The sequence below is a fragment of the Streptopelia decaocto genome (genome assembly GCF_964273445.1).
Source record: "Streptopelia decaocto genome assembly, chromosome: 3".
In the NCBI taxonomy this organism is placed as follows: Eukaryota; Metazoa; Chordata; class Aves; order Columbiformes; family Columbidae; genus Streptopelia; species Streptopelia decaocto.
Window position 1 is genome coordinate 13,804,192 of NC_138656.1, and position 70,446 is coordinate 13,874,637.

General features: G+C 43.8%; 3 protein-coding genes across 3 annotated transcripts; all 3 read left to right on the forward strand.

Annotated features, from left to right (window-relative positions):
* The first annotated feature begins 1,112 nt into the window (after positions 1 to 1,112).
* Positions 1,113 to 24,444, forward strand: SEC23B (SEC23 homolog B, COPII coat complex component). Its single transcript, XM_082047261.1, has 20 exons — positions 1,113 to 1,225; positions 3,513 to 3,748; positions 4,770 to 4,827; positions 5,462 to 5,548; positions 5,773 to 6,009; positions 6,396 to 6,481; positions 7,283 to 7,427; positions 7,946 to 8,104; positions 12,818 to 12,933; positions 14,720 to 14,843; positions 15,344 to 15,424; positions 15,753 to 15,842; positions 16,601 to 16,707; positions 16,892 to 17,045; positions 18,451 to 18,528; positions 18,824 to 18,985; positions 19,784 to 19,870; positions 21,773 to 21,928; positions 22,776 to 22,841; positions 23,990 to 24,444. Exons 2-20 carry the CDS (start codon positions 3,528 to 3,530, stop codon positions 24,077 to 24,079), a joined length of 2,304 nt encoding a protein of 767 aa, XP_081903387.1. The 5' UTR covers positions 1,113 to 1,225; positions 3,513 to 3,527; the 3' UTR covers positions 24,080 to 24,444.
* A 1,028-nt stretch (positions 24,445 to 25,472) lies between these two features.
* SMIM26 (small integral membrane protein 26) lies at positions 25,473 to 27,149 on the forward strand. The gene is made up of 2 exons (XM_082048182.1): positions 25,473 to 25,630; positions 26,748 to 27,149. The coding sequence occupies exons 1-2, from the start codon at positions 25,507 to 25,509 to the stop codon at positions 26,930 to 26,932; spliced, it is 309 nt and encodes a 102-aa protein (XP_081904308.1). The 5' UTR covers positions 25,473 to 25,506; the 3' UTR covers positions 26,933 to 27,149.
* A 1,325-nt stretch (positions 27,150 to 28,474) lies between these two features.
* DTD1 (D-aminoacyl-tRNA deacylase 1) lies at positions 28,475 to 59,064 on the forward strand. Its single transcript, XM_082048075.1, has 6 exons — positions 28,475 to 28,601; positions 31,092 to 31,182; positions 34,974 to 35,209; positions 44,029 to 44,126; positions 56,489 to 56,665; positions 58,443 to 59,064. Exons 1-5 carry the CDS (start codon positions 28,559 to 28,561, stop codon positions 56,642 to 56,644), a joined length of 624 nt encoding a protein of 207 aa, XP_081904201.1. The 5' UTR covers positions 28,475 to 28,558; the 3' UTR covers positions 56,645 to 56,665; positions 58,443 to 59,064.
* The last annotated feature ends 11,382 nt before the right edge of the window (positions 59,065 to 70,446 follow it).

Sequence of the window (70,446 nt, forward strand, 5' to 3'; positions counted from 1 at the left end):
ACATGATTAAATCACAGCAATCAGTCAAAACAAGGCAGTCTTGACAGGTTACACTGGATTGTGTGCTTGTGAAGAAGTGATATCTTGGGCTGGAACACTGCCCCAAGCATGTATGGCGTGTGAATGTTTGGTCTGTGTGTGTGTGTGTTTGGAATAACAGTTTTTGAGAAAAACATCATGTTTAACCTCTTGGTCTAGGCCTGTATCTGTAAAGCTATAAATGAAGAAAGGCTAATTAAAGAAGGCTCGGCTGAGCTCAGCCTGGGTCTGCTCTCACTGCTGACACGAGCTCTGTGTGTGTGTCTCTGTAGGTGTCATTCTCGTTGCTGCAGGTCTGAGCGCTGAGGTTTTCCCAGCAGGCTGGGGTACAGGCTTCCTCACAGGGTGATGAACCACTGTGGCCTCGAGCCAGCTGTGAGGGTAATGCAAGCTCCTGCTTCTTTTCTGGGAACAGCAAAGGGGGAAAATCCAATTTACTGGGACTGGGCATGTTTGAAAACAAATGCCAGCAACCAGGTATGTGAACAGCAAGAGCTGTGCTGTCAAAGGGTGTGTGTCCTCAAGCCAAACCAGGAAAATGGTGCCAGTTGGTCCTTTTCAGTTTCGAGCCAGGTCTCCTCCTGGCTCCTCACCCCAGCCAGCCCTGCCTGGGTGGCCTCACAGCTTCGGGGTGGGGCTGAGAACTGTGGCAAAGATGAGACCACTTGGGCCTTGCAGGTTTGTTTTGTTTTGGTGCCTGTATTATTAGTAAGTTGTTATTGATGATCTTTTCCCACGAGTTTCTGCACCTACAAAGGCGACCCTCCCTGCTGAATGTGGCAGCGCTCCCCAAAGCCGCCGAGCACCCTGAGGGAAGAGTGGGTTCCCTCATCCTGTAGATCAGCACCCTGTTCCGGTGGGGGAATGTGACTCCTCCCCCCCCATATTTAGTAGGGGCATCCTGTTTGTTTCCATTCCAACGCGGCATCTGGCGCCCTTAGTCAAGATGGCTTCTCTGACGCCGCCGCCTCGCCATGTTTGGTAGGGTCACGCCGCGTCCCCGCCTTCAGAGCGGCGCAGAGGGTGCCCTTAGCCAAGATGTCGGCGGAGCCTCGCTGGGGGAGGGTGGGGCGTGCTGGGGCAGCCATCTTGCCTGCGGGCACCCCGCACCGCTGAGCTGGCCTTGCCGGGCGCGCGGGGCCTGCCGGGAGAGAGCGGCGGAAGCGGGGAGAAGCCCGGCGGGCAGGTGGGCGCTGCGGGGCGGCCCCGGGGATCCCTGTCCTGTGGCCGGCGTGGGGACTGCGAGTGGTGGTGTCCCCTGTAGCGGGGCTGGGGGTTTAGTGGTGTCTCCTGTATTAGGGGCTGTAGGAGTCAGTGGCGTCGCCTGTGAGGGGGAGCCTGGGGGCGGGGGTTCAGTGGCGTCGCCTGTGAGGGAGGTGGCGGGCCAGTGGTGTTCCTTATGGGTGGGGATTGTGGGTGGTCAGTGGTGCCCCTGTGAGGGGGGTCTGTGGTGGCCCTTACAGAGGGGCTGGGGAAGCTCAGTGCTTCCCCTGTGGGAGGCACTGGGGCGGGTCAGTGATGTCCCCGCACAGCAGCACTTGCGTGGGGATCAGCAGTGTCCCCCAGAGCAGCCCAGCGGCTCAGCCGTGTCCCTGTGGCTCTGCCTGGGCCGGGGTCGGCACTGTCCGCTCTGAGGGTGCTGGGCCTGGCAGTGTCTCCCGGAGCAGCACTGCGCCCAGCCGGTGCCGGGTCAGCCGTGCCGCCTGCAGCCGTGGAGGGGTCAGTGCTTTACCCCGTGGCAGTGCTGGAGACCTGCGATGTAGGTGTCAGGGGTGGCCTCTACGGCTTCTCTAGGCATCTATGGTGTCTCCTGTAGCTGTGCCGAGGGCAGCAGCCAGGGGGTCTGTGGTGTTACTGACAGCACTGTTAGGGAGCAGCAGCATTGTCCGTGGCTTTGCTGGGAGGAGTGGGTCAGCAGTGTGTCGTATTGGCAAATCCTGTACAGAAACTGCAGTGCTACCACCATTCATTTGCTGAGGTTTCAGTAGGGTCTGTCCTCTCCTGGACAGGGGCTTTGGGACCTCCCCATTGCCAGGATAGGCCCTGGAGATGACTGCATGACTGGGGCCAGAGGGCCCTGCTCTGGTGGGGAAGTTGGCACGCTGGGCAGGCACTGGGTCCTAAACTGGCCTTACGTAGTTCTGTTTGGGTTGGGGGTGCCTCCCTTCCTGCTGTCCTGACCCCAAAACAGGGCTACAGCCTGTGCCAAACCTGGCTGGGGCTTGGGCTGGGTCAGGAGAGTGGTGTTGGAGGAACATGGAGTAAATTTGCACTGCAGTTGCTCTGCACACCAGAGATGTCAGATGTTTCTCTCTCTGTTCTGCTATGTAGGATCTTTTACAGACAAGCTGGGCTGTGACTTTTACCCTGACAGACCCATTTGTGGTAGGGTTGTGTTGCTGAACCTTTCTGTTTTTCTGTCTGGAGGTGGGAGTGGAAATACAGGGCAATGCCCATGAGTTTGATTTACAGCCTTCGTAGCAAGAAAAAGAAAACGTTGATGAGTTTGGAGATCTGTAGGAAAAAGTTACATCAAAACTTCCTCTGGGGGAGGTGATTCTTCTGATTTCTCATTCCTATGGCCCTTCCAAAGCTCCTGCTTGCAGTGAGGACCAGGAGTAAGGTAATCCTGGAGCACTATGCAGGCGGAGGTGAACCTCTGAGTTTCCTTGTCTGGAGTGGGTCATGCTGGTGCTGCTTTTGGCTCTGTCAGTTGCTGCCTGTGCTGTGTGGTGTTTGTGGGCTGGATTCAACAAGTGGGTTTTTTTGTTAGGCTTGTCCTTCCCTTTCTTAGAGACATGAAAGGTAATGATGGCCTGGCTCTTACCCTGAAGAGTAAGGCAAGTGACTTCTCTGATGTATTGGGGATACCCCTACTTGAATGACATGTCTTTTCTGAAGTTTGCTGGACTCTCAATTCCTCCCTTACTGGGAGAGGGACATGGTGCCATGTACAGAGGGTGTCTAAAATCACGAAAGACCTTTTTTGGCCTTTTTGTCTTGTGCTCCTTTCCATCTGTAAGCAAGGCAGACTGCAAACAGATGATGTTTGTGATGAGTGTTTTGGTCTCAGACTTGGCCTCCTTTTCTGCCCATAAGGTTTTAGCCGAAGGCTTCAGAGTGTCCTGCAAATCTGACGCGAGTCAGTCAGGATTGCTTTGAGGCCAGCCTGAGTACTGGGATGTTAAATACAAGGAAAAAAAAACTTGCATTCTGTCTTTGATGCCAGATTTCCTTCTTTCTTCCTTGGATTTGGTGGGGTGTTAATTGTTGGGGATGTTGATGAGAGCACCAGCCAGAAGAGATTAATGCATTCACATGATTCATTTGATAACGGGATTAACTCATTATAACATATTGGCTTTGTCCTGCAATATGTTGTGCCTACATGTAGTTGATCTGCTGACCTCCTTTGCAAGACTGTTGTCCAAACAGGCAACCGCTGCCTGAATGTGTTGTTTATGTCCTTTTAGAGCTTCTGCAGTCCCATGGCAACATACCTGGAGTTCATCCAGCAAAATGAGGAGCGTGACGGAGTGCGTTTCAGCTGGAATGTGTGGCCCTCCAGCAGGCTGGAGGCCACAAGGATGGTCGTCCCCCTGGCCTGTCTTCTGACACCACTGAAGGAGCGTCTTGATCTGCCGCCTGTGCAGTATGAACCAGTGCTTTGTAGCAGGTCAACTTGCAAAGCGGTGCTCAACCCACTCTGGTATGAATTTCTTGGCTGTGGATGTTCAGAGAGGCTGTTTTTTATCTGAACTTCATTACTTCCTTATTTCCCTTTTTCTGTGTCTGGTGCGTGGCAGCCCCTTTCATTTATATGTAGTGGGTTTGTTAAAATCCATGCGTGCCTAATGAGATATATTGAATGCCAGCCTGTTACTAGAGCTGCCGGAAAGAGATGAGACAGGATATGAAAATGGCCAGTCCTCTTACCATCCCAGAGAATTTTGTGGTGAATGATGAAACTTAAAATAAACAAAGATGCCAACTGTAGTGATATTGTTCTCTGGGCTTAGATGCTTGCTTGGTTTCTTGCTTTATACTACACATCTTGCTGCTTGTAGGTCAGTTGCATTAGGAGGGCCATGGTTTTCTTTGAAGTTTTGCTAAGAATTTAAGAGGAATAATCAGGGTACCAAAATCATGTGATGATCCTACATACTCAGAGTGTAGCATTGGACTGAGGAAAAGCAGGGAGGGCCAATAAGAGGAAGTAAGAAGAGATTAAATCCATGAAATAAGAATATGGCCAAGCTTTACTGTACCAGTGGTTACAGGATGCCCTAACGAGCTTAGGAGAGTAAACTTTTTGGGGCAGGGAACAGCCTATTTGTTCAGTGTTTGCGCAGGATCTGGGTGAGTGGCTCCTGCTGTTCTGCGACTGGAACACTTGTGTGCTACAGCTGTACAAACAATAAGATGACTAAGATAAGCTAAAGCATAGTGAAAGAATGATTAGACCCAAGTCTTTGTTTGACAAAGGCTAAGCTCTGGAGAGCTGTCAGTGGTCCATCGTGCTGACAGGCCTGGAAATGGCAGGACTGGATGAGCTAATGGACTTTGTGGGGATAGAACATGAGCCTGAATCCCTAAAACTCTTGTCATTCAAGTTGGACTGTCCAATATTCTCTTTCTTCCTCAGTGCTGTGAATGAGCATAGGTAATTGTGAAGCAGTGCTGTAAAATTGTTCCTGTAGTTATACTAATGCCTTTTCTTTCACTTGCAGCCAAGTTGATTATCGGGCCAAGCTTTGGGCTTGTAACTTCTGTTTTCAGAGAAATCAGGTAAGCTGGAAAAAGCATCAGGCCTTTTATCTTTTCAGTCAGGATTTTCTTGATGGCCTCCCCTGGCAAAGGATGTTAAGCATAAATTCCACTTTTCTAGATTTCTTCCCTTGGCCTTTTTGTTTTGTTGAACCTAGGCCAGAGTACTTGTTAATGGGTCTGTTCTACCTGATATCTTGTCTGTTTTCAGTTCAGTTTTGCCAGTGATTTTACCGGCATGCAGGGCTTAGGAAGGAGATAAAAAGGTTATTTTGTCCCATGTGTTTCCAGCATGGTTTTCACACTTGATGTTTACTGTTCTTGCCGAGTATGAAATTCATTAGATTTGAGTAGACTTTTGCCATCAGAAACTGTTGCATGGTGAAATGAATTTCAGCTAATGCACAGTCACTGCTTTAGTCTCACCTTTTATTTACACTGGATTGAGCAGCTGTCTGTACTGCTGGCCACTTGTCTGTGCTTAGGAAAACAGCAGTATGGATCTCTTGTCATGAGTTAACCAGGTTGATGCAGTGGCAGCAAAAAAAGAGTTGAATAACCGCGTCATGAGCAGGGAAGCCTCTGTACTGCAGAAGAGGGTCCTACATTTCTGTCTTGCAACTTCCTTGTCCTATTTTTCTGTTCTCTTTTTCAGTTCCCTCCAGCATATGCAGGCATATCTGACATCAATCAACCAGCAGAGCTTATGCCTCAGTTTTCAACAATTGAATATATAGTACAGGTAAAAGAATCATAGGCAATTTTCAAGCTCCCAGAATTGTCTTGTTTGTGACAGCTTGTGTGTGTATTAGATTTACTTAAGATGATGCAAATAAATAACATTTCTGCAAGGTGCCTAAGACACCTTGCCTAAGACAGGGCTCATTTTAATGCTTGTCTGGAGGTATTATAAAGTGTCACCTGGCATATGTACGTGCCTAGTAAATACATCTCTTTTCACATTAGCGAGGTCCGCAGACGCCATTGATCTTCCTTTATGTTGTCGACACGTGCTTGGAAGAGGAGGACTTGCAGGCGCTGAAGGAGTCCCTCCAGATGTCCCTAAGTCTACTGCCTGCTGATGCTCTAGTGGGGCTTATCACTTTTGGCAGAATGGTCCAGGTTCACGAGCTGAGCTGTGAAGGGATTTCCAAGAGCTATGTGTTTAGGGGCACGAAAGACCTGACAGCTAAGCAGATACAGGTATGTTCCGCCACCTCTTAGGCCAGTGGTTTGTTCCTGTTAGCTCTGTTGACACCACTGCTGGTCTTTCAATCTCTGGGCTCTCAGGGAGGAAGGAGGGTTCAGTGCTCTTAACTGTTAGTGTGTTTTCCTCCCAGTATCTGTCCTGTCATTTTCCTTTATAAATTCCTTGGAAGCTTGTTCAAGATAGAGTTTCTGTATTTTGCATAAAGGACCCATTGAGCCATTCCTATTGAGAGTTCAAAGATTAATGTTAACAATTTCACAGATTTTAGTGTATTTAATGCTATAGTGTTGCAGGCCTCAGTGTATATTGCTTGTCAGTAAATAATATATTTAGTGTTTGGATAGTACATCTCCTCTGTCTCCTCTTTACTGTTTTCTAGGATATGCTTGGGCTTTTAAGGCCAGCTGTCCCCATTCAACAGGGAAGACCTCTTCAAACTCCAGAGCAACCTGCAATTTCAAGCAGGTAAGCTGCACTTGCATGGCAGAAGAGCAGGGCAGATGTTTTATGCCTGTTTGGGGTCATGCTTCTAAACTTGGGTTTCCCAAGAGGAGTCCTTGTAAGAAGATTCAGATGGTATTGTCTTGTCACAGTTTTTTCCCTACATCAATTGATATATATGGATGGAATTTGCTAAAGCTGCAGACAGTGTACTAGAATTCGATTGTATCTTGGTTTCGCAGTTGCAAGAACATGATTTTCTTTCAGGCTAGACCTCTGCTTGAAAAACATAGAGTAACTGTCTTTGGAAAGCATACTGCTCATGAATTGTTTGGAGCAAGGGTCTGCCTTTTTGATTGACCAGCCAACGGGGGACCTCATCTATGCATAGCAATCCTACATACCACCTCCTACCCCCTGACTCAGCAAGTCTGAAAAATGATTGACAGGCAAGCAGTGACCCCCTGAACAGTAAAGCTGTGTTTGCCTCTGTTGAATACAGTTTTCTCTTTCTCAGCCTCTCTTTTTCAGTGGCAGCTCTTGTATGTTTTGGTAGACTAAATAACAATTGAAGTTCTTTCCCACATTTTCTGTGACTTTTAACTTCTTGTGAGATCCTGATATATTGCTTTGATGATTTTTTTTTTTATTTTGCACAGGCTTGTTATCTTGTAAAGTTTGGACGTAAGAAGGGAACATGTCATGTGACTTTTTGCTTCTGATAACTATCTCAGTACAATTTTTGCATGCCAGGGACAGAGGCACTTTCTTCTCTAAACTGGAGGGACTTACAAGCAGGAAAATATTTTATTTGAAATTTTGCAGGTTTCTGCAGCCAGTACATAAGATTGATATGAATTTAACAGATCTGCTTGGAGAACTGCAAAGGGACCCATGGCCAGTCACCCAGGGAAAGAGGCCTTTACGTTCCACTGGAGTAGCTCTGTCAATTGCCGTTGGCTTATTAGAGGTACTGTTAGTGCTGTTGTGTGAGATGGGCTGGTGTCAGTCCAGCTTGGTCTGTGGTCAAGTTATGTTGGGCTGCAGAGGTGCAATTTGTTTCTGCTGACATTTGACATGAATTAGCACCAGCTAGTGTGGAGTGGGAGCTTACATCTATGGTAAAACATGCAGGTGTTTAAAGGTCTCTGATTTTTGTGTGTATCACCATGTGGAGGTGATACTATGCACTGGGTTTATCTGAGGAACATCTAAGATGTCAGTAAAAAGAACAGAAAGTGCCTGCTTCCTTTTTTTGAAAACATGAGGCTTGTTGTAGCATATCTAAACTTGACAGTGCTGTGATTGTCAGGAAATGCATCGCTGTTTGTCATAGTGGCCTCTAGCAGAGACAGATCCCTAATGACATTGCAGAAACACATGTAAATGCTTCTCTAAAGAAAGCATTGTTGCCATTTAATAAGTCTCCCCTTTTTACTTTTTTTTTTTTCTCTTTCTCTCTGATATATGTATTTGTTTTTATTTTAGGGCACATTTCCAAACACAGGAGCCAGAATAATGCTGTTTACAGGTGGGCCACCAACACAGGGACCAGGCATGGTGGTAGGAGATGAACTGAAAACACCAATCCGTTCTTGGCACGATATAGAGAAGGACAACGCAAGGTTCATGAAGAAGGCCACCAAAGTAGGTGCTAGAGCTGAGCCTAGTTACTGCTGTAAAAGGCAATAAGAAATGTTTCTATAAATGTATTATCAAAAGAAGGAGAGCTAAGGAGAATCTCCATCCTCTGGTGGATGCAGGGGGAAACAGTGATGGAGGATGACGGAAAGGTTGAGGTACTAATTGCCTTCTTTACCTCAGTCTTACTATGAAAGACCAGTTGTGCTCCAGGTACCCAGCCCTCTGAGACAGAAGACAGGGGTGGGGAGCAGAATGAAGCCCCAATAATCCAAAGAGAAATGGTTAGCGACCTGCTACATCACTTTGACACTCACAAATCTATGGGGCCAGATGGGATACATCGGAGGGTGCTGAGGGAGCTGGCAGAGGTGATCACTAAGCCACTTTCCATTATCTGTCAGCAATCTTAAGTAACTGGGGAGGTCCTAGTTGACTGGAATTTGGCAAATGTGACACCCGTCTACAGGAAAGGTCAGAAAGAGGATCTGAGGAATTACAGGCCTGTCAGTCTGACCTCCGTGCTAGGGAGGTCACAGACCAGATCATCTTGAGTGCCATCGGACGGCACATAGAAGACAACCAAGAGATCAGGCCCAGTCAGCATGGGTTTATGAATGGCAGGTCCTGCTTGACCAACTTGATCTCCTTCTATGACAAGGTGACCTGCTTAGTGGATGAAGGAAAGGCCGTGGATGTTGTATACTTAGGCTTCAGTAAGGCCTTTGACACCGTATCCCACAGCATTCTCCTGGAGAAGCTGACAGCTTGGGTGGGTGTACTCTGAGATGGATAAAGAACTGGCTGGAGGGCTGGGCCCAAAGAGTTGTGGTGAACTGAGCCAAATCCACTTGGCAGCTGGTCACAGGTGGTGTTCCCCAGGGCTCAGTGTTGGGCCTGGTTCTGTTTAATCTCTTTATCAATGATCTGGATGAGGGGCTTGAGTGCACCCTTAGTAAATTTGCAAACACCACCAAACTGGGTGGGAGTGTTGATCTTCTAGAGGATGGGAAGGCCATATAGAGGGATCTGGACTGGATGGATCATTGGGCTGAGACTGATTGTATGAAGTTCAACAAGGCCAAGTGCCAGGTCTTGCACTTGGGTCACAACAACCCCAGGCAACGCTACAGGCTCAGGGAAGAGTGGCTGGAAGGCTGCCTGGTGTAAAGGGATCTGGGGGTGTGGATTGACAGTGGCAGAACATGAACCAGCAGTGTGCCCAGGTGGCCAAAAAGGCCAACAGCATCCTGGCCTGTATCAGGAATAGTGTGGCCAGCAGGACTAGGGAAGTGATCGTCCCCTTGTACACTGGTGAGGCCCCACCTTGAATGCTGTGTTCAGTTTTGGGCCCCTCATTACAAGAAAGACATTGAGGTGCTGGAGAGAGTTCAGAGGAGGGTGATGAAGCTGGTGAGCGGCCTGGAGCACAAGTCTGATGAGGAGCAGCTGAGGGAACTGGGGCTGTTTGGCCTGGAGAAAAGGAGGCTGAGGGAAGACCTTATCACTGTCTACAACTACCTGAAAGGAGGTTGTAGCATGGAGGGTGTTGGTCTCTTCTCCCAAGGAGCAAGTGATAGGACGAGAGGAAATGGCCTCAAGTTGCACCAGGGGAGGTTCAGATTGGATATTAGGAAGAAATTCTTTGTGGAAGGTTTCTGGTCAGGCATTGGACCCGGCTGCCCAGGGAAGAGGTGGAGTCACCACCGTGTTTAAAAGGTGCATAGATGAGGCTTTTAGGGACATGGTTTAGTGCCAGAGTTAGCTTAGGTTATGGCTGGACTCGATGATCTTGAGGGTCTCTTCCAGCTGAAATGATTCTACGATTCTAGTGCTGGCTGGGAGTTTTTCAAAACAACAACTGAATTTTGTGTCAGAACACTAAGTGGGGGCAAAGAACATAACACAAGCCTACATTCAGTGCTATGTTGATAGCTGCCCGTTGTCCTTCCCCAGGAACAAACATACTCCATTCTCTTGATGTGGGAACAGTATGTCCAGATATTCACATGGCTGTCCTTGAAGTGCCCGAGCCTTTTGTGTACATTGTGGGAATGTTCAAGAGAAGGGTAAAAAAAGACTTCCTTCTAGTTACTTCTCCAGTACAGTCTTGTGCCTTCTCAGATAGAGGGTACTTGAAGGTAAAGGGGCCAAAGATAGTTGGTTAGCATTCAGGGACTGCTTCTTCCAAGCTCATGATCAGAGCATCCTGACACATAGGAAGTCAAGGAAGGGAGCCAGGAGACCTGCGTGGTTAAACAGGGAACTGCTGGGCAAACTCAAGTGGAAGAGCAGAGTCTCCAGATCATGGAAGGAGCAGCTGGCCACTTGTGAAGAATATAAGGCTGTTGTCAGAGGGTGTACGGAGGCAACTAGGAAAGCTAAGGCTTCTTTAGAATTAAACCTTGTGAGGGGGTCAAGGACAACAGAAAGCTTTTTCAAATACATTGCAGATAAAACTAACACCAGAGGCAATGTAGGCCCACTGATGAATGAGGTGGGTGCCCTGGTGACAGAAGATACAGAGAAGGCAGAGTTACTGAATGCCTTCTTTGCCTGTTCTGCTGGAGGCTGTCCTGAGGAGCCCCGTACCCCTGAGGCGCCAGAGGAAGTCAGGACAATGGAGGAGTCTGCAGCGGTTGATGAGGACTGGGTTAGGGACCAGTTAAGCAGTTTGGACATCCATAAATCCATGGATCCGGATGGGATGCACCTGTGGGTGCTGAGGGAGCTGGCTGAAGTCATTGCTAGGCCACTCTCCGTCATCTTTGCCAAGTCTTGGGAAACGGGAAAGGTGCCTGAGGACGGGAGGAAAGCAAATGTCACTCCAGTCTTCAAAAAGGGCAAGAAGGAGGACCCGGGTAACTATAGACTGGTCAGCCTCACCTCCATCGCTGGGAAGGTGATGGAACATCTTATCCTTGGTGCCATCTCAAGGCATTTCAAGGATAAGAGGGTCATTAGGGGCAGTCAACATGGCTTCACCAAGGGGAAGTCATGGTTGACCAACCTCATAGCCTTTTATAAAGACATAACGAGATGGATGGATGATGGCAGAGCAGTGGATGTGGTCTACCTTGACTTCAGTAAAGCAATTGGCACAGTCTGCCACAGAATCCTTGCTGCTAAACTGAGGAAGTGTGGACTGGATGATCAGGTAGTGAGATGGACTGGGAGCTGGCTGAAGGAAAGAAGCCAGAGAGTTGTGGTCAATGGGGCGGAGTCTAGTCAGAGGCCTGTATCTAGTGAAGTGCCTCAAGGGTCAGTACTGGGGCCTGTATTATTCAATATATTCACCAATGATTTGGATGATGGAATAGAGTGTTCTATCAGCAAGTTTGCTGGTGACACGAAGCTGGGAGGAGTGGCTGACACGCCAGAAGGCTGTGCTGCCGTCCAGCGAGACCTGGACAGGCTGGAGAGTTGGGCGGGGAAAAAATTAATGAAATATAACAAGGGAAAGTCTAGAGTCGTACATCTGGGTAGGAACAACTCCAGGTTCCATTATAAGTTGGGGAATGACCTATTAGAGAGCAGTGTAGGAGAAAGGGACCTGGAGGTCCTGGTGGACAGCAGGATGACCATGAGCCAGCACTGTGCCCTTGTGGCCAGGAAGGCCAATGGCATCCTGGGGTGTATTAGAAGGGGGGTGGTTAGTAGGTCGAGAGGGGTTCTCCTCGCCCTCTACTCTGCCCTGGTGAGACCACATCTGGAATATTGTGTCCAGTTCTGGGCCCCTGAGTTCAAGAAGGACAGGGAACTGCTGGAGAGAGTCCAGCGCAGGGCAATGAAGATGATTAAGGGAGTGGAGCATCTCCAGTATGAGGAAAGGCTGAGGGAGCTGGGTTTCTTTAGCTTGGAGAAGAGGAGACTGAAAGGTGACCTCATTGATGTTTATAAATATGTAACAGGTGAGTGTCACGAGGATGGAGCCAGGCTCTTCTTGGTGACAACCAATGATAAGACAAGGGACAATGGGTACAAACTAGAACACAAAAGGTTCCACTTAAATATGAGAAGAAACTTCTTCACTGTGAGAGTGACAGAGCACTGGAACAGGCTGCTCAGGGGGGTTGTGGAGTCTTCGTCTGTGGAGACATTCAAGACCTGCCTGGACACATTCCTGTGTAACCTCATCTGGGTGTTCCTGTTCTGGCAGGGGGATTGGACTAGATGACCTTTCAAGGTCCCTTCCAATCCCTAACATACTGTGATGCTGTGATAAGTATTTCAGTGTTTTTTCTTAGCTGATGGAGAGAGGAGAGTTCCTTTATTGACATCATTTTATCTCCTTCTGGGGAGGAAAAAAAAATCTGTCTTCCAGAAAGCCTCCTTCGTCTTCCTGGCCTATGAAACAACACTTAAAACAGTAAAAATGTGAGGCATAAATGTGCTTGTCAGATTAGACAAAACAGTATGACACCTGTTCTCTTAACTGTCACTGTGAAACCTTTGGGTTTCCACTAAGTTGTCACAGACAAAATCCCATGCAGTTTATGCACTCTGTATTGGTGACACGCAAGTCAAGCTTATCCAAGTGCAAACATCCTCAGAGGGAGAAGTGTGCTCCAACAGAGCAGTAGGAGCAAACTGCTGTTTGGTTACCACAGCACTGGTAATTGCTTCATTTTGCCTCGTGTTTCATGTATTGCCTCAGCTGGAGGGCAGTAGAAAAATTGCCCATTGTGGCATCCTAAACACGGTGTGTGTTTTCCCCAGTACTACGAGACTCTGGCGAATCGTACTGCAGCCAGCGGGCATTGCATCGACATCTATGCCTGCGCCCTGGATCAGACTGGACTGCTAGAGATGAAGTGTTGTGCAAACCTCACTGGGTATGTTCACAGCAAGAGAGCACAAAGTTGTTGGCACCTGTTTGTTTGTTTGTTGTTTTTTGTTTGTTTGTTTGTTTTTGAGCGGGAGAATGGTTCAATGGTTCAGAAAGCAGTTAAGTTTGCTTTCAGGGCGAAAGGCTGAGGTTTGTTTAATTCTATTCTAAACTGTGGTTTGAATTTGCCAGGAATTATACGGCAAACCTCCCCTGATCCCAGACCACATTTCTGAAGTCCCCAAACAGCATGTGAATTAGCACTGCTGGTAGAAAACTCGATGTCCTGCTTTGAGAAAGGTATTCTAAAGCATGGTGCAACATGTCTTTTGCAAATGCTTTCTGCCTTCTTGGGACACAGCAAGTATCCTTTCCAGAGCTGATGAGATAGAGATGCTGTGCTTTGTGGTGTGTGCATGACTAAGTTTCATCAGAAGAACAGAGCTTTGGACATGGTGGGTAGAAGCTTTCCTTGTGTGGGCCAGATTTTCTCTGTTTAGTGGCTCACTTGACTTTCCAGGGATTCTTGGCTTCCGTTGATCTAGTTCAAAGTGACATCTCTAAGGGGTAAATATCTGTATCCCATATTGATGAAAACCTTATAGAATCATAGAATAGTTTGGGTTGGAAGGGACTTTCAAAGGTCATCTAGTCCAACCCCCTGCCATGAGCAGGGACATCTTCAACTAGATGCCTCGTCCAGCCTGGCTCTGAATGTTTCCAGGGATGGGGCATCTACCACCTCTCTGGGCAACCTGTGCCAGTGTTTTACCACCCTCATTGTAAAAAATTTATTCCTCATGTGTAGCCTGACTCTCCCTCCATTAGTTTAAAACCATCACCCCTTGTCCTGTTGTAACAGGCCCTGCTAAAAAGCCTGTCCCCATTTTTCTTATAGACCTCTTTTAAGTACTGAAAGGCCACAATAAGGTCTCCCTGGAGCCTTCTCTTCTCCAGGCTGAACAACCCCAACTCTCACAGTCTCTCCTCGCAGTAGAGCTATTCCAGTCCTCTGACCATATTTGTGGCCTCCTCTGGCCCCTCTCCAACAGGTCCATGTCTTTCCTGTACTGAGGGCTCCAGAGCTCAATGCAGGACTCCAGGTGGGGTCTCACTAGGGCAGAGGGGCAGAGTCACCTCCCTCAGCCTACTGGCCACACTCCTTTTGATGGTCTCTGTGAGGAAAGCTGTGTGCTCAATTGGGCCTTTTAGGCACTCATCATATCTTTTATTGGCCATTTTAAATCTGCTGCCTCTAGGGACCAAATTATAGTGTGAGCAAATGCAAGGTGTTTGTAAATAATCACATAATGCTCAGTAAGCAGAAGAGAGATTGTTTGACCATTTGGTTGTGTTATTAAGCCCCATCGGATCAGGCCTGGCTTTACTAAGGCACTTAGGGAAGGTGCAGCACAGGTCCATGCAGCCATCCACTCTGTAGCATGCGTGGTTTCAGATGTGCACCAAGCCTTGCTCAGGGGAACCAGGGTGAGCAAAGCCTTTTCTGGGTTGAGATGTTTCTAACATAGGCATTTTTAAGACAGCTAATGGGATGGCAAGAAATATAATTGAGAAAGCAAGCTGGCAAAAATGGAGCATTAACTTGTCTGGCTTTGGAGGAGGCATCCATGAATCTGCATTCCCTGATGTGAATTCTACCTATTCAAAGGCATGCTTTAAAACAGTTTCTGCATGTGTTTGCATGCATGAGAGTTAGGGGTATGTATCCTTTGTGCTTTACTTCTGGTTTCCAGTTGCTTCAGTTCCCTTGTGTATTGTTTTTTCTTTTGCAGAGGACACATGGTGATGGGAGACTCCTTCAACACTTCTCTCTTCAAGCAGACCTTCCAGCGGGTATTTAATAAAGGGTTCAATGGGGAATTTCGGATGGCTTTTGGTGCAACTTTGGATGTGAAGGTGAGAGATTAGTTTCATTGGATGACATTAACTGGGAAATACAAGTGCTGTTCATTCAGAAGTCAATTAAGTATCTGGGGTGTAGCAAATTCTACATGTTTGAGGTCAGCTGTAGTGCCTGTTTTCGGAGAAGCACTGTTTGGAGTAGAGGAATCTTTGTTTGAAGGCTTACTAAATTTGTGTTGTGATGGGTTTTTATTTATTTATTTATTTTTAAAAAAGCAGCAGCTGAGCTCAGCCTCTCCTCACTCAGCAAGGAACATTTCACACTTTCTCATGGTCGCTATAACTATGTCTTCATTATTAAAATGTGACTATGTAGATTCTCTTACCTTCACTAATTGTAGCAGTAGGTGATCTGGGAAAGTACTCTGAGATACTTTCCCTGACAGTCATGTGCACACATCATCTGATCAATGCTGATTTAGACTGTGTGTATTCTATTGGACTGACTTGATCTAAAAAAAAAAAAATCGACAACTTTTTTTACCTTGTTCTAGACCTCTAGGGAGCTGAAAATTGCAGGAGCTATTGGACCGTGCATATCCCTGAATGCTAAAGGGCCATGTGTCTCTGAAAACGTAAGTTTCTGATGTGGAAAAACCTTTAACAAAGAAGTAAATAAACATTGCAAAGTTTCTGTCTGGACCTCCAGCTCAGCTAGAATGTCAGAGTTTTCAAGGAGAAAAACAATTTGGAAACACCCTTAGGAAAAGCTAGTCTTTCCTAGACTAAATTCTTGCCCCATAAGGCTTTCTTTTAACTCTGTGTCCTTCAGTAACTTCATTCACACCCAAAAGATAACATAAGTTACAGCAGGCCTTCTAGATTTCTTAAATTCTGATCAGAGGTATAAGCTTGCCTTATGTGCTCTAGAGACAAAAATGCTTTCTTTTCAATTATGTGCAGGAGCTTGGAACTGGAGGAACATCTCAATGGAAAATTTGTAGTCTGGATCCCAGCACAACTCTGGCCATTTATTTTGAAGTGGTAAATCAGGTCAGTCCTGGCTTTTTTTGTTGTTGTTGTAGTCTCTTACACACCAAGAGCCAGAAAAAGCAATGACATCCCCTGTGTTGCAGATGGATGATTGCAAAGCAACCAAGTGTTTTTGTGCCAAAGAGGTTGTGTTAATATGCATAAATTGCCTAATAATTTTGTTCTGTGCAAAAAGTGCATTATTTCCTTGTCTTCTTCCTGTGATATTTATTTAACGAAATAAAAATTCTTTTTGCCAGTACATGCTGTGGATGTACCTTCAAAATTCTTGGAGGATCGATCCTCCAAGTTGTAATAACTTGATGGCTCAGAAACAACTTTTGGCTGGGAAAGTTTCTGAACATGTGTCAGCTAGAAGCCGGGAAGGCCACCCTAGGGGGATTCTATTGCACATGTTTCTCATTGTCTTCTCTGCTGTGTGGGCTGGTTCCTGTTGGGAACAGGATGGTGGGCTCACAGGACCTTAGCTCAGACCTTGTACTGCCATTCTTATGTTCATTGCTATAGAGATAAACTGCAGCTGTCCTTAAATGGACAAGCTGATAAAATTTCAGGCACAATATTAAATGGGCGCAGCACCACTTCACTCTGAGGGCTCCTGGAAAACACAACACTAACAGATGTGTGTTCCTTCTCTGGTCCATCTGTAGCTTGTACATATTCTATGACTGCTCAAATGATGCTTTGGAGTTCTCTGTAGTGTACAGAGTTACAGAAAAGCCAGCCCATTCTGAAGGTTTCCTTTGTTTCCTTTGCAGCACAATGCACCAATACCTCAGGGAGGCAGAGGGGCAGTGCAGTTTGTCACTCAGTATCAACACTCCAGTATGCAGAAACGCATTCGTGTCACCACCATAGCCAGAAAGTGAGTATCTCATGCTGGTTCTTTGGCAGAATGGCAGAAATTTAAGCTGCAGTCTTTTCTGGAATTTTTCTAGCTTTTTGTCACATGCATTGGCCACAGAGTATTTGGCACAGGGAGGATGAATCAGGTTTGGGTTTTGATGAAGGTGAATGTAGAGAGCACTAACCCTTTGCTAACCATGTAGTTGGGCAGATGCACAGACTCAACTCCAGCATATAGAAGCTGCGTTTGACCAGGAAGCAGCTGCTGTGCTGATGGCACGACTGGGAGTGTACAGAGCTGAGTCTGAGGAGGGACCTGATGTTCTGCGATGGCTGGACAGACAGCTGATCAGACTGGTAAGACCGATAGACTGCAGTTGGATGCATTCTTGATTCTAGTAAAAGTGGTGTCTGGAAAAGAAAGCACCATTCTTTTTCCAGACTGATTTGCTTCATTTGTGCTGTGATCACAGTTACATAGTTTAGTATGCAATAGGTCAGAAGCCACTTTGATCAGGGTGTGTAAACATCCCATAATGCTGAAAGGGTTAAACCTGCAATTAAGGAAGTGATAGCAAAATACAGAAGGGACCTCTGGAGGTCTCTGGTTCAACTCCCCTGTGCAAAGTAGGGCCAGCTTTGAAGTTAGAGCAGCTTGCTCCAGGTGTTCTTCAGTTGAGTTTTGAAGATCTTCAAAGATGGAGCTTCTCTTGCTTCTCTTCACAACCTATTCCAATATTTGATCACAGTCACTATAATTTTTGTTTTCTTTTCTCCTCCCCCCATCGGAACTTCCATTTCTCCAGCTACCTGCAGCTGTAGACAGCAATATGACTCCCTGATCCCACTCTTGATCAGGCTGAACAAACCCAGCTTCTTCAGCTTCTCTTTTTACATGAGGTACTTCAGCCCCTAAACAGGCTTGGTGGCCTCTGCTAAATTCATTCCAGTATATCCATGTCTGTCTTGCACTGGGGAGCTCCAAACTGAACACAGTATTCAGGTGTTGGCTCACTGATGCCAAGTTCAGGGCAGTAATCACTTCCACAACTTCATGCCATCTCTTTCTTGGAATTTTGCAAGCCTGAATTGCCTAAATTGGTTCTGGCCTTGTACAAACACCCCTGTGGAGTTGATACCAAGAGATGTGGCACATCAGACACTGGAAAACAGGGCCAATATCAAAGAAAAGTTTGAGTACCAAAATACACATGGGCATGCTGCATGCTGAAATGGTTGTGAAGTTATTTATAGTTAAATTGCTAAAACCATTGATGCTTCTTATATTCAGTTAAGCCATTAGTGAAATGCCAGTCTGCTGCTGCTCTAGAAAGAAGTTGCTGCAGAAGTGTTTCATAGTGTACAAAGCAGCTTAAGTATAACATAGTATCCCTGATTTAATGGGGAAAAAAGGGTAGTACTAGAAGCACTATTTCCTTCATTCTTAGATAATTGCAAATGTGAATTTAATGTATATAAAATAGATATAAATGTGTATAAAATGTATATGTATATAAATGTATATAAAATAAATAGATAAAATCATGATTCTCATTCTGGTAAGATACAGAAGCCACAGACTTAAAGAAAAATAGCCTGTAAATTTTCTATTACTAGTTATTTTCATGTTCATGCCTTGGTTGCTCTGTTCAAAAACAACCAGAAGAACACCCTTCAAAAAAAAAAGTGTTAATTTGTAAAAAAAGGAGAAAAAAAGAAAAAAAAAAAGAGATAACCAAAGTATCCATTTTGCTTCTAACAGTGTCAGAAATTTGGACAATACAACAAAGATGATCCCAACTCCTTCAGATTGTCAGAATCATTTTCTTTGTATCCCCAGGTAAGAACTTCACTTCCCACAGGCGTGGGAAAAGTGTGCAAGGGTGAGTGAGAGTGATGATAAAGCATCTTGTACCATTTATCAGATTCAAGAGGGAGGAACAGATGACTTTCTAATTAGGTGGACTAGTCTTCTAGTTGAGTGCTGCAAATGACTGCTAAGGGAATAACTCTGAAGAGTTAATAGAGTGTAGACTTTTTTTCCAAAGAATTTGCTGTTCAGAAAGATTGGACTTGGCTGCAGAATTTTTTGCACCTTACTGTTGTTTTTCTTCTCACTCTTCCTTCTGATGCAGTTCATGTTCCATCTGCGACGCTCCCCATTCCTGCAGGTCTTCAATAACAGTCCAGATGAATCTTCTTATTACCGTCACCACTTTGCTAGGCAAGATTTGACCCAGTCTCTCATTATGATCCAGCCCATCCTTTATGCTTATTCTTTCCATGGACCTCCTGAGGTGAGTCCTTGTTCAACAGGACGAGGTGGATCAATCCAAAACAAGTATTCACTCAGAGTAACATGATTTCAGCAAAAAAGCCCCTGTATATATGTTTTTAGTCAAGGCAGTTATTAAATGATGTGATGGGGCAATGTGAAATATGAATTGTGTTTTCATTAAACTTACAGCTTTGATTAAATACAAAGCAAAACAAAAACCCGCACCAGAAAAGCCACAACCCCTGCCTCCAATCATCTGGTGAATCTCGCAGCTTTTGCTTCTCTGTTAGAGGCTGTCATCTGCACCGTGCAATTCAGCAAACCTCAGCACTTCCAGGTCATAATATCTCTTACTAGCTGCTTGGTTTCAGTTGTTTATGCAGCAGTTTTTACCGATGTGCAACTATTCAATGGACAGACATAGATTCCCTTACACTGACAGCTTCCTTGAATTAGGAGCATCTGGCAGGAAAGAAACGCAGAAGCTGCCAGAGTAACATTTTGAAACCTTGGCAGCGTTTGCCAGAGTCCTCATGTTTTTCCTTATTATTCTTGAGATACTTTTGTTCAAGATTATTTCAGATTAAACTTGGATAGCCATAGAAATTGCTCTGTTGCATCCTGCATTTCATACAGTAGCTGTTAACCTGCTGCAGGAGGCTGACTGCACTCTGCGAGGTCTTCACGTGGACTGAGCAGCTGTTGGTGGAATCATGTCTACAGGGGCAGGGTGGAGTGAGCTGTTCAGCCAACCATGAAAGTTAATACAGTTCCAAGGACTTAAAAGTGATTGACTTTCTTCTTTTTTTTCCCCCAGCCAGTGCTTTTGGACAGCAGCAGTATTCTTCCTGACAGAATCCTACTGATGGATACTTTCTTCCAGATTGTTATCTACCTTGGTGAGGTACAGTGAAATACGTTCTCTTTCTCTGTTTGCACTCTCTCCCACCAGCTGGGTATGCAGATGGTGTCACTGTTGGTATGAAACAGCTGGTGGCAAATCCCACACTAACATAATGACATCATATACGTGCTTCCAGTTGTAATACAAGTACCACACAATTTGACTTAACAAAAAAAATCCTACTGGAGTCACTAAGGATGTATTTGGCACTGAGGAGTAGTTGTCCTGTTAGCTTGGCAATGAAGATAGTCCCTTACCATGCTTGGAAAAGGCCAGAGAAACTTGAAACTTCCTTAACAAGGGCAGAGAGCTGCAGTTGGATTTTCAGATAAGTGACATACTGGTTTCTGGGTTTTGACACTTAAATACTGCTGCTCTTAAAGAAATCAGTTACCATTTTTTCCAGTTTTTGCTTTTATATATTGGACATTTTTGACAGTTGCTCCTATATTCCTTCCATTGTGACTGAGGTAAGTGCTTACAGACTGGCTTCTTCTGAACATCCAGATTTATACCAGTATCCAAAGCCTTGGCTTTCGTAAAATCATAGAATCGTTTCATTTGGAAGAGGCCCTCGGGATCACCATAGCACTAAACCATGTCCCTGAGAGCCTCATCTAAATACCTTTTAAATGCCTTTTAAATGCCTCCAGGGATCATGACTCCAACACTTCCCAGGGCAGCCTGTTCCAATGCCTGACAACCCCTTCCATGAAGAATTTTTTCATAATATCCAGTCTGAACCTCCCCTGGTGCAACTTGAGACCATTTTGTCTTGTCCTATCACTGGCTGCTTGGGAGAAGAGACCAACACCCTCCATGCTACAACCTCCTTTGCAGTGCCTCCTCAGTACGCAGACCTGTAGATCTGTATTTCAGTCCTGTCAGGTTTTGTAAGTGACTCATGTGCTCCTGTAGCTGCAGAATGGAAATGTCTCACACCCTAAAGCAGTTATGGGATAAGGAATGTAGAGAAAGATGGCTTTCCACCTTTTTTTCTCTGGAAATCTCCCTGTTCCTTCATGCCCTTTTTTTTTTCCCCTTGTATCTTTTATAGTCCTGCTTGGGGAGTGGCCTGCATCCAGCTTCTTCTACCTGAACATGGCAACAGATTGAAGTATTTTAAATTAACCCATCTTAGTTTATGGGCAAACATTCCTATTTGTGAAAACTTTTCGTGAGGCGTTTTAACTCTTCCCTTTGTTTTTGAACTAAGCTACTTCATTTAACGACTGCTATTAGAATGCTGGAAGTTTGGCACGACAGTTAGTGGCAGTTCTGTTATTAGCTCTCGACTTGCCTCCATATAGGATTTGATCCCTTTGAGAAGTGAGCAGGGATATCCAACTGATGTGAACAGGATTTGAACGCTTGAGTCTCAACAATGACAATAAATCTTCCAGTTTCCTTAAACAGTTCCTACCTACTCTTGCAGAGCAACACACTCAGCAAGTGGGTGAAACTTAAAGGAAGATCTAACTGTGTGACCTGCATATGTATAGAGCAAATGTCTAGGTACATAGGGTTAGGTAGCTTGAAAATACTGTAAGGCAATGGCTGCTTAATTCAAGACCAAGTCAGATATAAAACATCAGTGATTTATAAATGCTTTGTGTTTCTTTGTTGGTGCAGGTTGAAATGTAAAGGGTTGAAGATCACTTTCAACTAATTGCTCTTGCACCGCACTAAGTGCTACCAGCTTTTGTGTTGAGTGCTGGTTCCTAAATTCAGGGACAGAAACTAAATAATGTGATTGCCAGAGTAGTGAAAGTGTGCGTTTGCCATGTGATCTGTAAGCAGAATTACATGAAATGTTCTGCGCTCTTCAGATGTGCACATTAAAAAGCGGAAGCTTGCAAACATCTCTAGTATCTTTTCATTTCCTCCCTGTCCCATCAATAGACTATTGCACAGTGGCAGAAAGCTGGTTACCAGGACATGCCTGAATATGAAAACTTCAAGCACCTGCTGCAAGCCCCACTGGATGATGCCCAGGAAATCTTGCAGACGAGATTCCCGATGCCGCGTTACATTCACACTGAACATGGGGGCAGTCAGGTAAGGAGGCTTATCGAGGAACTCTTTCTGTTGTTAAACAGAGCAAATACCTGTCTTTTTCTGCTTTACTAAAAGTATGGTTCTGTAAGTTAAATACCGTGGCTTGCATATTTTCTCATGAGCTCTTACTATAACATTGTCTTTTAATAAGTCAATTACGGGATATGCTTTTGAAATCTGAGGATGAAAAAAAACCAACCAACCAACAAAAAACAATGAAAAAGCCAGCCTAATTATCTTTTTATTCTCCAAAGAGGTGGGAAAATTATTTGGTTATGTATCTAAATTTACCCAATCCAGGGAGTGCAGTTAGCTTGCTAGGACAGTAAGTTAAGCTGAATGATTCACCATCTGTTCCTTTATTCTCAGGTGCAAAATGAAGATATAAAATAGTTCCTATTTTTCCTCTTCCTGGAATAGCAGTTGTACAATGCTTATCTGTGTCTGGCTTGTTTTCAGCCGCAGAGAGGCAGGAATTGGTGCTCCAAAACAAAAACTTGGTATTAATTTCTGATGAGACAGTCTTATGCTGGTTCTCCACTGACGTCTTTTCTGAAGAGGGGGTGGGGACATGCGAAGGACCATGCTGGTGAGATGCCTGTGTCACAAGGAACCAGAGCTATCCTGCCAGGCGAGTGCCGCTTGCTGTGGCAGAGTACTCCATGCTCTTTGGAGACAAGTCATCTGTGGAATAGGGCTGTTTCTGGGCTTGAAACTGAGTTAAATTAGTACCTTGCAAAACCAGAAGAACATCACTAGTCATGTATCTAAAGCAATAAGCAGTCTTGAGGGAGCTGACAGGTCTGTAATTTTACATAACTACTTCTCAAATGTTTTCTCTGAATAGGCCCGGTTCCTCTTGTCTAAAGTGAACCCTTCTCAGACTCACAATAACCTCTATGCGTGGGGACAGGTAAGCAAGGGAAGAGCTGCATGTGTTTGGGAATACTGTAAAATGTATATTTACATATTTGTCTATGCAGTAGCCATCCTGCTTCACCAAAAGGCCACAAAACATGAGCAGGTTACATTTGTCCTCTGTTTCTTACCCAAGAGCTTTTTGAAGACATGTGACTGGATTTGAAAATCTTACAGTCCTTTGCAGTGCAAAGCAACAAGGTTATTTCTGTGTACCAAAGGATCTGATAATGGAATTGCCAGCAGAGACTGCAGTACTCGTAGCATTTTAAAGGACACAACTGTGATTTATTAGATTTGTCTCTAAAGCTTAGGCAGGTTAGATTTTTATTTAACCTGTTTATTCAAGTCCATGGATGTTGATAAGATAAACAGTACTGGTGGGGAGCACTAGATGACAAGATGGTCAGAATACCTGGATGACTAAACTCAGGTTACGGTTCTTGTACTGAATGCCCCCAAATTTTTAGCAAAATCCAGTTGACTTTGGGCCTTTTTCTCAATGGATCCGAGGAATGGCTGTCCAAATGGAGGTGCTGCCAGAACAGCTCAGCACCTCAGCAGCTTGATTGCAGATGAGTGATCTCGTAAAGGAGTTCTTTGCCCCTTAGATCTCCTTCCTTGTATCCCAGCTACACATGGGGCACAGACAGACTAGGAGAATATTCTCTGGTGGCTTCTGTTGCAGGAAGCAGCTAATTTGATGTAGAATATGCTCTTACAGGTTTCATATGACCTGATGTAGAAATTTATCCCTACAAATATGATTTAAATCTCTTAGATCCGAGTGTATTTAGTATTCTGGAAAAAGTAATTAGCATTTAGATACATGTAGATCTAATTTATCTGAGAATACTAGACCTTTATATCCTTTTTACCTGTGTAGAGCTATAGGCAGCAAAATTCCTAATGCTTTAGAAAGAAGAGGCTTTATTTTTTCCAGTACTTTAGATTGCACTAGAGGATAGTGTCAGAGCTGTTGCCAAAAAGTAGCATCTTTCTACTAGATCTGTCCTTTGCAGGGAAAAAAGGTGGTTGATTTAGTGGGCAATTAGTTCAGAGTGCTGACATCTGATTTGCTTCCATTTAGTCCCTAGTGTTGCCACCACTACTTTAGGCCTTTTTTTTTTTGTTTGTTTTCAGGAATCGGGAGCTCCGATCTTGACAGACGATGTCAGTCTCCAGGTATTCATGGACCATCTGAAAAAGCTGGCAGTTTCCAGTGCATCATGACTTTGATCTAACCCAGAAGCAAGACCAGATGAGTTACATAGATCATGTTGATGACAGAAGTGGAGCAATTTATTTACATTTCTTTCTCTCTCTTTTAGACTAAGGTTTTTAAGTATGAAATGAAATAAATATTCAGGGACAATTTTGTACTTGGCCCTTCTAGCTATTAATTTATTTGTATTCCCTTTTGTCTATATTGTTTCCTCCACTTTTTCATACATTGTAATTGGACCTAAAGGGTGTTTTAGCCAATATGGATTTTTAACAGTCTTTAGCTTAATTTTTAATCTTACATTTTCTTAAAAGGTGTATTTTATCAATCAGGGACTGTATTAATCAAAAAATAAAACTGTGTAAGAGCATTACTGTTTAGTGCTATCCTTAACTCAGCTGTATGAGCAGTGGACTCGGTCTACCTCCTTTTCATTTATGAAAACATAACTCTGGGGTACATATATGCTATAGAAGATAATTTCACAGAATCACAGTATGTTAGGGATTGGAAGGGACCTCGAAAGTTCATCTAGTCCAATCCCCCTGCCGGAGCAGGAACGCCTAGGTGAGGTTACACAGGAATGTGACCAGGCGGGTTTTGAATGTCTCCAGAGAAGGAGACTCCACAACCCCCCTGGGCAGCCTGTTCCAGACTCTGTCACCCTCACTGAGAAGAAGTTTCTTCTCAATTTTAAATGGAACCTCCTCTGTTCCAGTTTGTACGCATTGCCCCGTGTTCCATCATTGGTTGTCACTGAGAAGAGCCTGGAGCCTGGGTCAATCCTCCTGACATCAGTTGCTGTTACCTGATGGTCATCAGTCTTTTTTCACTACGAGTCAAAGAGGTGTTTCTAAGGGTAAGACAGTACAGAACAAGTATTAGAGAGTGAGAATCCTTTGACAGATGGAAGGAGGGGCTGTTATAACCCGGCCTTTGAGAAAAACAGCAGCCCAGTGAAAGCGTTGCCTGTATCACCCTCACGCAGGGCCCGAAAGCCAGACCCGCCCTTCTCTCACATTACCACAGCATTAATAGGCTTGAAAACCGACAGGGAAACGGGCGATACAGCTGCCTCTGCCTCGGGCTGTGCGCCGGAACGAGACCATTTGCCGGGGGCTCCCAGGGCCGGGCCGAACCGCCCCAGCCCCCTCCGCCGCCTCCGTGGCGGAGCTCCCGCCCAAACTCAGTTCTCAGCTGCTGCCGTGCACCCGCTCTCCCCCTTCCCTGTCGGGACCTTCGCAGCGCGCCCAAGCACTGTGTCCTCCAGGAGCCCGGCTTCTCTGCCACCGCCACCGCCCACCCCCTGCCGCCATCTTCCCGCGGCTCCCGCCCCGCTCCCAGGACGCATGCGCGCAGCTGCTCTCTTCCCCGCCCCTCCCCGTCCCATTGGCGGCGGGGTTCGGCCAATGAACGCGGGCGTTGCTGGGGGACGATGCGGGCGGCGGTGTGGAACACACGGGCGGCGCTGCTGTACTCGCTGGGCGGCTGGACCATGCTGGGGGCCATGATCCACTACAGCCGCACCAGCGGCGACATCGTGGGCGGCGGTCAGCCCGGTAGGGGCTAACGCGGCTCCGAGTTCGGGGACACCGCTTGGGATCACCTCGGCGGGGCATGGTGGCGGCGGCGGGTCTGTGCTGGGGCTGTGGGCGGGCCTGGCCGAGAGGGCGGGGCTTGGCTGAGGGAAATTGGCTGATGGCGAGGCTTGTTCAGAGGCGGGGCTTGTCTGGGGGCGGGGCTTGGACACCTACCAGGGCCCGGGGGGCGGGCGCTGCTGGCGGTCGGTCACTGTCGGCGTCGGTCACTGTCGGCCTCGGTTCGACCGTCCTCTTGGCCGAGGAAGGCAGCGGTGCGACGGTTCCGCACAGGACGGGCGAGCAGTCAGGGCCCGAGGCGAGCTCCTGCTGGCTTGGCGTGACCCCGGTGCCTCCCGGCATCCCGAGGAGGTTCCCCGTGAAAGAAGACAAGTCCCGTGTTGATGGGAAAAGCATCTGCTTTATCTCTGGTGACAGGAACGAGGCCTAGACACTTTCCAACTTGTTGCTTTTATTTGCACTGTGGGAATGGTTCAAAGCTGCAGCAGGTGCATGGACATTAGGAAGTGTTTCTTTCCCGGCGGGGTGGTCAAGCAACAGGCTTCCTAGAGAGATGATCAGTGCCCCAAACTTTGCAGTATGTAGGAGGCATTTGGACAATGCTCTTAATAACATGCTTTAACTTTTGGACAGCCCTGAAGCGGCCAGGCAGTTCGACTAGATGGTTGTTGTAAGTCCCTTCCAACTGAAATATTCTCTTCCATTCCATTGGCTCTGCATTCCTCTTGCTCTTCTTCAGCAGCCTGCTGTTTACTAAGTGTAGTAATGTGGAGCTAGCTGTAAGGTGGATAGCTTGGAAGACAGCTGTTACTACTGCTACTGTGCTACTGATACTAATCCAGTACTAGTGCAGCAGGCTAATTTACTGTAATAAATAACTTTTTTTTTTTTTTTGTCTAAACAGTCACCGAACTGTTACCATTTGTCAGAATTTGAGAAAAAACAAAACAAAAGAAGACATATGTGGCTGCTGTTTTGCCATGATGAAGGGATGAAACCTTTTTATTGCTATGTTCTTTTTTTTCCTCCCCCTTTACCCCTTTTATTTATTTATCCCCTTCTCTCTTTTATTCCTTAGAGAATGAAAGTGATCCTCAGGCACAACAAGGACCCCATCGGGAAGTATTTGTTACAGACACAGCTTTTGGACTCCGAGTGACAACAACAGTAACATACAGGGAAGTTCAACCTCCTATTACTCGGCTGCTCAGGCGTGTGAAATCATTCTTTGATCCTAATGATGTCCCTCCTTCTGAAAATTGAGTAGACCGGAAGCTCAGGACTTTGTGCTGGAGCTGGCTTGTCTGAGAAAGTCATCCTGGTGCCTGGCACCAGACTGCTGGTGGAAAACTTCTGCATTGCTGAAGTGACAGCTCCATCTCTGACAGCTTCACAGAACTTGCAGACCTTATCATCTGCTCGGATCACTGCTATTCTTTGCACATGTATTCAAATTATTAAACGCGAGCTGGGTTGTGAGATGTTAGTGAGTCTGTGTGCTGCCCTGGTATCTTGTGTCTGGTAGTCTGACTAAAGTGGACTTTTTGTGAAGTTGATTTCCCAGCTGGTGTGCAGGATGTATCTGTGTGATCCAGGACATATCCAGGTGACCCAGGATGTATCTGGAATGGCTCCTCAGCTGATCAGCTCTGAAATGGATACTTTAAGGATGATTAGTGAACAGGAAGGAATGTAGTTTAATCTTTCGGGTGCGAGAGTTGTTAATTGTCCTTCAAATAAAAGCTTACAAGAGGTGAATTACAAGTGCAGAAATGCTACTGTAAGATGAAAACTTACTAAGTTTTCTGCTTCAGGCCCTCCAGCAGGCACTTGTTTCTACAGGGGTTCCCCTGATCCTTTTATGTGCAGGTACTACCCTCCAGCTGCTGTGGCTGTAACTAACTTCCATTCTGCAGGGCTTTCCCTAGTCCTTATGCACATCACCTCCTTTCACAGTAGGCAGCTTCTGGCCACTGTTGTCTATAGGTGTTTCTCCCAGCTTCTCTTACTGCTGACTCTCATTGATATAGGGTCTCCCTGCAGTCACCACTTCCAGAAGGCCACTTCTAGCCCCTGCCTTCTGCAGGGAGCTTCCCCCTATAGACATAGCCCTCTTTAGAGGAAGTTGTCCCAAGACCCTGTACAAGCAAACTTTCCTTTCTGTAGGGGCTTCCCCCTGCTGACAACTCCCTGATTCTATAGGTGCTGCCTGCTGTCTGCATAGCCTTCTCTAGGACACTCTCCCCTGCCACACCACCACTGATCTCTGTAGCATCTCCACACTGCCTGCAGACACAACCTTGCTGCATAGAAAGCTGTCTTCAGCTCCTCTGCCTGCATGTCATCTTCTGTAAGAGCTTTTCCACGAAGACCCTCAGCCCATACTCCTACAGACCCACCTTTCTATATGTGCTCCTCTGGTCCCTATAGCCACCACCTCCTTTTCCAGAAGGCTCCTCCCATCCACTAATTTTCCATGGGCACATCTCTGTGCCCCTGTAGTCATTCCTATAGAAGACGCTGCTTCGGTTACCTGCATTTGCTCTTTTCTGTAGGTGTACCCTATAGGGACCAACTCCCTTTAGAGGAAGGGACCCTCTCTGCACGCATAACATTTGTAGGCACCTCGCCTGCCTGTACTCACACCTCTCTTTTCTACAGCCGCTTCCTGTAGGGGAAGCCCCGGCGGGCACCGCTTCTGCCCGTTGTACCACACACACCCCGCGGGCCAACCCCGGCTCTGACCGGGAGGCTGCGGCCGAACCTCCGAGCCGCCAGGGGGCTCTGTGAGCAGCGCGCCCCGGCAGGAGCAGCCGCCGTTGCCAAGCGCCGCCGCCTTCCCCTCACACCGGCACCGGCGCCGGGCCTGCGCTGCGCGGCCGCGCCACCATGAAGGCCATCGTTCAGCGGGTGGCCCAGGCCAGTGTCACAGGTCAGTGTGTCGCCACCGGGGCCAGGGGAAGTGGGATGGCGGGGGCGGGCGGAGCGCGGCTTCTCCCGCCCCTGCCTTCCATCTTTTCCCGGCCGGGCCTTTCCTCCCCGCCTCGGCCTCCAGCGGCCCGTCAGTGCCGTCCCCCCGCGGTGTCTGCGTGTGTGGACAGCACTGTCCCACTTTCCCCCACGGCTGACGTGCGTGGGCAGTCGGGCTGCCCCCACGCTCGGGGAAGCGTCTGGTCTCGCAGCTGTGCGTGCTGGCCGGGCCGTCCGTCACGGCGTGCGGGGCTGTGCCGTGTCGGCAGTGCCATCCCAGCCGCGCTGTGTCGTGGTTTGCATGTGCTGCCGCTACCGTCACAGTCATTTGCATTGCTTGTTTGTGTCGGCAGTGCTATTGTGATCACCTTTGCCTATGGCTTGCATGTGTTGGGCACAATAAGAGTTGCCTCCTTGGATTGCTTCCATGTGTCAGCTGTCCCAGTTGCCAGGGACATAGTTTGCGTGTGTTGGCACTGTAACCAGAATTGTTTCCTTGCATTGCTGTCATGTGTTGGTAGTGCAGTTGCAGTCGCCTCCTTGCATTGCTTGCATGTGTTGGCACTACAGTCGCAGTCATCTCCTTGTATTTCTTGTGTGTGTCAGCAATGCTATCCCAGTACCTTTGCCCATGGTTTGCATGTGTTGTTTCTATAACAGGAGCTGCTTCCTTGCATGTCTTGCCTGCATTTGCACTATGGTCGCAGTGCATTGCTTGCTTTGGCAGAGGTGCCCAGTTACTGTTGTACATTGCTTGTGTGTGTCGGTGGAGCCATCCCAGCTGCCTCCTTGCGTGGCTCACACGTGCTGGCACAATGGTCACAGTTGCCTCTTTGCGTTGCTTGTGTGTGTCAGCAATGCTGTTGTGATCACTTTCTCCCATGACTTGAATATTCAGCACGGTAATCAGAGACACCTCCATGTGTTGCTTGTGTGTGTTGGCAGTGCCATTCCAGTCACCTTCTCCTATGGCTTGTGTGCATCGGCACTACAATTGCAGTCTCCACCTTGCACCACAAGCATATTGGCAGTGCAGCCTGACTCACCCTTTCATGTTGCTCATGCATGTGGGCAGTGCTGTGCCCGTTACCACCATGCAATGCTTGCACGTGATAGCCCTGGTGCTTGCCTAGCTGCTGCTAGAAATGATGTATCTGATGGTATGTCCCAGCTATTGCACTGGTTGGACCTTCTGTGTTCAAGATGCTTGAAATCTGCAAGAAGTTGGCATGTGAGGCAGTAAGTGTGCCTGCTCTGGGGCCCAGGGGTGAGGTGGTGTGCAGCAGGATAGCCTGTGCCTTAAATAAATAACCTCTGCTTGCACATGGATGGTCAGTAAGCATTGGAAAAGTGTGGCTGTGATAAGGAGCCCAGCTTTTGTGCACAGTTGGTACTGCGGATACAATAGTGGTCAGACCCCATTAGCACTGGGATTGTGGCTGATTTAATGCCACAGTTCTGGGCAGAATTGAAACTGTTATTTCTGGCTGTTGAAAGAGTTTGGCATGTTCCTCTGTGAGGGAGATAGTGCCGTGCTTAGTGGGAGGATAGATTTCTGAGCTGGAGGGCTCATACCCAGATTGGATGGAAAGGAGGATGTTTTGAGAGGAGTTTTCCTCCCCTGGTTTGCTTCTGCCCATTTGAAATAGTCCAGATCTGACCACTGGTGCACAGACACAAGCCTTCAGCTTTCGCTCACAGCCTGCTTTCCTTCCCTTTTACAGAACTTTTGAGGTTTTTTTTTCTCCCAGTTACATAAGCCTGGATATAGTTTTAACAGCTGCATAGCTGGCACTTATCTCAGTTTTAAGACCTCATTTAAATCTTACCACAGTCATCACAACCTCAACCATGTTAAGATAATTTAATTAAATTGGGATAATTTCGAACATTTCTTAGGAAAACACAGTGGATCTGTGATGGTTTGTGTTTTATTTAAATGTCATTAAAAAGATTGTGTTCCCAAGTAGGAAGGTAGAATTTGCAGGTTGTTCAATGTTGCGTTTGAAAAAATCCATGAGGACTATATCCAATAGAAATCAACCTTTTCACAACTAATGCAAAATATGTAGGGAGTGGTGGAGTAGAGAAATTTAATACACTTATTGATGTATCAACCAGGTGGATAATTTTTACAAGGACTGGAGAGAGTTCTGCCAAGTCTCTCTTTAGCACCGCCAATCCAATTGTAAGTAAAGAATCTTTATACATTGTTTTTAAATGCTGGAGTTAAGCATCTTGAGCTAGTCCCCCACAAATAAGTCGCGATGTTGGGAAGACTTTTGAAAGAGGGCTTCTACATGATCTTTTCTCTCTTAAGACAGAGAAGAAGAGTTTAGAATGATGTTTTCTCTGGTGGTTGTACAGTTGCCAGCTGAAGTCAGTACTTACTTATGTCATAAAACAAGACAGTGTGTTTAGCCTTACTTTTCTTTTTCCCTCCCTTCCCCAGTGGGCGGTGAACAAATAAGTTCAATAGGACGAGGCCTCTGTGTGCTGCTGGGCATTTCTTTGGAAGATACACAAAGAGAGCTGGAGCACATGTAAGTCAAAGATTTCCTTTTGCCCTGTAATCTTTTATTTGTGCATTTCTGGCACTGAATCAGTGATACCTGTGCAGTAGCCAAACAAATAGGTTGTTCCTGTTGGGAAACACAAGTTTGCGTGTTAGTTTCTCTTCAGATTTTACCTCGAATACAGGTTTCTTAGTTAGAGTTTTCTTTTTACATTCCATTGGGAAAAATCTGTTTCCATTCCCTGTCTATGTGGTTTTTTATCAGGAACAGACTCAAAACCAAAGAATCAACATGTTGGGTTTTTCTGATCTCCCTTTTTTAAATGTGTGTCCTTTTGAATCTATGAATTTACCCTGAAGAGCTCCATCCTTCAAGGATGGGATGTATGAGAACCTCAGACTCCCATTTAGCTTGCACATGAGAAGTTTTGTTCTTCCAAAAGGCTGGATGGTCTTGTGAGTTACTTTTCTGTGAAGGTGAATCAGTTTTGGCAGCTTGGAGGGTTAGTTTTGGCCATCTGTTCCACAATCATGAAATATTGTCATTCAACTGGCAAACACATGAAATAGAGAGTTCTCCAGGGTTGTTGTCTGTCTCATGTGGATTGTTTGTTGTTCTAGGATTGACCTCAGTTCTTATGAAGGCATTAAAGAAATGGGTAGTAGAGCTAACTGATGTTAAGAAGAGCAAAGGCTCAAGCAGCAAAGAGAGGAGAATGTGAGCGAGGGTGAAAACAACATTTAGCAGATACGGATGAGAAAGTAGAGAGTGGGACTGGATAAAGAACTGGCTGGAGGGCCGGGCCCAAAGAGTTGCGGTGAACAGAGCCAAATCCAGTTGGCAGTTGGTCAGGAGTGGTGTTCCCCAGGGCTCACTATTTGGGCCAGTTCTGTTTAATCAATGATCTGGATGAGGGGATTGAGTGCACCTTTAGTAAGTTTGCAGATGGCATCAAATTGAGTGGCAGTGTTGATCTGCTGGAGGGTAGGAAGGCTCTGGACTGGCTGGATTGTTGGGCTGAAGCCCATTGTATGAGGTTCAACAAGGCCAAGTGCCAAGTCCTGCACTTGGGTCACAACAACCCCAGGCAACGCTACAGGCTTGGGGAAGAGTGGCTGGAAAGCTGCCTGGAGGAAAAGGATCTAGGGGTGTGGATTGACAGCTGGCTGAACATGAGCCAGCAGTGTGCCCAGGTGGCCAAAAAGGCCAACAGCATCCTGGCTTGTATCAGGAATAGTGTGGCTAGCAGGACTAGGGAAGTGGTCGTCCCCTTGTACGCTGGTGAGGCCCCACCTTGAATGCTGTGTTCAGTTTTGGGCCCCTCATTACAGGAAAGACATTGAGGTGCTGGAGAGAGTTCAGAGAAGGGCAACGAAGCTCTTGAGGGGTCTGGAGCACAAGTCTGATGAGGAGCAGCTGAGGGAACTGGGGCTGTTTGGCCTGAAGAAAAGGAGGCTGAGGGGAGACCTTATAGCTGTCTACAGCTACCTGAAAGGAGGTTGTAGCATGGAGGGTGTTGGTCTCTTCTCCCAAGTAGCAAGTGGTAGGATGGGAGGAAATGGCCTCAGTTTGCACCAGGGGAGGTTCAGACTGGATACTAGGAAAAATTAATTCACAGAAAGGGTTGTCAGGCGTTGGAACAGGCTGCCCAGGGAAGTGATTGAGCCACCATCCCTAGAGGTGTTCAGAAGGCATTTAGATGAGGTTCTTAGGGACATGGTTTAGTGCCAGACTTCAGTTATGGTTGGACTCAATGATCTTGAAGTTCTCTTCCAACCAAAATGCTTCTATGATTCTATGAACATGTGAAACTTGTAGAGGACTGCAGCAAATCTGAAAGTGTTTTTATCATGACATGCTCCATTGGCTTGCTCTACTGTTAGCCTTCTCAGTGTGTAACGTTTGCTCTATTGTCATTTCTCATTCCTGCCTTGGTGAATGTGAAAGATATTTCAGAATATTACAAGTAGGTGATCTATAGCAACTGTGCTTGCAACACCAAGTTATTGGAATGACTGACAGTGGAAAGGCAGGAAGCCAGCATCTGAAAAAAAAGGAATGAAAGAAATCAGCTTAACCAGCTCTTCTGCTGTAAATGAAGCAACAAACATCCTTATTGTTAAATCATAGCAGTGGCAGTGATTTAAGCCTATGTGCTGGATTCTTCCAGGCTTTTAACTGTTCACATCATTCAGGAGACTATTCTGTTTGTCTTTGACATGCACAAATTGGCAGAGATGGTTTTTGTGAGTCTGCCTCAGGGGGGTTGGACTAGATGACCCTTTAAGGTCCCTTCCAACCCAAACTATTCTTTGATTCTCTTCTATGACCATTAAAAAAAAGTCTCAGCTTTATTTTATACTAAGTGCCTCACCTCTAGTGCAGTGTAAAATGTCTGACTGATGGCTGCAATTGAAATGCTTTTTACTTGATATGCTCCGTTGTTCATAGATGCTGCAGATTTGTAGAAGCTAAAAGAAGAAACCAAAGACAGGAGAGTGGCACGCATGCAGTCTTGTTATCAATCAAAGTCCAGCCATAGACTACGTTGCAGGTCTGCCTGCTGCTTTTCAGAATCTATTTGTGAAAGTCTCCTTGTCTTCTCTGAGTATTCAAACCAGTCAGTTCTGCCCCCCAGATCCAAACATCCACCTTAATACAAACACAAACATGTCCCAGTCACTGCTTCGCTGCCACCTGGAGTTCTGGACTGTTCCTTGTCTTCCTCCTGTCACCTGTGCCCAGCAGGTTTAGGAGTGATTCTGCCCCTCTACTCCGCTCTGGTGAGTCCCCAGCTGGAGTCCTGCATCTAGCTCTGGAGCCCTCAGTACAGGAAAGACATGGACCTGTTGGAGAGGGACCAGAGAAGGGGCACGAAAATGATCAGAGGGTTGTTTAGCGTGGAGAAGAGAAGGCTCCAGGGGCACCTTATTGTGGCCTTTCAGTACTTAAAAGGAGCTTATAAGAAAAATGGGGACAGGCTTTTTAGCAGGGCCTGTTGCGACAGGACAAGGGGTAATGGTTTCAAACAAAAAGAGGGGAGATTTACATTAGATATAAGGGAGAAATTTTTTACAATGAGGGTGGTAAAACACTGGCACACGTTGCCCAGAGAGGTGGTAGATGCCCCATTCCTGGAAACATTCAAGGCCAGGGTGGATGGGCCTCTGAGCAACCTGATCTAGTTGCAGATGTCCCTGCTTTTTGCAGGGGTTTGGAGTAGATGACCTTTGAAGGTCCCTTCCAACCCAAACCACTCTACGATTCTATGATCCATATGAAAAAGTGCTGTCCTCATCTGGCCTGTGGGACCTGGTTCAGGAGGAGTCCTAGGAGGTCACAAAGCTGAAGGAATATATGTGAATCATGTTTGGAAACAACCATGATCATCTCATCGCCTTTCATACTGAGTGTGATTTCCCAGTGTGGTGGGGAGATTACATTTCTCAAAGCTATTCACAAGTTAAATAATGTTGTGACATATAAAATCAGATAGTTAATAGTAAGTTTCTTACTTCCTATGCCATCTTTATGTCACCCTGTAACTTGCAGTTATTCTGTCCTGATCTTATGCTCTGTAAAATGATCACGTTAATGAATGGTCTGACTGTTATGTGTGCTTTCTTGGTTATGGCTCTGCCTAGTGTGCTGAGATTCCCATGGTTTAGGAAGGAAGGGACAAGGGCATCTCTTGTTATGTGGAGACAGAATGAATATGCACCTGCCTTCGCTTTTATCTTATCCTGTGTGGTAGGCATTAACTTGTACCTGTTGATCCTACATGGCACAATTCAGGAATTATCTTTTTCTCCTCCTAGGGTTCGAAAGATCTTGAACTTGCGAGTATTTGAAGACGAAAGTGGGAAGCACTGGTCCAAAAGCGTGATGGATAAACAGTATGAAGTATTGTGTGTGAGCCAATTTACTCTGCAGTGCATTCTGAAAGGAAACAAGCCCGACTACCACATGGCAATGCCCACAGAGCAGGCGGAATGTTTTTATAACAACTTCCTAGAGCAGCTAAGGAAAGCCTACAAACCAGAGCTTATTAAAGGTAAGGGCAAAAGGTTGGTAAGGTCCTTGATGTAACCAGTGGGCTTTGTTTATATGTGCTCTTGCCTGATGGTTACTTTTTTATTCTGTGATTTTCTGTCTGTGTTGCAAAGGAGTCTTTACATGGCAGTAGATGAGGGGATATTATGGTATATTCACTAGCAGTCTGGCAGGTGATGACTCCAGTCTTCCTCTAGCCAAGCTGTTTCCTGGCGTTCCTCTGGAATAGTTTGACATGTAGATGCTCTCGTATTGTTATTTGTTGTACAACATGAGCAATGACTCTGACAACGTAACCCAGCGAGCCTGCAGCCATGAGAACAAGCTCTGGGGTCAGGCTCCCTCAAAGGCTGGATGCTTTGTGCTGTGTAGCCACATTAATTAGATTAGGAACATTTTTTCTGAGGCATATGTGGTTAGTCAGGCTCGGAGGCGTTGCCAGTGTGTGGTGGACAGTGTAGCTCCATCTGTCACTTTAGTTTTACATTCTGTTAGATGGTAATGATGACAGTGGGAGGTGTAATGTACTACTTGAGAACAGTGTTTGATTTAGACTATCTTTTCTGAACTCTATGCCGTGTACACAACTGTTTTCTCTTTACCAAAAAATGCTTGGCTTCCCTTTGCGTTTGTGCTCTGTCCACCTTAATCTCTTCTGTTCGCTTCTCTCTTTTCTTTCTGGCCATTTTCGTATTTAAACCTGAATTTTTCTTACACTTGCCCAGCAGACAAATGTGTAGGAGACTATTTTTTTAATAGGGGCTATTAATAGGTAATAGTCAACCTTACCTTCCTTATGAGGAAAAAAAGGAGAAGAAGACAGAGAACTGATATCTATGGAAAGACTTAGAGGTTAATTTCCATACAGACTGTAGATGAAGCTAATTAATTATACCAGGGCTTTCCAAGGAGGTACAGTGAAATGCACACATAAAATGTCCATCTTGTGTCAGCTTTCCAGTAGCTTGATATGTTCTTCCAGTCGACATTTGTTGATGATAAGGAATGCGTTTCTGATATCCCTTCCCTGCATCCCTTTCAGTCTGTAACATAGCTAACTTCTAATGAATTCAGAGTATGTGCTTTTCGAATCTTTATCTTTGTTATGACTAAGTTAGGACCCATTCCTGTGCTTCTGAAATTGGTAACAGAACTCCTGGGAAATCAATGGGAATAAGATTTGCTCTGATAAGATTTGAGTTGAATCTTTATGTCCTGGTAAACTAAAAGCAAGTATGGACTGACTTCTTTCATTTAAATGAGGTGTGGAAACATTGATATATCTCTGTATATCTACATCTTTATGCTTAGGCTTTGGAAAATGCTCTGTTTCTGAAATACTTTCAAACAGTTTATATTTTGACAGCAACTTTTTGAACTTCTCTTTTCAGTGAATAATAGTTACACATGTGAAATGAATAGCCACTCTTGTTATCTGCCCATATTTGAGCACTTGTTTGCCAATGCTTCTGGCAAAACAGCTTTCACTTCTGCATTTTTTTTTCATGCTGAAAACATAGATTTAGAAACCCAAGAGTGACTGCCTGTGCTATTGTGTCAGATAACACATGCATTTGAAACTAACTGACAGCACTGGAGCCACCTGTTCATTTCTAATTTTGCTTTATTTTTAGACTGTGCCAGTCTATGTTGTGCTGCATCTAAATCTATTAGACTCTTATGATCAAAGTTTCTGTTGTGCTAGTTGCTTTGCCAGTGTTATTTTTGTTTGTTTGCTTGTCTTATCTATTTATTTTTGTGCATACAAAGTTTCTGAAGCTCGGCAGTAGATAGTAGACCAAGTCTACCTGGATAGTAGACCAAGTCCTGTGGTTTCATCAGTAAAGTTTACAGTTTCCCTGAGCTGAGGTGTATTAGAGCACAGAGCCTTTACATGCAGGGAGGCTATATGTGAGCAGGACTGCTTGAGTGTAAGAATAAGTTTGGGAAATTGTAATACCTGGGCTGTGATTTAGTGTGGCATGCAAGCATATTGCATTCTGCCCTTACTTTGATGGTGCCAGAGCACTGGAACAGGCTGCCCAGAGGGGTTGTGGAGTCTTCTTCTCTGGAGACATTCAAAACCCACCTGGACACATTCCTGTGCAATCTGCTCTGTGTGAACCTGCTTTAGCAGGTGGGTTGGACTAGATGATCTCCAGAGGTCCCTTCCAACCCCAGCCATTCTGTGATTCTGTGAAAAAGTCCTAAGGAAATGAGAACCTGACCTGCAGGAGGCTGTCCTACATGTTACTGTGTTACAAAGGGTGATGGGAGGGCACTGGGAAGGAGCACTGGTGAATCAGCTTCTGGACTGTTAAAATAGGCTTAGTGTATCAGCATGAGGCTCTACTTTCTACCTTCAAAGTCTGTACTCATATTGGGAGATGAAATTTTGATTCTCTGGATTGCTGTAGGTGCCCTTCCCTTTGATCGAACAAATTGCTTAATGTGTTTTAGAGGAATAATTTAATAATTTAAAGTGAAATTTGTGTGGCCAAGTCAAGGACAGATCGATAAATGTCTTGCCATATTGCCAAAGAGCCTTTTTTTTTCTAGTCCCTATGTTTTGTCAGTACATTAATTCAGCTGTTGGAAATTGAGCTACTACGTGTGCCACTGTTGTAGGTGCTGGGCAGGCACTTCCTCCATCTGGTATCTGGTCTATCTGAAGCTTGCCAGCTTGGAGCTCAGAATGGTAAGTGTTCCCCAAATTGAAATGCAAACTATTCTTTCACACCCAGAGCAGGGGGACGTTTGGCAAAACAAAGTCTTGGAGAAGGCTCAGAGCTGTGGCTCCTAGATTAACGCAGATGTCTTAAGACTGCAGGTGGACACCCATATCTAGGAAAGAGAAGGCTGTATCACAAGTCCTTGCTTGTCTTGCTTTCTTGTTAAATCAGTTCTTAAACACCTCACTCCATTCTGAGGAGCAGAGCTGGTGAATGCAGGCCTGTGTACTCTGTTGTGGAAGCTAATATCCAAAACCTAGGCCTACCAAGGCTTCTCCTTGTGTGTCAGGGCCTTCACTCTCTTACTTGAATGTGCATTTAGTCTTCTGAAGCAGTAAGGATTAGCAGGACAGAGAATGTGAAATATCTCATTCCCTTAATATCTTAGTAAATATGAGAGGACAGCTCCACAAGGCAGAGTTTAATTCAGATTAAAGTTTGGTGCAAGTTAAAAGCAGAATTATTCCCTCTGATTAAGTGCCTTTGTGAGTGTTGTCACTTTGGAATAAGTACTCTTATGTGGAGCAAGAGTATCGGCATGGGACTAATTAGGAATAACTTTCCAAGTAGATAAGCTTAGAAATAACTTATGAATAAAACCAGTGTGAAGTTTCTAGGTCATGAAGTTTGAGATATGTCCAAAAAATATTCTGAAAGTAAGTTGTATCTCATTTTCAAGTCTTTACATCTTAGATGTGGCTTGTCTTTCTCACCTCAGATCAAGATCTTCTTTGCCTCTGAGGAAGGTATGTATGGCAGATTCTAAAGGGAAAAGGAATTTGAAGACATAGGTGTCCAGCAGAATAAACTTCTCACTTTAATTATACTTGTAGGATCCTATTTTGTTGCAGAGGATATTGCAAGGAGGTGACTTGATCAGTCAAGAAGTCTTAAAGTGGGGAAAGGTACTTACTACATTGATGAGCATTGTGATATAAAAAGCAGGAAAAAAAAGAAGAGTATTTAAGGGTAAGTTACTGGTGTCTCCCATGGACAGTACAAGTTGGTGGGGTAACAAGCAACATCCAGGGAGGGTGGATTCTTTCTCCTCCTTTCCTTCTGACTGAAAAATGAAAATCAACCCAGACAGACTCTTGGGACAGAGAGATGGAAGAGATGATGACTTCAGTTTCTTTGCAGTCCTGTGCAGAAGAGGGATTTGTCTGCATCAGGGTTTGAGAAGTTGCACTCAAGGGCAGGATAATCAACTCCTTTGCAGCCTGTCTGCTGCAGAGGTGATGTATTCCACCAGTGTGATCTTAGGTGAATGCAAAATGCGGTGGTACCACAGATGTCAGTCTGTTTTAGGGGAGTCAGGCTTGTCTCTCAGGTTACCTCTGCAGGATGCCATAACACACAAATGAAAAGTGTCTTCTCTGGCACGTTATATGAATTGCCATATACTGAAACTGTGGTAGATGCTGGGGCAGGGGAAGGAGAGCAGGAACATGTTTTTAAGGCAGGCAACCAACACTGGGGGAAATTCTGCTGAGGAGGCATCTCTTTCTAAGGAGGGTTTAGGCATTGATTTAAGAAGAAATTGTGAAACTAGGTTTTAGCTGTCCCAATGGACCACTGGAACCCTTTGGTTTGTTGTACAAGGGAGTGGCCAGTACGAAAATCCAGATGCATCCCATGAGGAAAGCACATACTGTGCAGGGACCATGGTCCATGAAACTACATGGCAGATCAGTTTGTTATAAGGGAAGGTGACAGCTGCTTCTGCAAATAACATCACCTTTGCAATATGTTTGGAAGCCTCAAGATGAGAGTGTGTGGTGGTCCGGACCAATAAAGGGATTTTAGAATCTGTGAAGAAATTCTCCCTCAGTTGGCGTTTTAAATCCTTTGAGACAATGAAGTTGCTGAGACAGAAACCCACACTGCCTTTCATATTGTGGTGGTTGCAAGGCATTGAGACCCTTTCTGTCTTTGAGAAGAAGGTCTGGAAGATAGAGCCTATGGAGGAGGGCATTAACAGACATACCTGTTTTAAGTACTATTTCCATTAGTTCTAAATCTTAAACTTTTTGATCTGTGATACACCTTGACCTTGGGTCAAAAGGCTGGAAATTTAAGTATGAGAAGAATGGGAGGGAGTGGTTATAGAAAGATGTCCCTTGACAATATTTCTGGTGCCAAAATAAGATAGAAACTGCTTGTGACATTGGAATGCTTTGAGTGTTCTGGTAAAAGTAGGGGCTTATTTGACTAGTTTATCAGCCTTTGAAAAAAGGAGTCTGTGAAGTTTATTTTTTTTAAGGTCCAGAAAAGGTACTCATTTTCTGGGAGTAAAGTACAGCAGAGGGATTACACAATGTGTAGAGATCTGTTTGAAAAGCTGTGCTCCCACTGATCAAAATGGTATTTTTAATTTATTATTTTGTTAAAGAAAGATGCATTAGTTTTGACTGGTTTATGTGATCAGTGTATAGGTACATCTCTTCCCATATACACTGTAAATATAACAATGATTTGCTTGATCTTCCTAAAGAAGCAATGTAAACACTTTCTAAGCATGTTAGTAGATCCTTCCCTCATGGTCTGCATGAAGGTATAGAGTCTTGGTTTTTTGTGCTTCTCATATGCAGAAGCTGTCTGTTTCTGTAGAGGAAACAATTCTGTGAGATTCTTGTGCTGTAGTTGGTATTTGTTCTCTAAGAGACTCTTACATGTTATGGTAGATAAGACTTCAGAGGTGCAGATACAGCTAAAAAACCCAAGTATTCTTCAAGCTTTTATTTCTCAACTGAGAGGCATATTTGAAAATGTGTATCTGCATGATTCACCAGCGAGACCATAAACTATGGGTTTAGGGGGAAGCTACCTGGGTTTTCTCTGCAGGTTCTCATCTATCATGGGTGGCAAAGGTTTTGAAAACTGTGCTGGAAAATTAGAATCACTAGCTTTTTGATTGCTCTGACATATTTTCTCAGTTGAACCCTTTACATGTTCCAAGGTCCTGCAAATTTATAAAATGAGAACAGGTATTTTTGATTTTTTTTTTACTTTGTAATACTTCTGTCTCTTAAATGTTCTGTTATTTTCTGTAGTTATTTAGTAACTCTCTTCTTTTTTTCTTCTGCACTGTTAGCTAGCATTCAGAACACACTGATCCTTTCCTGAAATACTGACAGCTTCATGGTATTTCTGTTTACCCAAGTTACCGAGTGAAGTCACCTGCACCTTTGAAAAGCAGTAGCTGTTGATGTGGCAGTAAGTTGTGATGTGCCATTCTTTGATGCCACTGCAGCCTCAGTTGTCCCCTCGCTCCAGGGGACTGCCAGTTAAGCCAACATGAGCCAACTTTTCTATCTGTTGTACATTTATCTCCCTAAAAATCATTATTAAATATATCTGAACTAACTTGCCTTGTTGATGAACTGTAGTCATCCTCTCTGGGCAAGGGGCTAAATCATCATGAGCTGCAGCACATGCCGTTCTGCACTTGTAGAACGTGTTCAAAGAAGTAAGCCATGAGTGAGAATGACTTTGCCCTGGGATTCAGGAGCTTTATTTCCCCCTTACCATGCAGTGAACGTCAGGAACTCACCCACAGATGTCAGAGAGTTTCACTTCAGAGAATGGGAAACAGCCAAAAGTTGGGTCAGCTATTGGCTCATGTTCAACTTGGTGTCGACCAGAACCCCCAGATCCCTCTCCACAGAGCTGCTTTCCAGCATCTCATCCCCCAGTCTGTATGTACAGCCAGGGTCGCTGTGTCCCAGGTGCAAAATTCGGCACTTGCCCTTGTTAAACTTCATGAGGTCGGTGATGGCCCAGTTCTCTAATTTGTCCAGATCCCTGTGCAGGGCCTCTCTGCCCTTGAAAGTGTCAACAATTCCTCCCAGTTTTGTGTCATCAGCGAACTTGCTTAGTATTCAAGTCCTGTGTCCAAGTCATTTATGAAGACTCTGAAGAGTACTGACCATAAGATGGATCCTTGCAGAACCCCGCTAGTGACTGGTCACCAGCCCGACATAACCCCATTTACTAGAACCCTTTAAGCCCGTCCTGTCCTCCAATTGCTCACCCACTGCATTGTGTGTTTACCCAGCTGTGTGCTGGACATCTTGTCCAGGAGGATATTGTGAGAGACAGTATCAAAGGCTTTACCAAAATCCAAAAAGATCACATCGACAGGCTTCCTTTGGTCAACTAGGTGGGTAACCTTCTTATAAAAATTAATTAAATTGGTCAGTCAAGACTTCCCTCTCGTTAGCCTGTGCTTGCTGGACCAATGACTGCATTGTCATTCAGATGTTTTTTCATAACTCCCAGAATAATCTTTTCCTTGATTTTTCCAGGCACAGAAGTGAGGCTGACAGGCCTGTAGTTGCCAGGGTCATCCCTGTTGCCCTTCTTGTAGATTGGGACAACGTTTGCCAGCTTCCAGTCTTCCAGGACCTCTCCATATTCCCAAGAGCATTGAAAAATCACAGAGCGAGGTCTTGCTATGGCTTCAGCCAGCTCTTTAAGCACCCTTGGATGAATCTCATCAGTCTCCATTGACTTGCAGGGATCTAGCTGGAGTAGCAAATCCCATACAAGTTCTGGATTGATTGGAAGTTTATTGTTTTGCGCAGCCATGGTTCTCTAACACAGGGCTACGGGGGACTCTGAGTCCATCATCGGCGTTGAATACTGAGGCGGAGTAAGCATTAAATGTCTTGGTTTTGTCTGTGTTGTGGTATGGCCCATGCGTGCTGGCCAGATATGCCTTTTCTTTTTCCTTTTTCTTTTAAGCAAATACCAGACTTCTGTCTGATTCATGTGTGCCAGGGGGAGATTGAAAACTCTTCCAGAGCTTGTTGTCCCCAATAACACGTTCTTGAAAAATCAATACAGTTTGGTTTGACCTGTCTTTGGTCAGGAACATTACATGTTGCCATGGAAAGCTGCTGTGTAGCTCTACAATGTCTTATGCAAATATTCCTAGTGGGTGATTACTCCACTGCAGTTTGAGTTTACTACTTTCAGCGTGTTCTTGCTCACTGCCGAAGGTGGTACCGGAAGAGTTGTTGGTTGTGTTGCTGGAGAGGCTCCAGACCTGCCTTCCCAGTAAGTGATGCTGTTCCAGTCTTTTGGTACCTGCTTTCTGCTTGCTGCAGCACACATTTTTTAATTCCATGCATTTGTATTGATGTAGTAGTATCTGTTCATTTTGCTGTCCCTGACAGGAGGGTCTCAAAAGGCTACTCATGCGTGCACGGCAGGAGCAGAGAATATGTAGAAGCAAGCAGTCAAGTAGGCTCAGCTGGGGGTGGGGTGAGTTTGAGGAGTAGAAAACTGGATGAGAAAAAACGAAGCCAGGAAACTTGCACAAAGAAAAATGAGACGTGAGGAGAAAACAGCATACAAAGATACGGCTTTTCTAGACTATACAGGGTAAAAATCTTAGGAGTCTCTTGTGGTGCAAACTTCTCAAATGCTTACAAAAAATGTGGTTTGTGCCACAATGTGTGTGCTAATAAACGCTATTGATGAAAAATGGGTAGACACTTCTGGTTTCAGAAGTGCATTCCCATGAAGTAGGCAGGGTTGAGGGAGTAGACACTGTCTTTTTTGCCAAACTCTGCCAAAGAATGGCCTGGGTTGCCATTCTACAGGAATGTAGAAATTACTGTAGCAGATTGTACACCTGTATCCCCTGCTCTAGACTATTCAGTATCAACTGCTTCAGAATAGACTTGGAATCTTTTTATCTTTTGCCCAAATATAAGATTTATTGAAAAGATCGACTAGTTAGCTGGACCGGATCCCTAGACTCAGTTGTTACATCCTTTAAAATTTCATCTCCTTGCCTGTGAGAACTATCCTGCCCATCCTAAACTGTGAGCACCTTAATTATCTGTAGACTTGTTTTGTGGACATCACTGTACTTGCTGCATATTTATTGTCTCTGAATGTCAGACCACAAAGCTGAGTGCATATAGACTGTTTTTTCCTTTGTAGTTTTCTGCAATTTGTTAGTTGGCTATCCTTCTATGCATTTATTTTTCCCTTTTTAGTAGCACTTTTGGGAAAGATTGCAGTATCTGTTATTCTTTCAAGAGCCCTCAGAACTTCTTGTCTCTTCCCTCTTCAGATGGCAAGTTTGGTGCCTACATGCAGGTACACATCCAGAACGATGGTCCTGTAACAATAGAACTGGAGTCCCCGGCTGCCGCAGTTGACCCTAAACAGGTAAGTGAGCCAGAGTGCCTGTCTGGGAAGGGCGAATCTATAAGCTGTGCCCCCTTGCGAATTTGTATCATTCCTGTTATGAAGCAATCTAGCTTTCCGTAGGCATGAGGTCCTTGCGCTTCCTGTGCAGCCTCGGAGAAATTAAATAATTGCATTGTTCTCTTCAGTTCCCTGGCCTGTTGATAGCTGCCTGCTGTCCTGGTAAAGGTCATGTGTGTATAATGCAAACCAACTTTTTACAGTGTATTCTTCCTCATAATTAAAGTTGCTGTTTAATCGTGACTCATTAACTATATTTTTAATGTGTCTGGATCTGCCCTGCCCTCCTTCCCCCTTGCTTTAGTGAAGTTTCGTGACATTTAGGGGCTTTTTCATGAGGGTAGTTCAATAGAAGGATTAGCTGGAGAGCTGCGTCTTTCTCAGAAACAAGCGAACAGCAAATTTAAGTCCTGAATTTAAGTCTGGAGCGGTGAGGAGAGTTAGCTCTGCTCAGGAACGTCACAGGCTATGCTGAAAGCTAAATGCGGTGATAAGGTTTTCTCATTCTCTAAACACAACAGTGACCAACTTTTACAGCCTGAAAGAGAAGGGGGGGGATTGTTATTACCAACTGTGCTTCAGCAAGGCCACAACAACTCTATTTGTATAACACTTCACTTAACCTTGTTAAAATTATTATTCCGGATTATAAGAAGGGCATAAGGGAAGAACCAGAAAACTACAAACCTGTTAATCTAACCTCAGTACCTGGAAAAATTTTGGAGAAGATTATATTGTGTGCTACTGAAAGGCATTTAAAGGACAATGCAGTCATTAAGCACAGTCAACATGGGTTCACAAGGGGAAAATCCTGTCTAACTGATCTGATATCCTTCTACAATAAGGTCACCTGCGTAGATAATGAAGGGGATGTGGTAGATGTAGTTTTTCTGGATTTTAGTAAGGCTTTTGATATTATCCTTCACAGCATCCTTCTGTACAAGTTGTCCAACTGTGAGATGAGCAGGTACGGAACTGGCTGTAGGGCAGAGCTCAAAGGGTTGTGGTGAATGAGGCTACATCTGGCTGGTGACTGGTCACCACTGATGTTCCTCAGGGCTCAGTTCTAGGGCCAGTTTTGTTTAATACATTTATCTGTGATCTGGATGCAGGAGGTGAATGCACCATTAGTAAGTTTGCTGATGATACTGAACTGGGAGGTGTTGCTGATTCTCTTGAGGGACAAGCTGCCTTGCAGAAGGATCTGGATAGATTGGAGCACTGAGCAATCATCAATGGCATAAATTTTAACAAGAACAAATGCCGGATTTTGCACCTGAACTAACAGTGGGGACAGGTATAAATTGGAAGAGGAGTGGCTGGAGAGCAGCCCAGCAGAAAGGGATCTGGGCGTGCCGGCCAGCAGCAGCTCAGTACAAGTCAGTGCTGTGTGCCCTGGCACCCAGGAGGGCAAATCACACTCGGGGGTGCATCAGACACAGCATGAACAGCTGGTAAAAACAGGTGATTGTCCCACTGTACTCAGCATTGGTGTGGCCTCACCTTGAGTACTGTGTGCAGTTCTGGGCCCCACAATTTAAAAAGGATGTGGAGGTCCTTGAATACATCCGGAGGAGGGCAGCAAAGCTGGAAAGAATGTCCCGTGAGGAGTGGCTTGAGGACTTTGGGCTTGTCTAGTTTGGGGAAAAGGAGGCCAAGGAGTGACCTCATTGCTCTGTATAGCTTCCTAAGGGAGAGGATGTGGAGGGGGAGGTGCAGAACTCCTTGATATCCAGTGATAGGATGCATGGGAATGTTTCAGAGCTGCGCCAGGGGATGTTTAGACTGGACATTAGGAAGCATTTCTTTACCAAGAAGGTGGTCAAATACTGGAACAGGCTTGGTTGGTGCCCCAAGCCTGTCAGTATTTAGGAGGCATTTGGACAATGTCCCTAACAAAGTGCTTTAACTTTTGGTCAGCCCTGAATTAGTCAGGCAGGTGGACTAGATGATCATTGTAGGTCCCTTCCAACTGAATGGTTCTAGCCTAGTCTGTTCAGTTTTTCTAGCTGGAGTTTCTCCCATGTACTGTGATCCTACCAAATTACCTGACCAGTTGACCAGCAAGATAAAATCATTTCACTGATGGGGTCTGTCCTTGAGTCACCATCTGACCATCACTTTTCTGAATTAAAAATCAGACATTTGGGTTTTTCATACGTGGCTGGCCCGCTTACAGGTTCTGTGATGACTGCAGTGCATCTGGTGGCTGTATTTGATGGGAATTCTGCATATCTCAAAATACCATAATAAAAGTGTTTGGAGCCTAATGGGAAGAGAGCATGAGGAAGCCAAAGGAAGCATCTCATGTTGCCTTAGATATCTAAGGTATCTTGGTTTGGAGTCGGTTTTGTTTTACCTCCAAATTTTGTTCTGAATACTTTTGTGATGTTTTAGCCCCTGAAAGAACTACATCTGCTCCTGGTCTTTCTTTTTGTACCTGCACAGCTTTAGCACGAAGAGTTCTCAGCCCCAAACAGGAATGATTATCAGCAGCAATTCTGTCTTTGGAGTGAGAACTGCTTGTAGATGTAAGCACTCACATTCCCACTTGGAATAACTGAGCTGCTGCCCGATTTGCCTGGGAAATAGTCTGCAGAAAGCTGCACGGCAACAGAGTGCTTTGATGTCCTCTTTCAACTGTTCATCAATCCTCAAAAGAGTTATAGCCCACTATTTTCAGGTACCATGTTTATGATATAGATCAGCCCACTGCTTTTACCACGCCAGCTCTTTGTGGAATAGGAAAGGACGTGTTCCCTCCGTGCCACCATGCCATCTCCATACACAAATTCTCCATCTCTGTCTCAGATGCAGGAGGCCACCTCCTTTGTATAGCAGCACGTATTGTAGTCTGCAGTTGAGGGCATTAGTGGCCAGATGGATAGCAGCATTATGTCTTGCTGCCTGTGACTATGAGATGGAGCCCCACAGTGTCTGGTCTCTGATGACCAGTCTTTTTTGCTTAAGCAGTCAGTGGGAGGCACTGGAGTAAGGGTAGGTGGATCACTGGAGGATGGCACAGTGCAGTTTCTGACTGAAATGGAAAGCCACTGAGAGAGCTTTTACCCCTGCTGTCCTGTGTGGGGGTGTAAAATGTTTCTTCTAGGAGCAAAATGAAGGATGCAATTCCTTGCATGAGCTGCTCACTGGCCAAAAAGGTTATGTCCTCAAAGAGAAAAAAAGCTGCTATTAACACTTTGATTGTAAATTGAAAGTATACATGTGTGGAAAGTAAAAGGAAAAAGTCAGATGATCTGCTGTCTCCTTAACAGATTGTGTGGACTGCCCTTCTCTGTCACAACCTTTCCGTTGGTTTATTTTTGCAGTAAACCTCTGATAATCATTTTACCTCAGTGCTATCATTTGCTTAGTGGCATCAGGATTAAACTGCTAGATTTGTAATGCCCTATGGCAGTTTGAAGGATCAGTCTCTTCCTGAAGTGCAGCCTGCCCTTAACGTTGTTGTGGTTTATTTATTTTTTTTTTAGATTTGCAATTGTAGCAGCTTGGCACACCACTACTGAAATTTGAAACATACATCTGCAGATCTTATTGTAGTTTGAGGTTCCAGAAACATTAACACTGCCACTGATTTTTTGGCAGACTGCTAACAAAGTAATTCTCTTGTTGATGTCAGGGTAGGTGGATCACTGGAGGATGGCACGGTGCAGTTTCTGACTGTAATGGAAAGCCACTGAGAGAGCTTTTACCCCTGCTGTCCTGTGTGTGGGTGTAGAATAACCCAAGTGGAACCACCAGGGCTCCATCTTGTGGCTTTTTTAAGTATTTTGTCCTCAGAGTTCAAGGCTGCCTGCTTTTCTCGTCTGACAACATCTTCCTGCTGGCCACAACATGGGCCGAAGACTGGGAAGGATGCTTGTTTTCAAACTTTCTCTAGCACGTAATCTTTGTTTAATGTGAATGTCTGATTCTGCTTCAGTCTCACATGCTGATTGCCTTCTGTTCCTCCTTAAACCTCATTTCATCAGCAAAGATGGGGCTTCTTGTGAAGGATGTCTGTAGAACACTGTAATTTGTATTAAGGTGAGGATGCACCAAGGTGAGGATACATCTTGTTACTGAGTCTGTGGCTGGACCCCATGAAAAGGAGGACAGAGTCCTTGTATGGACTATCTGGGCAGGTACCGAACAGTCTGGATATGAGAATAAGAGTACGTTTACTTGCCTGCGCTCTGTGATATGTTGCCTGCATGCATTTAATGAGCCACCCCCTGAGTTCCAGCTCATTGCAAGTCCTGATGCAGGGGATACTTGTTTGTCACAGAAATGGATGAGCTCTTACAGTGGCATAAACGCTGATAACCAGCCGCCTGTGCTTTGGATGCACAAAGAATTTAATCTTTGCCACATTTCAAAGAACCCCATTTACTTGAAAACTGGCAGCTCCTTTAACTGTTACTGGATATCTTTTCTAGCTCATATTGGGACCTTAACACACACAGTCAGAGGAACTGCTGTTTCTGACACTCTTAAGCATCCTTAAGCATCCTGCTATTGTTTGACATGTGTGCCATCATCTCTCACCCATCATACAAGACATGTGATGAGGAAGAACCAATTTAAATTTGTCATTCATTTTCCTCTTCCCTGCCTGTTGCATTTTTTTGCTGTCATACAGTCTGTTGATTTTACTTGTAGCATGGGAACAAAGGCTCAGAGATGTTGTATTTTTTATCTTTTTGCTTTCTGCATTAGCAAGAAGAGATAAAGAAACCATCCTGCAGTGTTTAATGTCATGTTAACAGAAAGACATTAGGCAAATAATTGCGATAAATAGCTTTTTTTCTGGCATTGGATATGACAATGAAATACCTTTATTTTTTTGAGCGATTGTCTGCACTTGTAATTGGTAATCTGATCTTTAGAATTCCTTAGCCCTGTCATTAGTAAAAACACATTTGGATTAGTTAATCCAAATGTATTTTTATATTCCTTGTGCTAGAGAGGTATAAATAAATCACATAGCTAATTAAAAATTAATTTAAAAAGTCCTCTTCATACAAGAAATATATATTTGTTTATATTAAAAATGTGTGTGTATATATATATGTATATGCATAAAAGAGAATATCCCAGCTGTTTGTGAAACCCTAGTGAGCAGGGAAAGCTACTACAGTTTAGTTTGTTGTGAACTGTTCAGTTCTGTTGTGGTCCGACTTAATAGTAAGCAAATGATTTGAAAGTGTGAAGTAAATTAGAAGATTCTTACACCAGCAGTAGTCAGTGATTGCTGGGCCTTTTCTGAAGATTTGTGATTTTTTTTGCAATTTTGGACATGTGAATGAAATAATAGGAAAATAAAAAATAGCAACATTTAATTTAGCTCTTAAGGTGCCTTTTTGGTAAGCCTGATGTACAATAAATTTTGCTTGAAAGGCACAATGAAGCCAGGAATTAGAAGCTGGATAAGAAATGTGAAAACAAAAACATATAAAATGGAAGAAGGTCAATATACATGTGTGGTGATTCTGTTCTGAGTTCAATAATAGTGACTACATTTCCTACATAGTCTTTTAGAGTGAGGATAAATCAAGTATTTCTCTTTACTCTTGGCTATGATGCAGAAAACAAAAGTATTTTTTCTGATGTTCAGGTACAAATCACAAGGGTTGTGGTTTCCAGCCTTTAACTGGTGAAACCATTTTGAACTTACATGCATCCACTTAGATAATTGCAGAGGTCAGCACTTAGTATAGCAAATTTCTGTCCCGTCTTGGTGAAGTTTGTTGTGATCATTGCTGAGATTAGGTTAGCGATGCCCAGAATGTTTTGTATCCTGTTTTGGGGAAGGTTTGACAGGTGTACTTGGTATTTTTTCATAGGAATTTTTGGCTATTAATAGTAGAAGCAGACAGACAGAAATGCAGCAGAAAGAGGTTTTAGAGGGTGCCCAGGGAGACGGTATGGTGACAATCCAAAAAAAAAAGCCCCTTGAACTTTAAAGGCATTATCGATAATTATGGACTTCAGATTGGAAATATTCGATGCTTTTTTATTTCTTCTGCTAGGGAAAGTAGCTTAGCAGTTTCAGTGTTTAATGTATATATTCTAATTAGACACTGAATAGATCTCTGTGGGCCTGTTTGCTCCAATACTGTCTGGAAGGAAGTAAACTACGTTGTATTTTAAACCGTATTTTGGAACTGAACACAGTAGTGGGAGGGATAAGAAGGATGAAAGAATTACAGATCTTTGTTACTGAATCTGCCTGTACCAGTACTGTAAAGCATCACACACATGCTTGGTCAATATGAGGACTTGGAAATGTCAGTGTTTTGTATGAGAGGGGAACTTCTCAAGACTGACATTTAAGTAACTTGTATTTTTAAATGGCAGAAGGATCTTGATTATAGAAAGTCTTTTAAGTGAATTCCAGGTAAATATTCTATTATTTTTGCCTTAAGAAACTTCCCATACCTGTGTAGCCAAAAGTGATTTATCTGCTGAATGTGAAGAAACCCTAAATCTAGTATTTTAACTTTTCTATCACTTTTCAGTTAGAACATTTTAATAGAATGTAGCTGAAGGCATTTACAGTTCCACAAGTATGGCGTTGCTTCAGCTTGTATTTTCTTGGAATTGTGTGATCAGTAGCACAGTCCTGACACAGCTGGTGTCAAGTATCTTATGATATTCAACTAGAGAAAATCACTGTACAGTGAGGGCTCCCATCTGCAGTGAATGGATTTTTCCCATTGTCTTTGAAATTTTTTTTTTGTTGCCTAGTTTTTCTTCCCATGTGACATATGCAGTGTTATGAGAAATAAACTACGGTCCTCTCCTTTGCACTGTCAGCTGATGTTCTTTTTAGATGCCGTGTTGCCAGCTTTCATGTTTCTCCTCTTCCAGTTGCACTGTGTTTGAGCTTTGAAGAAACAAATCCAAAACCTATGAGTTCATTTTCTTTTACTGAACATTTTGGTGAGAAAAATGAACCAAATGGAGCTCAACGGGTGTCACTGATGATGAAGAGTGGTTGAGGAGGAGGAGTGGAGAAGCCATACAGCTGATAAACTGCTTGGCTGGGGAATTTTTTCAAGGCCCTGGACAGTGAGTTAGACCAGGCGAACTGATGAAGGGCTGGTAGCACTTTTCTTGCCTCAGGCTTTGGGCCCATATAGTGTAACTTCATTGTGTGCTGCTCATGTTTCTTCTAGGAGCAAAATGAAGGATGCAATTCCTTGCATGAACTGCTCACTGGCCAAAAAGGTTATGTCCTCAAAGAGACAAAAAGCTGCTATTAACACTTTGATTGTAAGTTGAAAGTATACATGTGTGGAAAGTAAAAGGAAAAAGTCAGATGATCTGCTGTCTCCTTAACAGATTGTGTGGACTGCCCTTCTCTGTCACAACCTTTCCGTTGGTTTATTTTTGCAGTAAACCTCTGATAATCATTTTACCTCAGTTCTATCATTTGCTTAGTGGCATCAGGATTAAACTGCTAGATTTGTAATGCCCTATGACAGTTTGAAGGATCAGTCTCTTCCTGAAGTGTAACCTGCCCTTAACGTTGTTGTGGTTTATTTTTTTATTTTTTTTTTTTTAGATTTGCAATTGTAGCAGCTTGGCACACCACTACTGAAATTTGAAACATACATCTGCAGATCTTATTGTAGTTTGAGGTTCCAGAAACATTAACACTGCCACTGATTTTTTGGCAGACTGCTAACAAAGTAATTCTCTTGTTGATGTCATTCACTTCTTCCTGGTGTTATTCATGGCTATGCAGAAGGAAAAGCTGTCTCCAGAGCAGCAAGCAACCTCTGTGTACACACTGATCATAGAGAAAGGAAAATGAAGAATATGTTTCTGTATTCAACAAAATAGACCTTCAAGGAAGGCTGACACTGAGGCATTTCTGAATGTGGGAAAAGAACTTCAGCAAAACAACCAACCTAGACGGTTGTTAGCATTTTCAAGTTGGGCACTTGGTGTGCCGGTTTGTTTGCGTATTTTTGCTACAGCAAATTGATTGCAAAGTTTATGTGACATAGTATCACAGCTGACATAACAGCAGACATTTCTGCCTTGGTGGAACCTTCTTTCACAGTGAAGTCTAGCTTTCCACTGTAATGATTCAATTTTTTGAACTTCATTTCTAGTGTACTGTTAAATTGCATCAGGATAGAATTTTTCAAAGATCCTGTCAACTCATGTAAATTTTGACATTTTTCAAAACTATTACTCTAGATGTTGGGGATGAAACAATGTCCATGTAGCTAGAGATTATTAGTTGATCTATAGCGTTTCAGCAATGTAAAATATCTGTATTACAATGGGAGAAAAGAAAAGCTGTATTCTGTGGACTGAGGACGCTTGCATTTCAGTGCGTGGTCACAATGGAGATGATCTTAAACACCTGAGATGTTTCAAGACTTCTCTGACTACTTTCAGGCTTCAGATATTCAGCAGTTGGGTCAGACCAGGTACTGATCCCCAAAGCGCAGGTTTTGGCTGCTGACAGGGGACCATAAAGGACTTCTGAACAGCAGATTGGTTTATGGGCTTTGGTTATGGCCAAAGTCATAACCCAAAGTGATTCCAGGGTACTGTGGCTTGAGATAAAAGTATTGCCATATACGTGTTTACATCTGAAATTGTTTTCCACGTGAGTTCTCAGGCTTGATTACTGCTGTTATGTCTATACTTAAGACTGTCTTAATGGAGTGAGGGGCACTGATTCTAATCCTGTGCACAAATTTTGCCTATATGCAGCATGTTATAGCTCAACATGCAAGATGTCAGTCTTGTGTTAGAAATGTGAACATTTCAGCGCTTGTGTAGATGTAACTGTTACGTGTTGCTCACCAGCCCAGCACTACATCTTAGGCAGACACAGTACTTTTGCCATGAAACAGTGCTTCTCCTGCTCTAAGATGCCCACACTTGGAATCCTTAGGAGCCTCCCAAGATGTCTCAGAAAAGAATGAATTTTTGTTCATAGATGTGAGGCTGAGCTAGACACTTTATGTACTGGTGCACCATTTCCACAGCAGTAGACACAAACAGCTCACAATATTTCTGCAGATGAGATGATGAATATGGAACACACTCTGTGCTTAAATGGGAAACATTAAAAATACACTTCATTGAACCAGACTTGTGTGTCTGAAGCTTTATTCACTGTAATACCAAAAAGTTAACTGTTTTAACTTTTTTCAACTCATTGGCAGGTCTTTTGTGGTGGAGTATACTCCTGTAACGCATCCTTTTGAATTACTTGAGCACCTTATAAGCACAGAAATGAAAAACATAAGAGATGTGTAATTATTTTGTTGCCTGCATAATAACAATGAAACTGTATATTTTGTTTACAAAGAAATGTATTTTAATCTTTGTGCCTTAACTTTGGTTCATAGCGTGATCGCGGTGTATGCACAGATTGGAGAGCACGTGTGTGTGTTCGTGTCCATAGGTAACCACAAATCCTTATCTATTTCAGTATTATTTGAGTTTTAGATTGATGAAACAGTTAATAAATTACCTTTAATTAGTTATAATTTTTAAAAAAGTAAATCCTGTTCATATGAGGCATGGATTAACAAAGTTTATCAAATTACCCTCTCATCTCATCTAAATGAATTCGTGTAATTTTTCTTTGAGCTGGGTGAATACTGCTGTCAGATGATGCTAAACCTGGGAGTTGTTCTAAATATTCAAAGGGTATTCCTGCTCCTGTTTTTTCTCTGTTAGGGATGTTGGCCTGTGAGGAAGAGATGTTGTTGAGTAGACATGAGTAGCACTTTGGGCCTTTTACAGAGGTGGATGTGAAGGTGGAGATCTGGTGGATGTGAAGATCTGGATTTAGCTCTGTCTATGTGCTGTTTTGTTTGCCCTCTGCACTACATTTTCTCAAACTAATTAGCTGCAGAATTAGGTAACATGAAGTCATTTGTGATAAATATACATGTCATAATTTTGGAGACCATCTGTTGCATGCTGTTTACTCTAGGCTATAAATGCTACTCCTGTGTGGTCCCCTTGTACATCAGACTATATGTACACATATATATTTATTTTTATAAAACTGTATATACTATAACTGTATATACTTCAGAAGGCTTAGTGAGAATGCTATTTGCCCCCAAGACCATGTTGGAAAATGATGAGTATAGGCATGTTTGACCTTGTAGTATGACATGCTGTCATACATTGAGCCATTTCTATATCTATATGTAAATTATATATAACAAATATACATCATGGACGCGGATTCTTTATTGAATAACACAAGGTTCACAGTGTGAATACACTACTGTTTTTCATGTTTTGAAAATCCAGGGTTAGCTTTATTTGGTTAGCTCACAGCCTTCTCAAAGATAAAGGTAACTCAATTTAAACCGTTGTTGTCATGTGTCTTAGGCTTTTTCTTCTGTAAGATGCAGCACTAGTTAGAGAGAAAGGGATATCATGTCATTCAGTAATCACATTATATAGAGAAACAATGAAGTTTCATGAAGTTACAAGTTTCAGAACTACAAGATAACAGGATTTTTTTCAGCATCATTATTTTTGAAAAAGAGTCACTGCTAGGAGCCTCGGTGCTGCAGTAAAAGAAAGGGGTACAGACTGCAAAAGCTGGTTATAGGTTTGTTGCAGCAGGTTTGGCCGTGGTTTGGATTAGTGTTGGGGGATAATTTGCAATTGCCGCCTGCTGGGCTGAGGGCCCGTGAGGAATGTTGCATATGCACTTCCTGCTCACATAGTTATTTAGAGGTGTACAAATCCATATTTTGAAACCTTGGAACTGTGCTTTTGAGTCTCTGCAGCTAGTGCAGCGTGCCTTGCCTCTTCTGATGCATTTTTGTACCATGAAGATCATTGAAACCCCTGTTCTGATTTCAACAGCTGGATGGCCCCAATACCATTTTCAAAAATAAAACCCAACTGCATAGAGACTTTGGGAGTACCATTAATTAAGTTTTAATACCTTTAATACTAGGGGCTCACAAACTTCTGTTTCCCTTCCTGCAGATGCATTTGCTTTTTTGATTACCTTTAACATTCATGTGCTGTGTATCAAGGCTTGTTGGCAGAAGAGTAGTGCGCATATCGTCAGACATGGGAGTTAAAATATTGCCTGTATCACATCCAATGTGTTTGTTACATCTATGCACATGATTTGCAGACTGGATTATGCTAGACAAACAGATACATCATACTCTGTCATTCCACTTAGTAAACATAAACTATTTTTAGTTTTGAAATAGCCAGCTAAGAATATTCTGTGTTAGGCTAGAAGTCCATGTGTGCAGGTGTTCAAGGAGGGTGTATATGTGAGATAAGGTATAAGGGGATGCTGTGCATCCTTCCAAGGCTCTGCAGTCTGCAGTCTTAGCTCTTACTGATTTGAAGCGCAGATTTACATCTTTGTATGTGTCTTCCGTGAGCCTGTCTTATTCATCATCAACACACATAATCTAGTTTATTTTATTCTATGAACATTTCACCTCAGAAGAGACCTTCTGGCCATGAAATTATAATTTATGACTAGTATGCTTTATCTTGGGGAAATTGTGGAAGCAGTAGAGAAAAACAGTAGATGACAGAAATTATCCAAACAGATAAACTGCACTAAGTGTAGTGATTTAAATAGCTATCAATATGTAGTCTCTCCAGAACTTACTGCAGCCTGCATCTTTGGCAAATGGGAAAGAGACATACAAGTGACAGCTACGTGCAACTTAGTTTGACTCTTACTAGGATTGAAAGCATTTCTGCTGAGAGGTGGCAAGGCAGCGTTAGCTGAGGGTTTTGTCCAAGTTGATTTAAAATGGTTATTCTGTATCCTAGATGATGCTAAAGCTCATATATGTTTTTTTCTGGATAAAGAATAAAATAAAATTATTCTTGTGTGCTGGATGGAGGAACATGCGATACATCTTTTGTCAGCAACTTTGAAACCACAGAGCTGCCATTTAAGACCCAAAAGAGAAGATGTGGAATCCAGCTCTCCCTTTTGGTCTTTGTGTTTTATTATTTTCCAGTTTTTCAGATTGTGTTGGGTGGAGAAGGAACCCTGGAAAGCAGAGAATGGTCCTTTGAATATGTACACTTCTCTTTTATATTTGGGGGTGATCATGTTAGCCTATGATGATACCTCGTTGTCTTCTCTAAGTTTCCGAAAATCCAAGACTTGGGCTTTTTTTTTTTCTGTTTTATTGATATATTGATATCTCTATTGGTGGTGTGAATCTGAGTTGCAAGTTTTATACAAATGCTCACATTTACAATTTTTAGACAGTCTTCTGAAATTATTTTATTCCATGCGGTGTTTTCTCATTCTGCTTTGTGAATAGCTGACAAAACTTGAAAAACAGCAACAAAGAAAAGAGAAGACTAGAACCAAGGTGCCCTCTGAGTCAAGTAGAGAAAGAAATGCCCCTCGTAACAAGGATGACCCCAGCGCAAGCAGTGGAGCAGAAGGAGATGTGTCTTCGGAAAGAGAGCCTTAGCTCACCCAAAACAGGCCTCAGGTTTGGCTTTTCCACTCCTCTGTAAAGCTGTGTCCTCCTGCTTGGCAGCCTCTAACCCTGGGTGCTTTACTGAAGGAGCACATGCAGAGAGTTGCATTAGAAGTGCTGAAAGGTGAAATTTTGATAATCTTGCTGGTGGGTAACCTCCGCTTATGTCTGCAGTTGGCACATCAGAATGTAGAAGTGGATGAAAACCTCTTCCCAGCTGTGTGCTCCATTGGAGGTGTGTGTCTGTGAGTCTGGCCCAGCACGACTGTTTCCAGGTTGACTCAGGAAATATAAAATTTTGATCTTACAACACAGCAGTCACTTAACTCATAATCCTGCTTTGTATTCTTCAGAGAGGGGATACATGGTTGTGTTTCTCTCTCTGTCTTTACCTAGCAGGCAAGTAACCCTGGAACAGCTGCCACCATTTGTAATACCCAAATAACACATAGTCCCCAGCAATGAAAGTGGAAAGCATTTCAGAAGTTGGAGACAGGCCAGAACTGCAGCTTCCTGTCATCATTCCTCCCTCTCCCTCCTCAGTTTGTTCTTTCCCAGGAGGACTTGGTAACAGGCTTTTCATACACCTTCGCTGTCTAATGAGGACATTAGGTCAGGCCTTGAGAAACACACTTGCTGCTTGAATTCAGTGTGAGAACTGGGATTTCCTCTCCCTTTAGGACACACTTGGACATGAGTGAATCAATTAAACTCAGTGTAGATCTGAATCTTCTGTCATGCATTATCTACATGTGTAAATGTGTATTTATCATACTCTTCCAGTCAGTTTAAAGTCTTCAGGACATAGCTTTCACTGCCTTCCTCTCCCTCACCCCCCAAGAAAGCTACATTGCTGATTTGAACTTTCAAACATGTCTAAGTTCTCCCTCATCTGCACAGTGAAGCTCTGATCTGGCTATGCAGTTTAATTATTAACGACTTTGTAAAATTAAAGTCTAACCTTTCTCTTGTTTTCCCATCCCTAGAGTTCAGTCTGGCTTGTTATTTATACAATTCAATATCACACATTGCTCAGAAAGTTGCTTTAAAAAAAAAGTCCATGAATTACCCTGGTGATCAGACATTGGGGATGATTTCTGTTTTATAGAAGTTTGTATTATCTGTCTGGCACTAATAAAAATTAATTTGCATAAGGCATTTAATAGATTCCTGGAAATAGGCTAATTGGTTTTGGATTGACCTGGAAAAGGCATCAAAGAAAATTTTAAGTCCACAGGCTTTTTTTTAACTGGCCTTATGGAGACAAGCTTCAAGACTGGTGTGAAATGGTTCCATTCGTTAATTGGGTTGCAGGCAAAGGTGGATTGTCATATTGTGCAACAGCTGGAATCACATGAGTTCTGCTCTCTTCAGCTTAATGCATGGTGCACCTGCATGTTTTAATCCTGGAGATGAGCAGGGGCATTGGAAGGAAAACGTATTTTAGAAAATAACACAAAGGTGTACTGTTTCTCAGCAACTGTTGGCCTTGCTTCTATGCTACAGGAATATAAGGCTTCTCCCACTGTTTCTGCGTTGTGTGTTGAAATAAGAACATTTTAGAGAGCAGGAGTTTGCAGGCCTTCTAGAGCACTTGGATCAGTCTGACATTTCCAATAGCATTTGAAATTCTAGGAAGCTGAACATTTCTAAAATTGATATACTGATAACCTAGCATTAATTTTCATGCTGTGACAAGTGGAGATACTTTTCTCTATGAAATCTGAAATAACCATAATCTATTTTTAGACTATTAATAGTAATGTGTCTGTTTGCTTGCCTTCCACAGTTTCTTATACAAAAGCTACACTGGATTCTTGAAGAGAGAGACCCAACAGACATTCACCTCAGCACCATTCTTCAGTGACTTTGGAAAAGAGTGGAAGATGGGAAAACAGAACTAAGGCATTAGAAACTTACATCATTCTGTATTGAAACAACCAAAGCAATGCTATCAGATTCAGTTGTTAATGTGTAGTATCAGTAGTAAAAAGGACTTGTACCATTTTTGTGTATGTGTTTTCACTTGACTGCTGAATAAAAGGTGACTATAGGCAGATTGTAGCAGAACATTCACCATCAGTACATAAGCTCCATTTAAAAAATAAATCAGGGGTTTTCCTTAAACTTACACTTGAATTCTGAAAATGATCCAAACAGGCTTGTATTTTGATTCTCACTCTATGGTGTCATGTGCTACCTGTTTCCATGGCAGCGTGTAGATCTGTGTATATTTTGGTATATTGTTTAGATGCTATGTAGCACCAAGTTAGGCAGTCCAGTCTTTCTGCATGGATTGTTATTAAAAGGAAAAATCAGCCGCTAGTTGTTTATCATGTGGAACATATCTGTCTTGTAAACTTTTTTAAAAACAGAAAAGACTTTATTAAACAAATTATGCTAGCTGAGTGCCTGGTGGTGTTTGTGTATTGCATTCCCTTGTATATGGCCATGTGTGTAACAACGTGAGTGACACAGAGGAAAAGCAACAACCCAAGAAGCACCTACTAGTGCTACCTCTCCTTTAGAAGTTTGGAAGTCAAGTCGATGTCCTGAAATCTTTGCTCTTTCCAGCACATCTAAGTCCTTTAGTGACTCCACGGTGGCCATGGAGATGCTGCAGCAGCTGCTCCACATACCACATCATGTGCCTGTTGACGTTTCTGTCACTTTCATCAGAGGCAGAACAGCTTATGGAAGCTGCCGGCAAACAAGAGCTGAGAAGCCGCTGCGAAACTGCTCTCCTGTGGGTGTTAGAGCGGAAGTTGAAGGGAAGTTTCAGGGGAAATGCAGGTCATTCCAGGTTTGGCTTCTTTCAGAGATGGTGGCAGTACCTGTGACATGGGGTATTCTTCAGGCCTGCCTTGGTGTTCTGGTTGTCACTAGCCACCTCCCATGGCCATCGGCAGAGCCAGGGTGCTTGTTGCATGGCTGTCCTTGCCTGATTGTAGGGCAAACTCACTGATGATGGCTGTTCTTAATCCAAATGTGCATCATATTTACAATACCGCAGGTGTGCAACCACTTTTTTGTTGTTGTTGTGTTGTGCTTTGTTTGTGTGGGTTTTTTTGTTTTATTTTTTAAACTTTCCCGTGTTGCTTTTGTTTAGTAACGTATCAGTCAAACCAAGACAGGAGAGTTTCAGAAGTGCACCCTGACATGGCTTTTTAAAATACTTGAAGCTTAAGTAAAGTTTTGGCAAGCCACATACCTGTTATGGCATTTAAACAAAAGTGGTGAGTAACCAATAGACGCTGAAATGTTACACTTAGTCTTGCCTCTAATAATTACATAATTTTTCATCTGGCCATTAAATTCAATTTTGCTTACCTGAAGTCATGGCCTTGTCGCAAGCAGTGCTTTTTCACTTCTGGGTACTCGTGTTGTGTCTTGTCCCTTCAGAGTCCTCCCTCACCTGGGCGCAGAGGCTCTTGTCAGGTTAGTGCTTAATTGGCTGCAAAAGGCAAACTTGGTTAGGAAGAGGGTAGAGTCTCTACCGCTTAGGTGTTGACATGGCTGTTGAAGAAGCCCTTAGACCTATCTCATATAGCTTGCTCCAGCATCTTTGTAATGTTGTCCTTTGCTTTGCAACTTGTTCTTACGAAGGTAAAGTCGCAAAGAGAGTCCTATAGCCTCTCTGCACCCTGAAGGGTAAGTTAGTAGGAGCTAAACTACAAAGAATAATAAAGGTTGAAGAGAAGAAGTATGATGACGGAGCCTAACTAAATCTGCTTTTTTTTTTTTTTGTATTGCCAGCAGATTGTAAAATTTCAGTATAAAAACCATCCTTATGGAGAGCTCTTTGCATTTTAGGCTTAGTCTAAGTGTCTCAAGTGGCTGGGGTTTTTGTTTGGGCCTAATCTAAAAGGTCTGATGGCTTTCCTCCTCATCTAAAGATGAATGTGGTAGAAAATAGAAATAAAAAAACCGTCCTGCAGCCCTGCCTTGCCTTGCCTTGCCTTGCCATTTTCTTCTCATCCCGTTCCCTGTCCCATCCTCTCTCACTAACCCCCTGTCTGGCTGGATGTCTCTTCTTTCCACTCTTCTTTCCTTTTCTCTTTCTCTCTGTCCTGCTCCCTGGCTCTTTCAATTCCTCCTTCTCAGTCCTGCAGCCCAGCACTAGTTTTTCCTCTTCCCTCCCTTTGTCCTGCTCCCTTCGCTTTCTCCCACTGTCCCATATCCTTCTTTGGGTCTTTTCTCTTTGAGACTTTGGGCCAGTTTGCTCGTGTTTGCTTCTTTGTGGTTTATGGGCTGGAGTCAGAAGATGATCATGCAGCAAGGCCATGGACAATGTTTGTAGCTATAACAAAGCAGCTCCTGATTCAAAGACCCTGCAACGTCTGGTGTTCAGCTGCACGTTGCTTGCCCTCAGGTTAAAGTCCTGCAGGCAGAACTCATAGGGTGGACATTTTGGGAAGTGCTCCAACATCGAATGTCCAGGGGCCGTTCATCTTTGTGATGATGCTTCGAGGGTGCCGACTGAATCTTTCAGATGCCTTTCTGCTTCCTCCTGTGCTGTTGTCTCTTTGCTTTGTGCTGTCTTGTGAACTTGGGCAAGAATCGTCGTCTTTGGAGAAATGCCTGGGGAATCTGTGAGTGCCATTAAAATAATAAAGATGACAAGCAAGGGTCAGTATGACAGTACTTAAGCAAAGAAACTTCATTAGTCTTTCATTTTGTTGTGGCTTCAGTTGTTCACAATTCAATATATTTTTTACAGTCTCTATAGACCTATGTTGTGGTCAACAAGTGATTCTGCCTTTAAAATAAACATGCACATAAAATTACAGAAAATATTCTTGGTAGGATTTCTGCAAATTGCGAGTAGTATTTGTATGTGAACGAGATCTGCAAGAAAGTCACGTTGGGTTTTCCCATTTGAAAATCCCAGCAGGTGTCTGGGAGACAATCTAAATCTGAGTACAGATACTTTCTGTAACTACTGTTTGAAGTGCTAACTAACAAGGGAGTGTCTGCAAGTCATTCTGTATTGAAACTCTCACTCAGACACTCCCCTGCAGGTCTATTTTCCTTCCAACTTTCATTTCCTAACAGAAGACTCTCCAAGGAAACCTCCCTGATAAGGAGAAATTATGCTAGGACTCCTTTGAAAATTTGCTGCTAATTTTCATTGACTGCTATAATGAGAAAAGACAATAATTATAACAGTAAAAAACTCTTGTAGGTATTTTGCAAACATCTCATTCAGATACTGAATCTAGGGGCTACATTGCTTTAAAGGGTATGATTTCAAGAATGGAACAGTTGGAGTAAGTTGTGGTCCTACAAAGCTATTTGGAAAAATGATAGAATTATTTTAATTTGGTGTATAAATACAAATGAATTAAAGGCAAAATAACTTATGACTATTGATGTAAGTGCTCAGTGGATAAGCTCACAGTTTCCAATTGTAGAAGCTAGTGCAGACAATGAATTAGAAATGGTCTGATTTACCGAGATGCTGGTTCCTGGGGAGTCCTTGTTTGATATGTTGACGGTAGCTCCCTCTCTCTACTCCAGTCTGATGGCCACATGATGACGGGTTTCAATCTCAAAATAATTTTCTACGCTTTGTTAAAATACACCTTCCTACGGTTCACCCACAGGACTGGGAGAGTTTCAGTGCATTGCAAACCACGCTTCAATAGCATGCCAAGGTAGTGGTGCAAGGACAAACACTGAGGGGCATTTAGGGGCTTGCAAGTAAAGCAGATCTGCAATTCTTTCAGGGGTCACAGTGCTATCGACTGAACAGAGAGAGGTGGAGTTTGCAGAAGAGGAAGGGGGGCAGAAGCACCTCTTCATGGTGTGGTACAAAAACCATGGGGTTCTAATTGGCAGCCTGGCTGTTCCCGTTTGCCCCCCAGCACCCTCACTCTGGCTAATGGAGTGTTTCCATCTTGCAGCATGTACCCAGCAAAGGGGAGCCAGACCTCCTGGACCAGGTTTTCAGCTAGTGCGAAGTGTCTGCTTTTCTCTGGCTGCTGGTCCACCCCGAGCATTTGATTTTGCACTTGTGTGGTTAGAAATGATCAGCTGTCAACTCAGCTGCATGTAACTATGAACTCTGCAGGCCACAACAGTTTGGTGACAATTAAAAAAGAGTCTCCTAAACTTTTTGCATGTATCTGTTTTGTGAGATTGCAAACCCCTGGCAGGAAACAGAGCAGATTGTGTGACAATGCAAACTAGTTGTCTGAAATAAGGTGTGAAATCCTAAATCTGGTCACTTTTCCATATTCTGGAGAACCCATTCATTTCCGTGCCAACCTTAATTTCATCACAAGTAATGCTGTTCCCAATGCCATAAGAGAAGAGCGCACTGTCTTCTCCACTGTCCATGATTTGACAGGCTAAATAAGTCATGTCTTAATCCTTCCTATGAAAACTGGCCTCCTGTTATCCTCTTCACCCTGGCATAAATAGCTCCAAGCTGAAGTCTTTTAAAGGGATGAGGAGGCAGGGTGAAGCTTGAGGGGTTGATGACAATATCCCTGTCCCCGAGAATGGATCATGGAAGTCCTGAGCTGCGGCTGATCTTGGATTCCCACATCCAGCATGTCTGATGAGGCAGGTATAAACCCAGTTAAAAAAACCAAACAACACTTCCCTCTTAACATAATTCAATTTATTGGCATGAGGTATCTGAGGAAGCCACAGATGTAAATGGGACTGAGATCGGAGCAGCATAGCCTTGGTGGATACAGGATACCAGGAGCTGGAGGAAGCTCACGGCTTAGCAGGGTCTGAGCATCTCTGCTTGGGCTGGCTGGGACAGACAGTGAGGGCAGGACCTCCCTGTGTGTGCTGCAGTTGTTCCATCCAGGCTTCTGTGTTCACCACAGCTCCTCAAGAGTGAGGTTTGCTGCTGGACACCTGGATTTTGGGGCAAGCTCAGTGAATAGATGTTACTTGTGCCTGTGCATCCCCATTATCTCACATTCCTGTTGATTCTCTGTGTTTGTGGTGCGCGTTGCAAGGAGCTTTGCTGCGCCCTCTGATGCTGAGATCCCCTGCTCTTCCTCAAATCTTCCAGGTTTTATCATGTGCCAATCAAATCACTTCCAGTGTTTCTATAGAGACACGATGCAAGTTCAGCACAGCAGAGACAGCTTCAGTATTTAGAGTCAAGATAAAGGCAGTGAAACAGCAGGAATTCAAGAGAAGCAGATCTGTAAGTAAAACACCAGTGACTTGGGTGCCATGAGCAAGTCAGTGCTGCCTGCCCTGCTTCCCACCCTGTCTCGGTGCTGGGTTTTCAGGGGAAGGAACCAGGAAAGCAGAATGCCTTTGTCGGGGAAATCCCTCAAGCTGGCTCTTCACAGTTCTCTGAAGACTTTTCATTTCTAATTTGTATATGCTTCATGTGTATTATAATTAATCTACTAATCCTCATTAAAGGAATGCTTGGTAATGGTAATTAACACCAAGTACTTACACAGGCCAGGCTGCACCAGGGAATGGCCCTGCGGCTGCATTGCTAAGAGATTTTAAAAAAGGAAAATGTGTGTGGTCAGGTTTTCTGGGCTGTGGCACATCCCTGTTCCAGGCACCAGAGCTATGAGCTAGGGGTGCTCACTGTGTGAGCTGGTGCTCCGGGGCTCTGGAAGTGACACGGGTGGGTGGCTGCAGCCATTGTCACAGCATTCACCTTTACACAAGAAACGTTTCCAACAGCATCCTGGGGTGTATTAGAAGGGGGGTGGTTAGTAGGTCGAGAGAGGTTCTCCTTCCTCTCTACTCTGCCCTGGTGGACCCCATCTGGAATATTGTGTCCAGTTCTGGGCCCCTCAGTTCCAGAAGGACAGGGAACTGCTGGAGAGAGTCCAGCGCAGGGCAATGAAGATGATTAAGGGAGTGGAGCATCTCCCTTATGAGGAAAGGCTGAGGGAGCTGGGGCTCTTTAGTTTGGAGAAGAGGAAACTGAGGGGTCACCTTATTAGTGTTTACAAATATATAAAGGGTGAGTGTCATGAGGATGGAGCCAGGCTCTTTTTGGTGACAACCAATGATAAGACAAGGGACAATGGGTACAAACTGGAACACAGGAGGTTCCACTTAAACTTGAGAAGAAACTTCTTCTCAGTGAGGGTTCCGGAACACTGGAACAGGCTGCCCAGGGGGCTGTGGAGTCTCCTTCTCTGGAGACATTCAAAACCCACCTGGACACATTTCTGTGTAACCTTATCTGGGTGTTCCTGCTCTGGCAGGGGGATTGGACTGGATGATCTTTCGAGGTTCCCTTTCAGTCCCTAGCATTCTGTGATTTTGTGATTTGTGGCAAAACCTTGAGGATGAATCAAGATGCTAGAGGAGGCCCTGTCAAGAAATGTGGTGATGAAGAAATTAGCGTGCACATAAAAAAGTAAATCCGAGATTGATGTTTGAAACAAGCTTAGCGAATAATGTCAGAGTTGCATATGAACTCTTATACTTCCGAAGTCTCGATGAGACTGCTGAATGGCAAGTGTCTGTTTTGTGGTCTGGGATTTGTTGTTGAGGTTCACACAAAAATACACTGCAAATATCCTTATAAAATATGCATTGAACAAATGCACTGCAGTGTTACTGAAGGCACTTGTGTACCAAGTAAATATTTTTTCAAAATATTCAAGTATTTTATTTTTCCATGCTAATTTGTTTCAAAGAGCTCCTCTGATTTAATAAATACTTAAAACTTGCAGTCAACATCACAAAGCTTTCCAGTTGCTCCATTTATTGCATTGTCAAAAACCAGTTCCTGTTGATATAAGGACTATAACAGTGGTGATGGGGATTGCAGCACAGTCGTGATGTAAGGAAAGGAGATTTACTCTTTGGGTGACAGAGTACTTTGCTATCCATGCCTATTTATTTACGTATTTATTTCCTCTTGTGTTTTTGTTGCCTGGGGAATGTTAACCAGTGCCTGCTGAGGTAAGATGGCAAAATTTTTTTTCCTGCTAAGAACTGTGTGGTTGAAAAGCTTATGGCTCTATACAGTGAATATATGGCTTTTTATTATTTCTTTTGCACTAACACAAATGTATGCAAAAGATCAAAGTAAGTGGGGGTGAATAGTCCATAGGGTAGTTATTACTATTACAAGGCTGAACCTGTCAAAGACTTCCATAGCAGCTTTTCTAAAACTTTCAGTGTATTGGCTTGCAGTGATAGAAATGCCAAGACAGTTTGGAGAGGTTAAGGGATGATGTTGGTGGCAGAGCAGGAGCACGGGTGTCTGTATTGTTTTTAGGCTCTTTTCCTGCATGCCACCAGGTGACAGCAAAACCTAAGAAACCGAAAATCACTGCAGTCGCTTAAGGCTATTTTCCTTAAAGTCTCCTTCCTTAAAGGCAAATGATAATGTTGGCAATAATTGAGATGGTTGTTTTCTTTAGAGAGTGTGTATTTGCCTATAAGTGGGACTTGTATCCTTCTCCAGATAGCTGCTGTGTTCAAAAACTGTAAATACAATAATTTTTTATGTATTCATGAAATGGTCTGCATTACAATTGTGCAAAACCTTCAGCTTTGCAGTGAAGCTGCAGGAGAAATGAACAGTAACTGAATTAGAAGTGCCTACTGCCATAATTTACACTGCCCTGCTGCTGGCACTACTATTTTCTCCTCTACCTTTATGGAAGCCTTATTCTCCGCGTTTAAAGCATTTGTCAAAACAGACGACAGTGATTTCGGCAGCGCCAATATATACAGCACAGTTTTAAAGGCAGAAGGTGTTTCTTCCTGAGAGAAATTCAATGCTTACAAATACTGTAGCCACTCCTTATGACTGACAAATTACCTACCTACAAAAATTGGAGTGTGCCTTTTGAATAAAAACAGAATAAGATTGTACTCAAATACATGGGTGCAAGTTCTCTGTTGGGGAGGAGGTTGCCATTGCTCCAGGTAACATTCTCTGGACATTTTATTTTTCCGCTGCATGTGCAGATACATTGCAGTTTAAATTAGGCTACGAATACGTCTTTCCTTATGTTTCAAGAGCTTGTTTGAGATGCCTTTGCTGCTCAGAAGCCAGACACTATTCATTGTACAATGGATTTTTGTTTGTATGTGCAGAGAAATAAAAGGCTTGTGACAGCTGCAAATAAGTGATTTTCTGGTTTGTTTTGTTTCATCTGCGCTAGGAGGATATGAGATAGATTTGTTGTTAATCCTAAAATACATTCACATTTTAAAAGTTATCATTTCAGGATAACACTTCAAAAGGGTGGTTAGATGGGAACTTTCCAGTGACTCTCTGGAGAATTAATTGGTGTGTTCTTTGGGATGTTTTGCTATGGCCTCCCAACTTTGGGGCACAATGCGCAATCAAATGAGTGTTGTAGGGCTGTTGAGCAGTATTAGGAACAACTTGGTGAAGCCTGGCACAACAAATAAACTCCCAGTAAGTGTGGAAAATTTCAAAGCAGCTGACAAATGTTCTAAAAAAGTGACCTGAACAACAAAACCCAAACCTGCTGAAATGGGTTCTGATATGCTAATGCATAATGAGGGCTCCATGGAAGGGGAAGGAGGGTGGAGCAATGGGGATGTTTATTATTTATTATTGTAAAGAATAACAATGAAAAGTTTAAGTTTTAGGGAATTTGTTGGAACACAGCCAGTGGGCTTCGTAAGCTCAGTTGTCCACTGCAACCATCAAGTGCTTGTTTGCCTGCTGCCAAACTGCCTCTCTGTTTCCAGGGGAAGAGATAGGCAAGAAACTCACGTTTATTGTATTTCTCTTATTTTAAAGTAGGTAGATTTTTAACAGGTCTAACTAAAAATTTTATGACTACATTTCCATTTCCCCATCCCTATATTGGGGAAATCCATGTTGCTCTACTGTGAAAACTGATTAGAAATATTACAAATGGTAGGAGGAATTGTATATTTTCCATTATGTTCCTTCATTAAAAGTATATTGAGCTAACCAGAATGTTCCTATGAATAATTATAGTGAAATACAAGGCATTATTGATTAAAAATCCATAAAGAAAATTGATCAGAGTATTTATCTCCAGACTAATGCCCTCTGTCTGAGATAAACCATTGCTGAGTTCACTGAGCTTGTAGTTGACTGCTGATAAGAAAACCATCTTGAAGAGCAGCATTGTGCATTTTTCCAAGAACAAATATGCTCAGATTAAAACTGAAACTGATTATGTTGAACATGATTTAGCAGAAGGGTTGCAAAATTAGCCCAGAAATTGTGGCTACAAACTCTTAACTTCAAAACTTTTTGCTGTTGTCTGCATTGGCATTTAAACTGTGCTCTGCATTCATGTGCTTTCACTTTTTCTTTCTTTGTTTGAGCTCCAGAAACCTTTCAGGGACAGGAGAAGCGGTGCTGCTCCTGATGCAGCCACTGTTGGTTATCCTCTGATCTACACTGGAAAAGGCAGAAAGACTTTGCATGTTTCAATATGAGGGCAGTCATCAGATTTTTGCAAGTATTTCCTACTTGAAATACTTGTATTTTAAAGATAAACACAGAATAGATTTAATTCCTGTTTTATGCCTATTGCCTCATAAGGAAGGTCCCAGCTACATTGGTTTTGAGTACATTTTATTTGCCTTCCAGCATCCTCTTTCCCCGTGATCAGGCTGATCGGCTCCTGTTCCTCCATAGCGCTGCATCTGTTGTAGTATTGTGCTGAAAGATGGGCCCATCCCATCAGGGCTCACACAGAAGCACTATTTCCAGTACAGTTTTGTGCTGGTTTTGGAAATATTTAGAAGGATATAAAAATAACATAAAAGTTGCTGTAAAGGCAGAAAAGCTACTTACTGGTGCAGTTATGAATAATTTTGATGCCCCAGTGGGATAATGGGGAGGAAAGGGAAAGGGAAGCAGCAGCAAGCTGGAGTGGTAACTATGAGGTTTTTGTTCGGAGGGCATCAAGCGGAATAAAAGATGCCTGGTGTATGAACTTAACGTTTCCAGACTAATGGCAGCGTGCCCAATAATGCCAAGTATAAAGGCCATAGGAGATGAATTACATGTGCTGCAGTGATGTTCCCAGAACAGCTGTTGTAAATAAAGTATAAAATACATTGACCGGTGGACTGGAGATTTCTGAAGTGGGGGCTGTAGGTTCGCCATCTGCTCATGTCTAAACGTACATGTAGCAAGAATTTGGAGTATTGACATTTTTTTTTTTGTCTTGCTAGAATGCTAGTTTAATGTGATGCATTCATTTTCAGCAGTCAGTCCCCAGTAATTGTACATCTCTGGGGTGAAACTGAGCTCTGAGGTTTGTCTGTAATCCCACCTATGCTTCTTCTGTTAAGTCTATTTTATAACAAGCCCCAAACCTCCTCTGGACATGTGTGCTTCCTGTGGAGGCCAAAAAATCTGGTGGTGGATGATGGTGGTGATGCCAGGGGGATGAGGAAGAACATATCCTGACCTTTCATACCCAGCATCCTGTACAGGTTCTGCTGTTGTTCCTCTGTTCAGAAAGCGCAGGAGATGCTGATAAAGACCTCTTGGGCCATGATGTTATTCATATGTTAGTGATCTATCTTTGCTGGTTGTCCAATTCAGTTGGTCCAGTTTTCTTGTGTCACCAGCATCTAGGCGAAATGGAGATTAACTTCATGAGTGTGGGTTGGCAGAGGATTAATTAAGATGAAAATGTTGCTCCTGAAATTCAGAGATGCTGGTGAAACTGCAGCCACTCCTTGTACTCAGGAATTACACTGTACCTGTATCAAATCAGCTTGGGTTATGGAGTGTAAGGTATCAGTGTCTCTTGGATCCTCACAGTAGCAGGGTTTCATACAGCATTTATCTTTGTGATTGGTTTGAGAGTTGCCAACTTTTCTCCTTCCAGCAGATTGTGCTGGAAGATGCATACATATATACATATATACATATATACATATATACATATATACATATATACATATATACATATATACATATATGCATCTGTCATCTCCAGGCAGGGCTACTCTGGCACTTTCTTATTAAGAACAACCTTAAAGATCACTTTGCAGCTTCAGCTTGTGCCGATGGCATTAGAAATGTGCTTGTATAATAGCCATGAGCGGCTCCAGCATGTTTTTGCTTCACACTGTGTGCTGAACTTTCTTTGTTTCTGTTTTCCAGTCTGTTTGGATCAACAAAATCCTCTCAAAGAGCATTTACTTCCATCCTTGCTTCAGTCTCCCAAGCTGTGTTGCTTAGCACACGGGTTTTCCTGAAGTTGTACTGCTCGTTTCTTGGGACCACTGGCTTCAGCTCACCCTGACTTACCTGCTTCTGGAAGAGAATCCCAAAAGGCACTGTATAACATATAACATAACACAACATAAAACAATACAACGCAACACAACATAACACAACACAGCACAGCACAGCACAATACAACACAGCACACCATGCCACGCCATACCATACCATACCATACCATACCATACCATACCATACCATACCGTACCGTACCGTACCGTACCGTACCGTACCATACCGTACCGTACCGTACCATGCCGTACCATACCATACCATACCATACCATACCATACCATACCATACCATACCATACCATACCATAAAATAACATACCACACCACACCACACCATACCATAATATAGCATACCATAGCATACCATAACATAGCATACCATATCATACCATACTATTCCATACCATAGCCATACCATACAATAATATACCATACCATGCCATACCATGCCATGCCATGCCACACATTAGCATAGCATAGCATACCATATCATACCATACTATTCCGTACCATACCACACCATACAATAATATACCATACCATACTGTACCTTA

What these genes read in the sequence shown, in the direction of transcription:
- SEC23B (XM_082047261.1), top strand. Translation starts at nt 3,528, where the DNA reads ATGGCAACATACCTGGAGTTCATCCAGCAAAATGAGGAGCGTGACGGA. An exon ending in GTCACCACCATAGCCAGAAA is followed by an intron (nt 16,708 to 16,891) that starts GTGAGTATCTCA and finishes CTAACCATGTAG; the next exon opens with TTGGGCAGATGCACAGACTC. An exon ending in ACCTCTATGCGTGGGGACAG is followed by an intron (nt 22,842 to 23,989) that starts GTAAGCAAGGGA and finishes GTTTGTTTTCAG; the next exon opens with GAATCGGGAGCTCCGATCTT.
- SMIM26 (XM_082048182.1), top strand. Translation starts at nt 25,507, where the DNA reads ATGCGGGCGGCGGTGTGGAACACACGGGCGGCGCTGCTGTACTCGCTG. An exon ending in CGTGGGCGGCGGTCAGCCCG is followed by an intron (nt 25,631 to 26,747) that starts GTAGGGGCTAAC and finishes TTTATTCCTTAG; the next exon opens with AGAATGAAAGTGATCCTCAG.
- DTD1 (XM_082048075.1), top strand. Translation starts at nt 28,559, where the DNA reads ATGAAGGCCATCGTTCAGCGGGTGGCCCAGGCCAGTGTCACAG. An exon ending in GGCCCAGGCCAGTGTCACAG is followed by an intron (nt 28,602 to 31,091) that starts GTCAGTGTGTCG and finishes TCCCTTCCCCAG; the next exon opens with TGGGCGGTGAACAAATAAGT. An exon ending in CCGCAGTTGACCCTAAACAG is followed by an intron (nt 44,127 to 56,488) that starts GTAAGTGAGCCA and finishes CTTTGTGAATAG; the next exon opens with CTGACAAAACTTGAAAAACA.